This window comes from Dicentrarchus labrax, unplaced genomic scaffold (assembly GCF_905237075.1).
Source record: "Dicentrarchus labrax unplaced genomic scaffold, dlabrax2021, whole genome shotgun sequence".
Classification (NCBI taxonomy): domain Eukaryota; kingdom Metazoa; phylum Chordata; class Actinopteri; family Moronidae; genus Dicentrarchus; species Dicentrarchus labrax.
This window is the reverse complement of record NW_026136715.1, coordinates 5,219,794-5,291,882: the sequence shown is the minus strand read 5'-3', so window position 1 is coordinate 5,291,882 and position 72,089 is coordinate 5,219,794. Positions and strand designations below refer to the sequence as shown.

General features: G+C 39.0%; 4 protein-coding genes across 19 annotated transcripts; 2 read left to right on the top strand and 2 right to left on the bottom strand.

The window, feature by feature from the left end:
- Positions 1-12,944: 12,944 nt before the first annotated feature.
- LOC127377284 (probable N-acetyltransferase CML5) lies at positions 12,945-14,950 on the bottom strand. The gene is made up of 2 exons (XM_051425022.1): positions 14,465-14,950; positions 12,945-13,901 (listed from the first exon to the last, which is right to left on the bottom strand). Exons 1-2 carry the CDS (start codon positions 14,481-14,483, stop codon positions 13,150-13,152), a joined length of 771 nt encoding a protein of 256 aa, XP_051280982.1. The 5' UTR covers positions 14,484-14,950; the 3' UTR covers positions 12,945-13,149.
- A 22,529-nt stretch (positions 14,951-37,479) lies between these two features.
- Positions 37,480-41,137, bottom strand: pfdn4 (prefoldin subunit 4). The gene is made up of 4 exons (XM_051425231.1): positions 41,030-41,137; positions 40,452-40,559; positions 39,775-39,915; positions 37,480-38,145 (listed from the first exon to the last, which is right to left on the bottom strand). Exons 1-4 carry the CDS (start codon positions 41,054-41,056, stop codon positions 38,014-38,016), a joined length of 408 nt encoding a protein of 135 aa, XP_051281191.1. The 5' UTR covers positions 41,057-41,137; the 3' UTR covers positions 37,480-38,013.
- Positions 41,138-42,629: 1,492 nt separating this feature from the next.
- On the top strand, positions 42,630-56,522 carry bcas1 (brain enriched myelin associated protein 1). 11 transcript variants are annotated; one of them, XM_051425220.1, is made up of 16 exons: positions 42,664-42,996; positions 43,147-43,201; positions 43,443-43,527; positions 44,469-44,782; positions 48,884-49,063; positions 50,058-50,117; positions 50,533-50,568; positions 50,886-51,101; positions 52,221-52,277; positions 52,519-52,545; positions 52,693-52,758; positions 53,061-53,099; positions 53,951-54,073; positions 54,182-54,262; positions 54,647-54,865; positions 55,432-56,522. In XM_051425220.1, exons 2-16 carry the CDS (start codon positions 43,163-43,165, stop codon positions 55,510-55,512), a joined length of 1,623 nt encoding a protein of 540 aa, XP_051281180.1. In that variant the 5' UTR covers positions 42,664-42,996; positions 43,147-43,162; the 3' UTR covers positions 55,513-56,522. The 11 variants fall into 11 exon arrangements, with proteins under 11 accessions (XP_051281189.1, XP_051281181.1, XP_051281186.1 ...); XM_051425221.1 differs by lacking the exon at positions 50,533-50,568 and having other exon boundaries at positions 42,660-42,996; XM_051425223.1 differs by lacking the exon at positions 52,693-52,758.
- Positions 56,523-61,689: 5,167 nt separating this feature from the next.
- znf217 (zinc finger protein 217) lies at positions 61,690-69,535 on the top strand. Of its 6 annotated transcripts, none has more exons than XM_051425492.1 (6): positions 61,690-61,730; positions 64,521-65,876; positions 66,053-66,160; positions 66,288-67,679; positions 67,817-67,941; positions 68,105-69,535. In XM_051425492.1, the coding sequence occupies exons 2-5, from the start codon at positions 64,559-64,561 to the stop codon at positions 67,927-67,929; spliced, it is 2,931 nt and encodes a 976-aa protein (XP_051281452.1). In that variant the 5' UTR covers positions 61,690-61,730; positions 64,521-64,558; the 3' UTR covers positions 67,930-67,941; positions 68,105-69,535. The 6 variants fall into 6 exon arrangements, with proteins under 6 accessions (XP_051281452.1, XP_051281449.1, XP_051281448.1 ...); XM_051425489.1 differs by lacking the exon at positions 61,690-61,730 and adding an exon at positions 61,753-62,014; XM_051425488.1 differs by lacking the exon at positions 61,690-61,730 and adding an exon at positions 62,270-62,376.
- Positions 69,536-72,089: the final 2,554 nt, after the last annotated feature.

Here is a 72,089-nt window from a genome sequence, read left to right as displayed (position 1 = left end):
AAAACAAGTTAAACACAGGACTTTCACCCTTGAGACCGCTGTTTCTGTCCCGTATGTAACGTAACTTAATTTACGTAAACCAACGTTTTTATTTTAACCCAAACAATGATCTTTTCCTGAACGTAACCAAGTAGTTTTGGTGCCTAAACCTAACCAAACTGCTACTGTTTCTCAACATTAACCACACATTTACTATTGTTACCATGACAACAAAGATCCAAAACCTGTTGCTGGTACTCTCCAACCCTCATATGATGTTTGGGAGTCATTGGCAAGCAACCGATTCTATCATTTAGGTATGAGGACTGTAACATCTCTTGTAACAATCTCCATCATACATAAGGAACTTTTTCAACCTGGCTCTACATGGACAATTGAGGTGTAATTTACAAGAAAAATGTAATTTAAAAGATTGGTGTAACAGATTAAATGGGTCCCTTTAAAAAAAATGCATTTTTAAATGAATAAAGCCTAATTATAATTATCAGACTTGGTTGCTGTAAATTGGTCTCCAGTGAAGTTGAATGAATTTAAGTTAATGGCTTTGATCACCTTTCTGCTGGGCACCATCAATCTTGATGGTAAAGTAAAGAAACACCTCACCTCCACAATCAGTCACTAACATCGGCTTTCCAAGGTTTTTATAGCGTCCTGTGGTTTCTCATGTTTTGTAATGAGGCTAAAAACTCGAACACAGTAACATTCAGCCCAGTTATGCAGTAACTTCTGCTGACTTAAAACTTCACTTTCACCATACCTCATTATACTACAGCCGTCCGTTCTTATTATCAGTTTGTAAAATACTGATGTTCTGTCAAACCTGCAGAATCTGTATAATGACCAGCACCCTAATGCAAACATAAGAGGCGGCCCCTTACAGACCTGCTGAATTTGACCATCTTTCACAGAGGATACTTATTTGTTGGGGGCAAGCCGGGCTGCCCCTCACCTCATGCCGAGGCTGTGGGCTGCACTCTGTGCCCGGACTTTCCATCACTTGATGTTGAAGCTATGGGGGCAGCAGTGTGCATATGTTTTATTTTTACACCAGTATTGGTTATGTGTGCATCTTATGTAATAGATAATAATAATAAAAACCGTTTGATTTAAAAGAAAATTCTTATCACATTGATTGTTGACAGGCAAAGGCGTTGGCTAAGGCACAGATAGTGACGCACCAGGTCAACTGACTCCAAAATGAATCCACCCATGGCACTGTTAGATGCCCAGAAAAACTCATCCGGCCGTTTATAGACTCTAATGTGAGAATATTTGATGCTTTGAGCTTTGTGATTCCCTTTGGAGGGCCATAATCACGATGCACAGATTCTGACAAAATAAGGGATTTAGTTGGAGGACCCGCTGTCTAAAAGTTTCAACAGTCTCTTTTACAGTTGAACAAAATGATTTGTTCACATTGAGGCCATAAGTTTTCCAAAAGGTAAATGTTAATGAGAATGTGAATAATTATCTGGACCAACTTACTTTGGCTTTTTTCAGCAAACCTTTACTGAGATTTTGAGCGGGCATGTCACTGCAATTAAATTTCTTGAATGGGAGGGTTTATTCATCACGCCTACAGCATTGACACATGAATGCCTTCTTCCATTCAAGACGGCATTTTGATCTAAAACACCCCTGGGATGACTATCTAAGGCATCGCCCGGATGACTCTCAAAATAGGTTAATATCCATTTGTAATTCATTGTAGTTTGCTGTGTCTTTCCCTCACTTGCTTAGGGTGAGAGCAACCTTGCTGTTGGCGCGCCTTGCACTGAATTAAAAGTGTGAGTAAACACATTCTGTGTTTAATTAAGAAACAAACTTAATGGGCCACCGCACCTTATCTCTCACAGTGCAAAAAACAGCACAAAAACACGTCATTCATTCTCCTCTATCTATATACCACATCAGAGCAGCAGGTTAGCTTGGTGAGTAGGGAGCTCTATCATCTTGAGGATCTGGGTACAGTTTCCATTATAAGCAATCATCCGCCCTGCTGAAGTGCCCTTCAGCAACACACTGCATCCTAAACTAGTACCTCTCTGTAGAATAGGAAAATGGAAAGAGAACCTCCCCACTGGGACCAATAACACATTGTCAGATCATTACAGTATTATTATAATCGGCAACCCAAGTGGGATTTGACTCGTTCAATGCAAAACATAATGTCAGTAACACTTGGATTGCTTCATTGTGAAGGTTAGTGGCTCGACTTTCACTGACAGAGCTGCTATATTACATTGTGACATTAGTGCTGAATGGATAACAAGGGAAGCTTTTAGGTCGGTATGCGTGGGACTATAACCTTAATTTGCATTTAACATATTCCGTGCAACTAATAGTCAGTAATCATGTTAATCGTGTTCTTGGTGAGATATCGTAAATTGCACAATAAAATAACCATATAAGCGAACAAATACAGTGTAATGTAACAATATAAACAGGATGAAAATTGACAGTAGAGAATCAAGGTCTGGCTGGCTGTTGAGAGCAGTGTGCAAGCACGCCTGGTATGACACTGAACACTGTTATTTACTATACTGTTGAGAGTTCATTTCCCCATGTCTTTCCAAAGAGATATTTATGAGGCTAGATAAAAGTGTGTGTCGGTTTCACTGTGCCACAGTGATTCTTCATGTATTTCCATTCTCGTTTCATAACTGAAACACTGATCAAGATCAATTCAAACAACTCAAATGCTGTCAGAAGCTTTGCCTCAGTTCTTTTATCCCACTGTATGAGTTTGTAATGTTGTGTCTCTTAAATTTCTATTTACGCCAACATGGATATTTAAGGCTTTTTCACAGCAATGTTTCAGTAACAGGATAAACTTTTTATTAGCCGTGTTAGTGGCATGGCTCTGTGAATGTCATTCTGTTGGTCTATCTGTTGGACGTCCCACTTCTTTTGTCCAGACTTAAATATCCCATTGATTGGCATAATTTTCTTTTTATATTCCCCAGAGGATAAATCCTATTGACTTCGGTGATCCCAATATAAAATCCCTTCATATAAAAGCTTTATTTTTTATTAGTAATGCTAGCAGCATTGCTCTATGAATTGGAAATGTAATTCTGTCGACCGGTTCGTCTATCAGTCTGTACTGTTAGATGTATTGATGTGAAGGTTGGTACAGATGTCCATGGTGCCTAGATGATGTATGCTAATGATTTTTCTCATGTAGCGCTACAAGCAGGTCAATGTTTTCACTTTTCAGAGAAAAATCTGTACTTATGTGCATTAGAAACTCTGTACACACATTCATACTCTACAGATGGGGCCTAATAACTTTGGTGATCTTCTCTAGTGAACATATGTGGTTTTAAGTGAAATGTCTCAGTAAACTATCAGATGGATTGCTATGAAATTTGGAAAAGACAATCATGTTCCCCGCAGGATAAACTGTAATAGCGTGATCCCTGAGTTTTCATCTAATGCCATCCTCAGGTCAAAGATTAATTAGTCCAATGCTTTCGTTCATGACCAAATACCTACAAAACTAATGACACTCCTGTCATCCAACAAATGTTGGCGTGTTAACACACTACACTGAGATGACATTAACCATGAAACATGGTTACAATTGCATGATAACATTGTCATTGCATGATAGCATTCTGAAGTTAGCATTTAGCTCAAAGCACTGCTGTCACCCTTACAGACTCTTAAATCTGTTTGCCCCAGCAGAGATATTTGAGGCTTTTTTGCAGGACGCTTTAGTGACATGATGTACCTTTGAGATTATATTTGAAATATCTTAGTATTATGTTGTTCTTACTAAATTGTTATAGGCTTTAATTCGTTAAAATCTAAAATTAATATTGAGGATAAGTTTTCATCTTAGCAAAACAACCTGATTAATTTCTAATCCCCTAAAACCCTAAAGAACGGCAAGATATGAAATATAATACATTTCATTACATAGTTCAACAAAGTTTTGCCAGTATACAAACTAAGACATCAGTCAGACATGCAGAAAATCACAGCAAATTGAAGATACAAGCACGGCCAGGCCATTGTGGTTTGTGTGTTTGACCCTGAGGAGGTAATGTGACTGATGACGCCCCTCAGATGGTGGTTATTTTGGTCTCATCAGCTTTTTCCATAGTCATGAATTTGATGATTGGATGAGAATAACAGCACAGGGACTCTGGAGTGTGTGTCTGTGTGTCTGTGTGTGTGTGTGTGTGTGGGGTGGGGGGGGTTACAAAAAGCTGCAAGAGAGGGAAACTTTCTGGCAACTTGGCAGGAATCACAAACAATGTCCGGCAACAATTAAGTCTCCTGAGGAGGGAGCAGGAGGATGTGCTTATTCAGAGGGTCTCGACTAAGACTCTGCTGCCAAACCCGGAGATGGTATACACCACAACATCCAAAGCAGACTGCTCAGTCTCAATGCAGCACACAGAATTAGCAAATATCCATCTGTCTATCCTCCCCTGTAGCCGGTGTCCAAGCTGCTGAGATACAGTATGTTGCCTGTGGGTAATAATCATGTGTTTTCACCTCGAAGCACAAGCAGAGGCAGCCTCGAGGTGTAGGTCGGTCAAATTTAGTGATATTGGTGTGGTGGCTCAGCTGTACAGGGGGACACAGACAGCGATGGTGCCAGTAAATGAAGGATGAAGGTTTGTCTGGAAGTGTGTGTGTGTGTGTGTGTGTGTGTGTGTGTGTGTGTGTGTGTGTGTGTGTGTGTGTGTGTGTGAGAAGATGGTGACAGTGAGTCTGTGTGTGGGTGGACGGATGGGTGGGCTTTCACCCAGTTGGAGAGGAAGACTTATTGCTGTGATTTGATGACTGTCTCCAGCATCCAGGACTGCCTCACCTGCAAACTCTAGTATTACATTTCCAAAAATCATCATATTTATTTTTCTGTATTATGTCAGCATATTGGCATGTTGTGTGAGTAAACAGCCTTGTTACTACTCAAATTTTCATTCAGCAATTGGAGTGTAGCAGGAAACAAGCTGAGTGCTTCACAGTTCAGAAATACTTTAACTATTGAGCAGAGAGGGTATCAATGAAATGTGAATGAATGTTATTCCTATGCTTATGCTATCAAGAATAATGATTAAGAACTTGGTGTGAGTGTGTCATTTAATTGTCTTACAAGTGTTTTTATTTGCTTATAGCCCTCTAAGTGGGGGTGGTAATCTCTGATGACTTGGATAGAGAACAATCTGTCTCTTCATAAGCATATTCCAGTCTCCCAAGATCCATCACTGTCTATTGTTATTATTAGTTTTGGCATAAAAAAAACTAATTTAGAAATCAGAGTCGGATAATTAAAAATCCAACTAAATCCATTCCCACAGGAGAGAGTGCATCGGATGGCTGAGACTGCTGCCAGCCCAGCCAGAGAGATGTGAGTCTGCAGGCGGGATGCATTTCATTTTCTGTGACGCTAACCTTGTAAAAGCCTGGTTGATCTCTGTCTATCATTGGGAAGGTCTCAGGACACCCTCTCTCTCTCTCTCTCTCTTTCTCTCTCTATCTTATCATTTTGATGTTGTACTGTTGAATCAAAGTGCATTTAATATGGCTTTTCTGGCACTGATCAACAGAAAAAGACACTTTAACATAAGAAAACCTAGATCTAAACACAAAAATAGAAATCAAAGTATTTAAGGACACATCCAAGGGTGAAGCTATGACGTCACAGCTTTAGTTACTTTACAAATTAGGATTTTTGCTCACAAAACATATACAGATAAGTACGTCTGAAACGATTCAGTCACTCTGGTTATTTTGCTACAGCATTTATCTATCTACTTTGCTAATTAATCAATGAGTAATTTACACAACATGTATACTTCCGTGATTCATTCAGATGATTCTTTAATGTAGGCCTTACCAGTGGCCAACATTAGCGAGCTAGATGAAAAGACACAACTCCAAGAAAACTTTGGAGTTATTGGGACTCTAACTGCCTTACACCCAACCCTGTCTCCTACAAAAAAGGTTTATATACTACTTATTTAATTTAGTTTTACCATAGTGGGCATACAAAGCACAGGAGACTGAGGTTTGCACTGATGTGCCATGTGTGGTTATATTCAGGCAACAGAAGCACCTGGTTTCAAATCTTACAGATTTCTGTATAATATCAAATATTGCTGGAACCTGATTTGTGCTCAGAAGAATGTGACATTACCTTTTTTCCAACTGAGCCGTCCAAACACAGAGAAAAACACAAATACAGAAAACAAACAAAACCGGATGACAACATCACTGATTGAGCTAATAGGTTTTCAGGGCAATAGAGTTTGGGAAAGCTTGTGGTTTTGGTTACGTGTTAATACAGAAACACATGTCTTGTCCTTCAAGTCACTCAAGTGCTATGAGTGCCGAAATATAAACACTACAAAGCATAATGATGCTTTTTTCCGATATGTTCATCATTATACAAATAGAAAAAGTAATAAACTCCTAGTAAGACAGCAAATAATAACATACCCCCCAAACTGGAAATAAAAAAATCTATCTATACTTTGATAGTGCCCCAGAAAGCACAGCAGAAAGTGCTTAAAACTACCCAACACTCCCATTGAGGCTATCCAGCATAAGCAGTGTCTGCAGAGGGCCCATATACACTTATACCTTATACTTATACCTGCACTGCCTACTGTAACTGCTACATACTGTATATATCTCAGCCTATCAATATCTACCCTTTACTGTTGACATTACTCTGCACTTAACTGCTTTTTGCACCCGTGGTTATAGATGCTGAATTGCATTTCGTTGTCTCTGTACTTGTACTCTGTGCAATGACAATAAAGTGGAATCAAATCTAATCTAACCCATTCTCCACAGAGTCTGGCTTTGTGTATTAGTATCTTGAATGAATTACACTGACCCTGCGATCTGCCTTTATGGTTTCTTTATTATAAACTCTTCAAGAGGTATTTATCCATAGAGTTGTACTGTGAAGGAACTGTACTGTAGAGCCTATTTTGTTCAAGTATGTCTGTGTTTCAGAGAAATCCATTTCGGCCCTCTGCTTGAGAAGTAAGAACCCAACCCAAAATGACCCTCAGAGACACTTGAATTGTAGCGACCACCACACATTGTTATAAATATCATGTAGGTTTGTCAACTTGTCCAAACATTAATACCCCTGAGAAAGAGCCTCATGAAAAATGTAAGTTGTTTCTCTGTCTGGGCCCATTAAATCTCCTATTAAGCTTCCAAAGGCAGTCAATACCTGGCATCTCAGCCATTTGATTCACTTTAGAAATCGCGTCTCACCTTGCACAATCTCCAGTCACACTGTGTTTTGTCTTGTTGCTCGGTGTAGACAGTGACACCCGGCTGAGGAAAACACAAAGCTTTCCAACAGACAGCTTTTAAGATTTATAAACATCCTACCGTGCTCTCGTCTAGCCCACAATTTACAAAATGTCAACATCCCAGACAATAATAGGTTTAATTTGACACTTTAATAGTCTTTTTGAAATATGCACCAGGTGCAAGAATTGTTCATACATGTAAATTGATTAAATTGAGAACAAGAGGTTCGGTTGCAGCCTCGAAGACACAGAAAGGTTGTATATGATATCTGGTGTTATAGTGCCTAATACAAACAGCAGCACAGCTAACGAATACATAATCTGTCTTGATATGACAGCTGGCATGTATGGAGTTACATAACAGATGGCAACAAGCGGTCTATAACTGGAAGACGGCCGTGTATCCTCGCAGTCGTTTCCTCGAGGAGAAATCGAAGTCCATAACTGGTCTATTTCTCTCGCTCCAAGCACAAATCTCATCACCCCAGACTGAGACATTATCCTTTCCTCACTTCAGTACTGTGACACGTGCCAGATATCCTCGCTGCAGCACAACTTAATCCATGACTCATTGAATGTGCATGATAAAGCACTGTCTTCCAACTTCCCCGTCAAATAACTTCGGTGGGTCTTTAGTTAATAAAGAGATCAATCAAAGCTGGATTTTAATGGTTTCTGCTGGCCATTTGTGATGGGGATTATTTTCTTCACTTCCTTCAATACCCCTGGAAACTCAGAGATATGATGAAATTGTGCTGTATATCATTAGAAATTAATGATTTCCAAAATATATTGGATCATGACTTATGCTTGTCAAATCTTGCTAGTTAGGGAGTGTATGAAAATTAGTAGGAGTTGGAGGTGGTGGACGGGATTTATATTTTATTTCAGCCTTTCCTTGTGAGGTTTACTGCCAAAAAAATGTCTTAATGGATTTTATAATTTTTCACTAGCAAACAGCAGGTGACACCCAAGGGCGGAGTCTGGGGGATGGGGCGTCTGGGGCTCCTGAATCTTTTACACTTTTAAAATAACTTCAACTAGGGGTAACTTCCCCTCAGTCTCTCTGACTGGACCGAGCAATGAATGAAGCAAAACCTTTGTTACTGGGGAAATATTGTCAGCTATTACAGTATTATCTGGATTCACATAGCAGCTAAACATTCATTCTGTGAACTGTAGTCCAACATAGTTGTACAAAAAAGGTCTTAAGCTTAATAATGCTGTTTACACAAAACCCTATGCTACCTTTGTTATGTATCTTAAAAATAATATCAGACCTTGTTTTATGTGGTAGGAGTAAAAATGTAATCATCCTCAACATTTGCTGTGTTATGGTTTCAGAATGATGAAGACAGTTGGGGAACAATTAGATACAAAATATGATGTAGGCTCAACTCTCATTGTTTTTCCCAAACGATGTATAGATTTGAGACATTCTGTTACCTCAACTGGCTTGAAAAATAGTGCATATAGCCGCCATAAATGTAAAAAAAAAATAATAATCTCAGACACCCCTAGGTTTGTGCCAAGCCCCGGATGTTTACAATGTCTGGCTCCTCTCCTGCTCCCACCTTTAGTTTAACAACGTCAGTTCAACGCGTCGGAATGAAAGCAACCAATCAGAAGAGCCGAGAAAGATAGTTGATTGTTGAGTCTCATTCCCAGGGACCCAAAGCATCTGTAATTGACGACCTGGGAATGACACTCAATGCGGTGGATTCTTGCAAATGCCATTAGGAGCACTAGGAGGAGCCAGAAAACCTTTTCTTAATCTGTTTCATGTACTACTGTCTGGATATAGCAAATATTTTAATATTCATTCATTAATTAATCATTAACAAAAATGGGCAGGGTCTCAGTTTAATTTAAAGTGAAATATAAGATTCAAACCCCCCTCCCATCTACAATAACTTTCATACAGTCCCTTAAATATACTCTATTTAAAAGGAGCTTTCCCGTTGTACAGTCATCTGCGATACACAAAACTCTTACTGTGATTGAGATCTGAGTCTCTTGGTTCATTATCCTGAAATATTGCCCGAATTATTTTAAGCACAGTATAGGAGGATCCCACTGTAATTATCACACTTCGCTATCTCGTATATTGGAATGCAGTTATTGTGGGTAACTCAGCATCGAGCCTGAAACATGAAAAAATTGATTGTCCCATATTTATCCTAATTGCAACAGCTGTGATAAATTTTTTCGGTTGTTGTTGTGTCCAATTACTTCCTTGACCAAATCCCCACAGTCCTCTTGCACTGGAGCTGGAGCTCAGCAAACGAGCGGCTGCCTAATATTGTCTGGAACATTTATCTACGACGAAGAGGTTCACTGTGGTGTAAACATATTTAATACCAACTCATTAGCAATATCTAATCCCACATTTATCCCAATAATTTGACTTCCAATCTTGAATGATAATGAGACACTAATTGTGCTTTCATACATGTTCCAGTGTTGGACTATACGCTATAATTTAAGGGATCCAGTTAGCACATCTCCCCAGTTTCTCATATTTTACCTGTTAGTCTCTCACTGTGGTCTAATATTCTGCTCTTATAGAAAAACATATTTATCATTCTTGAACCATGCAGCGAATAATTGACCAATTATTCAGTAAAAGGAAGTGCAGATTCTGCATAATGTCAGGATCCTAAAATGCAGCGAATTGATGGCGCAGGATAAGCTATCTTCTGTAAGTGCGTGACATGCCTTTGTTACTTGTGATTTAATATCTAAAGTAATTGCCCAGGTGTTGTTTTCTGTAGTTAAGTTCAGCGGCACGGCCAAAAAAGTTACTTCCTGTGGTGCAACAAAGAAGATGAAAAGTGATTATGCAAGGCAGTGGTGAATAGCGTATGATGATGTATGATCCAAACAAATCTACCTCTGGCTCTTTGACAGCAACACATAGGCGACTGGTATCCTGATGCAATTAATCTCCATAATCTTCACCAATTCAATAAGAGTGCTAATACAGAAAAAAGAGGCTTGTACACACACAGGTGCTGTTTGTAATGTTGATTACTTGCTTTCTTGTTATTTTGAAAGTGTCATCAAAGTTTGCCTTGAGATATATTCACTCTTTTCCAACAGTGAGCCAGATGGCTTCGATCTTGATCCGAGTCAGATTAATAAGACACCACAAGAAATACCTTATGGTGGGAAAGCACGCAGGAATGCTCAAGATAATCCCTAACCACAGACAAGCACACAAACACACATACAAACCATCCCACCCTAAAAGTAGTGGACAAAGAGATGTTTTTCAATTGCATTTCTTGAGCTCCTTTTTTGAAGAGGGTCTTGCCTATTTCATTGATCTCATATGTTATCTCAAATTGGGAAGACCTCTAATCCAATAATGACAGATGGACCAAAGTCCCTTCAAGTTTTGTTATGTATACCTTGCCTGTAGAAAAGAAAAGAATGACACAAACAAAACAAAACAAAAAGTCTTTTTTGTTAAGTTGGACAACAAACATGAGAAGTTTTTCTCTAAAGTTAGACTCATTAAGTCTGTCATTATGCTAATAAATCCAATTATCTTTCAGCTGTTGCATGCATGCACCAATGCAAAATGGAATTTCACACTATAGTTCTCTCAGCCTGAAAGTTTTTGTGTTTTATTGTTTGAATGGAAATATATTTAAAATAGATTTGTTTGACAATGTTCAACAGGAAAAGACCCTTCTCAAAGATCTGAATATATTACACAGAATGCATGTTAATCAGCATTTACAAGTTTTCATCCCCTTTAATAAGACACACCTGAATCATCACTGATGCAGTCTTTTGGTTTTAGTCACATGATTAAATAAATGGAGATCACCTCTGTGTAGTCAAGGGGTTTCAAATGATTTATAAATGTGTCACCTGTATCTGGAAAGTGAAAGATTTTAAAGCCAAACCTACACAGGAATGGCTTAAAAACAACACTGTTTATGTTCTGGAACAACCGACTCGGATCTCAATCCAGTCGAGATTTTGTGGCTGGGTTTGCAAAATGTTGTTCACTCACTATACCAATGTAACCTGTCAGAGCTTGAGCGGTTTTGTAGAGAATAATAGGTAAAAATTGCAGTGCCCAGATGTGCTGTATTTGCTGCCAACGGTGCAGAAAGTCGCCTAAAACTGACTCGGAAGGTTTGAATATATAGCCACCACATGCATTTTGTATTTTAAATTTGTATCACTTTGTAGAGATTTGCTTACACTTTGACAGTAAGGATCTTATTTTCTTGATCAGAGTAAAAAAAAAAAAAAAAAGCCACATTAAAGCTATGATTCAATGTTGTGAGAGAGTAAAACATGACTACTTTTACTACTTACACACAACAATTCTGAGACCCCCAAAAAGGCAACAGACTCATCTGTGGAGTGTGTGTATGAGAGGAATTACAATCAAGCTGCCATTACCTTGAGGCCAGTTGTACTGGTAATTGTGAGAGGATGACAACAGGTTGGCCAGCATTAAGGCTCATCTTCCTCTGGCTAGTTCAGCACCTGCCTGCTGGCCACCGGCCTAATTTTTTTCTGACAGCCTCAGCAGGAATGATTGATGCCCGAAGGCCTCTGACGGTGTGTGTGTCTCAGTGCCAGGCTGCTCTATCCATACAGTGCTCCCTCTTGAAACTCATTTAGGCCACACCTGTCACTGCACACATTGGTTGCTTGAAGTCCCTTATAGGCTTACCGTGGACACACTCTTCAGAGATAAGCAGGTACTGTGTGGTGCTGATAATATTTTGGAAATCGTAATCACCTTCTGGGGATTTTGGAGGCATTGTAGGTTAAAGAAATGTTTGAACCTACATTGTTTAGGTGATGCTGCACAATGCTTGTGGCTGATAACAGGTTTATTAAGAAAATATCCTGCTGGCATCATCATCAGGCAGTGTTATTGACAGGAAGCTCCTTGTTTACACTGTTTCAGAAATAGTGGCCGACTATCTTTTACTTTCAGACTATTTCTCGTGGCTCTTTCACCTCTACTGTGTCCAGTTCCTCTTTACACATGTCATAAGACCACCGATATGGTAACACGTAAGCTTCTCCTCTATTGTTTGGTGGCGATAATCTCGGTATTTGACCTGAATGCATTGCAGTATACTGAACTCTTTATCCTCTTTTTATGCCACACACATACACACACACACGGCTCCTTTAGCTCCAAAGAATTTTAAACCTCCCAATGTCCTGATACTATTGCATTTTTCATTGGTATTTTAAGCAAAGAGTTGTGAGGTCTTAGAAGTCAGCTGGCATTAATTCCTCTGAGGCAGAGGGATTCAACTTCTCCCTGGAAAGAGGCTTAAAAGAAAGTTCTCCTGCTTCCAAATGACTAAATTTCTCCTTTCTCACATATATTTTCATATTCCTTAGTGGACAGGAGAACAATAGATAATTGAATGTAAGTATATTTTGTTCTGTTTAACATCCAATAATTAATTTAGCACAATTGTCTTATTGAGATTTATTGTTCTTCCAATATGCAAATGATAAATTAATTTGATTAACCAGAGAAGCTGACCAGTTGTCTCATTGTTTTTCATGGTTGTGGGCAATAGACTGTCAGGGGTGCAGGTGTATACATAATACATCAAGGCAAGAAGAAATACAAGGAAACCGAGATCATTAATGCTGCTTTGTGGAAAAAACATGAAATTTAATGCTTTTTTTTTCAGACTACCATGATAGCGCGCTGGAGACATGAGCGACTAAATATCACACAACAAGAAAGATTTCTGCATTAAATGGGACAGGAAGCATAAATTAACTGAAATACTCTTAATGTGCTGTACAGTTGAGGTTGTATCAGGTGCTGAAGTCTAAAGTCCATTTTGCATTAAATGAACTTCTCCATTCGCATCACATTTATTCTGGCCAGTCTGGAGAACCAGAGGTTAGCGTGTGTGTTACTGTTGGACCCAGTTTGGACAAAACCAAATTTTTCATACAGGGAGATGGCTGCTGCCTGCGGCGAGCTGACGTCCACGACGAGATGGGCGTGTCCTCGCTCTTTGCAGAAATCAAGGGCCTTCCTCATCAGCTGTGAACCCAGGTTTTTGCGGCGAAATGGAAACGCCACAACCATGTGGGACATCTCGCCATAACACCCATCTCCGGCATCTTGGGAAAACCCTGAGGCCCCTCCCATCACACCTCCGTTACAGTCGTCAAACCTCTCGCCTTCCTCCCCTCCACTTTTCCCCATCACTGCCACCATCCCCACCACCTTGGAGTGGCCGTTGACATCTGCCTCTGCCACCCAGAAACCGTTATCTGGGTTTTCCAGGTAGTTGGCTTGAATGTTGGCCATGTCTGCGCTCAGCCTCCTCGTCATGTAGCCTTCGTAGATCTCGTGGCAGCAGTAATAAATGAGGCCAGCCCATACGCTGCCAAAGAGTAAAGCTTGGAAGTAGGAGCTGCCTCCCAGCACATAACCAGCCATTGAAATGCTCAGAGCAACGCCAACATGGTCTGGATGGCTCATCGCTTTGAAGAAAGCCGGGTATACATGTTCAAATATCCCATCTCGAAGGAGAGACATGACCACATGTTCATCAGAGGGTCTATATTCTCTGATGGAGAACTGAACTGTATGTTGGAGAGGGAGAGAAAGAACAAGAGGGAGAGAGGGAGAGAATGAGAGCTCAGTGAGACTAATCTGCCTGTTGTTGCAATAAGAAATTCCTGCTGGATTTCACAATGGGCTCAATACGCTCACGTAACTTGTTGAAAAAAAGAAAAGAAAAGAATGAATAAACCTCTTACAGAATCTTACCCTTTTCATTTGTAATTTAACTGTATTGCACAAGAATATAAAATCTGGCATTTGTGTATGACAACCTGGGGTGAAAATCACACATAAAATGATTATAGCATTGTTTCGCTTTAAGACATCAAGAGTGAGAGTCATTCTGAGATGCAATACAATTCGGTCTTAAAAATGCCAATGATATATATCAAAGCACGGTGAGATTCCTGAGGCAACAAACAAAAGGTCTTTAGTTTCATTGAAATGTGTTATGTGTCATCTCAGCATGTTAATAGTGCCATTCATTTACACCCTTAGCTGTCTTATTAGTGCTGTTGTTCGCAATCACCTCCACTACTTGAAAAAGGTATAATAGATTAACATAATCAGAACATCAACTTACAGTTAGTTTTCTGGGCCATGCCGACTCTTTCCCCTCGTCTTTCGCTCACTCTGAAGGACTTAGCACTGCTGCGTTCCCTGAACTTAAGCTACAGATTGTGATAATCAGCCATTTACAAAAGGGATTGAAATTAGTCTGAGCATGCTCACCTATTCACAGTCCACACACACACACACACACACACACACACACACACACACACACACACACACACACACACACACACACACACTGAAAACAACTTGTAGACCTTAAATGACTTTGAAGCAAAACTGCTGCTGATTGTATAAAATATTGATTATATGAGAAATTTTGCAGTTAGATTGAGATGACGGTGATTTGAGGAAGCATGCTTTAAGTTTAATTGAAATTTATCACAGTGTTGCTTTGATTATGAAACGTAGAGTATTTTTTTTTTAAACTTAATTAGCTTAGTCAACAGAGTAAAGAAGTCTTATCATTGGATTTCTCAAGGAGGATGAGCACAGATCCTAAATATATTAAGTCAGAATAATGAGCAGAATGTGAATTCAGCGCTCGTTCGAGCACTTCTTAGATATTTTCCAAGAATAAAATGTTCTTATTAACCTCGTTTTGGGTGCTTCAGTTTTTGTGGTGTTCTCTCCGGAAACTGCTGTGGATCTCCACACCGCTTCTTCCACGGAATATAAGGTGAAAGTAAAATTAATATTGTCTAGCCCCTTGACATGAAAGTGTCCTATGGCGTCAGTGACAGTGTCTTGTGCAATAACCCAGTAGCCCTCTGACATGATTAAATTTCCTCGGCAGGAGAAGGGCCTCTACACCTGTTTAAATCAATAGCGCTGCCTCATGAATCTGTGAGTGCTAGAAGGTCAAGCAACTCTGGAACTTTCTCAAACCACTTCACAACCACCATGTGAATTCTGAATTGTGCACCCCTGCGAGTGAAACCCATTTCAAAACTGCTGGTTGACTCTATGATTTCTTCTGTTTGGGCTTTATTTTTGAAAAAAAAATCATAGGCCCCTTTCAGACGTTCACCATAGTTACAGAAATGTAAAGATTGTGATGGCAATTTAACATGCTGGTCTCTGATTTCTGAATGAATCACTTTTACTTTAAGATTAAAATAATTTTGATTATGAGGTCGGACCAAGTCCATAACAGGACACGTCAAGTCTGAGTTGAATGCGGGCAGATTAACATAAAAGCTTTTGCAGCACAAGGTTAAATGCTCAGATATAAAATACACGCCTTTATGGCCTGATTAAAATCACTGTAATACATTTCTCACATAAGTCATCACCTTTGCTCACAGAAAATAATAAAGCAGTTGAATACAAACTATGAAACACTGTGAAAGAGCTGATTTATGGCTTTTGTTCAATATTTTGCTTCTAACAATAACAATTATTAATCATTACAACAAACCATGGATGATCATTTTGTCATATAACTTTGGAAATAAAGAACGCATTCCAAAAACCTGAACTAAAAGTCTTGACTGTTAACTTGTAAATTAACAAGCACAAACTCAAGCACTAATGGAGTCATATTTGATCATGAATGTCTCATTTTATGAATTGATTTGATACATAATACATCACAGGCAATATTAATTTCACTTGATAAAATTAGCCAAGAGTTTTTCAGAATTGATTGCACATTGTCTTGAAACAAAAAGTCACAAGGAAACAAAACACTGTAGGTGAACTACACGCTCCACTTCTAAAGGGAATATAAGTGCCCAATGAACTGAATTTTCATTCATGGACATGTACTTGTACAAGGACTGGAGGAGAATGAGCCTGTTCGGTATGCTTGTCATAGAGCTACGACATTAAGGGATTAAACCATTACATTATTGAGTTTTTCCCCTCAAATCCAGTGGCCAGGCATCATTTTAACACACCACATACAGCTTTCCAACCCACTGCCTCATCAGAAACTCTGAATTGAATCTGGCTTTCCTTGTGGCTTCCTTTGCCCCAAAAGTGCATATATATACAGAACCAAAACACTCCCTAGAAATTTTCATTTAGTTCCAGCCATCTTTTATTATTACTACAGTAATGCATTTGCTCTTGTATAGAATATATGTTTGGAAATGCTTCGGCCTTTATGATGTGGTAAGGTCTGAAAGTGCCCCTGTCAAAGTAAAACATGGATATTGAGTTGTAACTGTGACACCTATACGTGGAGGCTTTTTCAGTCTTATGCTTACCAGTAATGGCAGCTTCTTCCCATGTAGGACATACAGTATTCTCTGGCAAACACAAAAGAAACACAGTTCTGATAAGGTAAATGCTACAATAATGAATCTTGATGGTTTTACGCTTTGGATCTCTGTTCGGAGTCAATGAGAGAGCACTACATTTACTTTTACTTATGTCTCACTCTGACTGTAGAGAAACCAACAGATTAGAGTAATTGTTTCTCCAGATGAATGTTCAAAACTATTGAAAACTATTGAATTGAGGTACAAAACATCTTCATCTTTTGTGATCCATGGGAGGAGGAAAGGCCATTGGTTTAATTATTGAGTTGATCTCAACCTTGTCTCCTCTAAATTACATTTATATACAACTAATCTGCAACATCAAATATGTTCTTGAAAGAACGTAATGCTGCCTGTAATTAGGAACATGTTTTTCAAAATGTTGCTAATTAATGTGGCACAAAATCACCAGATCACACAAGAATCCATCTAGCAAGGCTTCACGCTATGCACTTGTGTACGAACCACAGTGGTTTAGACCAATCAGCATCCTTTCAGGAACAACAGGCGTGATTTAACACTACATTTTGTAACAGCCGGAATTATGAATATTATTTCAGATGCTGTGCTGCTTAGATACAAGAGACACCTCATCAGACAACGCCTAACCTGTCTTGAGTTAGTTGAGCGGTATAACTGCTGGGATTGGATCTTTCTGTTCATGTATGATAAAATAATAGCCGTCCAACCGGGCTTGATAGGGTTGTGTCAGTAATAAACGACAGGTGTTGTGGAAACCCCAGTAGCGTGGCTGTGAGTTTCTGAGTGACGTCTTTTTCCACCCTCTTCAACCTAGCTCAACCAAGAAACACAAACCCAAACTTTTACAGTGTGTGTGACGACGTGTGTGAGAAGTGACTGTTTGCTCAGAAACATCAATAGCTGCCCAGATGGTTCTGTGTAACAAACAAGTCAGGTTAAAATACATATCTAGTAGAAAAATGTTGAAATTGAACGCATTAGCAAAATCTATCTTTTTATACAACAGCCACTCCTTAAAATAAATAAAAATGGATATTTTGATTAATATACATTTTAAATGTATCTATTCATTCATGGGCAGCAACCTTTAAGTTTCTGCACAGAAAATGTGAACAGAGCACTGGTTCGGAAAGTTTACACCTTATTTCTATGTTGCCTGAATGCAAATTCTCACAGTTTGTGTTTCTTTCTTTTAATCATGGTTTGCAAAGTAATTGTACTGAGAACATTAAGCTTTGGTTATCTTGAAACCAGAGTTTTAGATTACGAGAGATAAGAAATTATAATGAAAGTCTGAAATCACAACAAACCCAAGAGCAGTGGAAGGTTGTCTTCTTTCATATCTTATTTTATGATAATCTTACTTTATCACAATCCAAGTCATGTCTCCTTCTTTGTAACTGCTCAGACACTTCACCCACTGTAAGCAGACAAAAGTGATAGTCTCACCTCAGAGTGAGATACTCAGGTAATTTTCATATCAGAAATAACAGGATTTCAGAGACATAAAACTCCCTTAAGATGCTGCTGTCTATAGTGTTTTGAATTATACTGAATAATAACAGAAATTTGTCTAGACACATATTGTATGAGAGAGAGATGATGGGGTCAGCTGTAAACAATGCGCGAGTGAGGGATGATCAGTACTGGACATTACCAAGCTTCCTTCTAAAGCTCACAGACGTTCCATGGCTTTACATGCAACATAGAGGATTTTATACCAGAACCAAACAATTTAAATAAAAGTTTGAAATAACCAGAATGGCCCCATGAGGCCCCGACAGTTGGATGGATAAACAAGCAGTATTTGTTATTCGTAGCCATCCATGAGGCAAAAAATGTAAAGTTTGGTCTGAGGATGGTGCCAGAGAAAAGGCCTTGTTACTTAAATCAAAAGTATTTATCCTCTGGTGGATGTGAAAGTCTTTATAGATTCCCATGGCATCTCTATTGTTTTTATTTTTATTTATTTATTTATTGTCCTGAGGGTTCTACAAGAAAGGTTACCATGCCAAATCATGTTTTTATCTGAGGGGTTGCAGTCATATTACTATCACAATATGTTGCCAAGAATGAAGACAGGATCACAATAAAGATGAGACAGATATCCCAGTGTACCAGGTTTACCAAAATGACCGTTCGTACCTTCAGGGAGCATGATTTTATGATTACTATCAACCTTTAGATATCAAAACTATTACATGTTAGACACTGACAGTCTCTCCTTAAGTTGGCCGTACAGAATTGAAAAGATGCATCCTCTAGGGAACGTGACTGTATTCAGTAAATGTCAATCGTAGGAATGGGATCATTAGATTTAGAGATATCTTGCTGTAAAGTAAGTAAAAAGTTAGTAAGTGAAAGAAATATGACCTGTTAATAGGGCATCACTAAATCCATTATAGGATCATAAGGAGGAGCATGAATGTCTCTACCAAATATCAGAGTAAATCATAATTCTTTTTTGGTGAATGTGTCTCAGATGGTAAAGCATGTTGTCCATTATTAACATTGTTAGCAGTTTGATCCCCAGTTCCTTATGTTAAGTTTCCTGAAACCCAAATTGTTTCCAGTGAGTTGGCTTTTATAGCAGCTACAGCTGACACTGCGGGCATGTAAATGTACCACTTTTAGGTGAAGTGCCACATAAATGCGAATATTTCACTCTTAAAAGATGTTGGAGTGATAGACCCACAGACTGGACTGACCAACATTGGCATTCCTAGAGACATACTACACTGTAAAACCAGATAAGTTAATTTAACTAAAAACAATTGCTGAAACTGATTACATCTAACTTTTTAAGTAACAACAAACTCAATTTGTTAGGTTAAAAAACTTCTCGATTAAGCCACTTTTACTAGTAATTTTAAGTGACACTAACTTAGTTTTGTAAGTTATAGAAACAGTCCTGATTAATAACTTTTTACTATGTATTTTGTTTTCACTGTACAAATAAAAATGACAAAATTGAGTAATTCTTACTTAAAATGACTAAAGCTACTTCATCAAGAATGCTTTTTTTCACATACAAAATTGAGTTAGTTTAACTCAAAACATTTTTATGTAGTTTCAACATTTCAACATTTCCATTTTGATTTAAATGAACTTATCTTGTTTTACAGTGTAGCTGAGTGATTTCAGCAAACAAAGGCAGAAAAACTGAACATTTAGTAGATCTACATCGACACATAGAAACGTTTTCTGATCGCCACTATTTACAGGATGATATTGTTTGTTAATGCTTCCAAAACTGTTACAAGTCGCTGTTGGATAAACACATCAGTTTTAAGATCTGACAACTTTATGGTTAAGGTTTGGTTAGGTTTTGGCACAAAAAGAACATAGGGGATGATGGTTACAGCATTAACCACTTGCTTGAGGCTAGATTACGACCAAGGTTATAGTTAAAAGAAAGCAATGTCGGTAGGAATCATGAAGGACACAGCAATCTCCCATGTTAAAGTCCAGTGTTTTGCTGACCCATCATTTATGCCAACCTTCTCCTTCTGTGGACTTTGTGGTGCTTTCAAGGGTCATAATTCCTTCGGCTGCTAGAGGGCTTTGGTACTTGTACGTAGTAAACAGAAGCCGTTCTTTTGGAATTTGCTGAAACGACTGATGTTCTTATTTTTCTTGCGAGGACAGTCTCTACATCTTAAGGGCAACACAGATCAGTGGAGTGTGACCTTCTTCATAAACACCTTCACCTATTGATTTATATGTAAACCAGCACACTGGAAGCTTCCCAATGAGTGTCAATTCTCCTGAAAGGCAGAAATGTTATTTTTCCACCCTGTTAGGCGAGTTCCTACCACTGTAGCTCTCTTATGTGGCGAGTCTGATGTCCATTGATTGAAATGATGTGATGCTGCTGATTTGTGTGGAATTTGACAGAATCAAAAACAATTCTGGTATATTTTTATAGTTTCTAGTTCTTGCTGTATTTTTGATACATACAGATATCAATTTGTTAAATCATGAAATAAAAAAATTCCAAAGTCTTATTTTCTACTTGGTCTGAAAGATTTACAAAACAAGCCAAATACTGATTTATTGGTCTGATCTAGGAGGTTTCAGTGGGAGCCAGCAGCAAAATAAACCTATCATTGAAATTATTTATCATTATTATTTATTTATAATCACTATACAGAGCAAGAGCAACACAGAAAAGATATATATTTAGGATATACATAAGACAAACTACTGATATTGGATTTCTGCTCCTTTGTAAAATGATTAACTCAATCTAAATAAACTCCACAAAGCCAACAAATAAGAATAAAAAAAATTCCATAAAGGTGGTCTGTTTGCTCTTCTCCTGAATACAGATTGAAAGACAACAAAAGGCTTTTCAGCAGAACTATACTGTGGCTCAGGCTCATCCCAGGCTCTCTGGGGACGGCTGGGTCAGAGAAGGAAGCTGCAGCAGCAGCAGCCTGAAACTAAACTCCATCTATCACACTTAAAAAGCTGCCCACCTCCACCTAGCCACCAATATGCCAGGAGATGTTGGGGGATTATAGAGGGATTTTGCAGCAAGATAAAGCTGTGAATAACCATTGGCTTGTTTTTCATTAGGAGACACTGGTATTGTTTAAGGTTAATTACTGACTTGGGGACATGGCTCAAAAGAATTTAAGTCCCTATGTGGCCATGGGCTATATTAAACCACTAATTTGTCTCGGACAAGGTGCATTTTGAAGTGCAGCATCTGAAGAAATCCTTGACAAGACAAAAGGTGTCGTACTCAGAACAAAATATATGACAATAAGTAGGAAAGTAAAGGAAGACACAGTATTTCATTCACTCAATCTCAGTTACTGTGAACACAGAAATGTGCACTACTACACTATTACAATACAATAGAAACCTTATTTGAATACCCTTGAAATGAATGACTGGTGAGGTAAAAGCAGATTCCTTTTAACTCCAAATTTAATCATTTCTTCTTGTCTTTTTTTGTTACTGTTTCTGAGAAATCAACAAAGATACACTTCTGCATGCAAGAATTAACAATGTAGATGAGTTATCACAGAAGTTATAATTGGGCAACAAGACCACAGCTGTGATTACCATGCACATTTTGTGTGTGTGTGTATTACAGCTAATTTTAACATATTTTGACTGTAGTGCTTTGCTTTGTGCAAATTAGCTGCATTCCAACTTCCACCTGAATACAACCAGTTAACCTTTATGACTTTAGTTTTACTCTCTTGACTGAGTTTCTCCACAGACATCCTGTTTGTGAAGGTTTTTGACTATTCAGCCATTTTAATGTCATTATTATTCATGTGTTCTTCCTTCCCATAAAGTTAAATATTGTCATTTTCATTTCTCCTCCATTTCTGATGTTAATGCACGACAATCTGATGGAATACCCTGTTTAATGTAGGTCTTAATTTTACACAGTCGTGCCGGCAGAGAAGTAGAGTCTGTTATTGGCACTTTCAGCTATTTATTTTTCCATGACCTGGTAGTGCTCGGAGTTCATTTAAAAGTAAACAGCCTCCTGTATGACTGAGAGGATTTTTAATGGACTCAAACTGTAGCCCAAAATTGGATTAGATGTAGAGAGGATTAAAGCGTAAAATGTTTCTATGCATCAAATCATTTTCTCTGATATAACATATTACAAATGCAGATCCCATAATGCACTATGCATAAAAGTGCGACTCTTTTGTCTTTTGACAAAGTGAAAGCACTGTTTGAGAATACAAATTAAACCCTGGGATAGGGAGAATGAATATATTATTAATTATTTTAAAAAGTAAACAAAACTAAATAAGACATCATCACCTTGGCATCGTACTACTCATCACCCCTGTACAGTAAAAACGCTCCAAGTGACCTTTGCTCAAGCCAATTTCAACACTGTACCTTTACCTTTATGGGGAATTATAAATAGCGACTCAGATGGTGAGATGGTTTGGATCATTGGGGTCATGTGGTCGTAGTTACTTTCATATTGAGAAATTCAATAAGGGCTACACAACTACATTTGACGGTATTCTACACCAACACTAGCAAACTCACCAGCTCCAAATCGTAGCTTTCATAATAGCATTTGGTGAGTGGAAGTACACAAGGGCAAGTGCTGTTAGTGTGCAGTAATCATTGGCTATATTTGGCCAGTGGTGGAAAAAAGATCCTTTACAATGTGAAAAGATACTCCATAAGGAGTGAACGTCCCCTAAGTGCAGTGTAGTGTACTCAATAAAATGTAACAAAATAACAAAAATAAAAGTAATCTCTATGCAGAATGCCCCCTTTCACAGTGTTATTATATTTATAGTTTATTTCTGTACTCTTTACTTTTAATGATGTATCTCTTGAGAAAGAAAATAATGTAAATGCTGGTTGGTTAAATCTAAAAGAAGGGAACATATTTTTTAAGATAATCATATGTTTTGTATGCCAAATCTTGACCTGCAAAAGAACTAGAGGATAAATGTAATGAAGAAAAACTACAATATTTCCCTCTAAAATTGAGTGGTATTATGTAGCATACATGGAAATACTCCAATATCAACCAAGTGAGAACAATATGAACAAAAATAAATATTAGCATTAGATTTCAACACAGGGCCCCTCTATAAAACAGACTCACATGATTGAAAGAATAATTTGACACTTTATTCACTTCAAATACGCTCTAGTTAGACGAGAAGGTCGACACAACTCTGCAGTCTGTGCAGTTACTGTGAGGGAACAGCCAAGAGTTGTCTTAGCATAAATATTGAAACCAGGGTGAAATGGCTACCCTGGCTCTTACCAAAAATCAAAATGATACCAACCAGCACTTCTAAAGATCCATACCTCACCAAAAGTCAAGTGGCAAGCAGTGAACCTGGGGTTTTCGGTGGCCCCTGGGAGCCTGGATGGTAATGCAGCCTTGTTATGAGTGAGTCTTCTCAAGCATTTCACACATTTTAAAGGACAAAATTAAAAGTTCACTCACTCATAAAAGGCTGCATATCTTTGGAAAAATGTCAATATCTTCAATTGGGGTAGTTTTCTCTACATTGTTGGCAATGTATGGCAGCACGCCTTCAAACTCAACCAGAAATTGCAGCGGGGAAAAAACAAATCTAGGTTGTCTTTCTTCAAAGACTGCGCAAACATTACACTTAAAAATACTCAGACAGAAACAGGCATAGTAAAAGCCAATGATATAAACAGCTACTCCGCACCTCAGCAGTGAGAACTGATTAGAAAAAATATTGTTTTGATACACAGATATTTTATCAGCTACACGTTAATGTGTCTTTTAGCATAGTGTCACACCTGTCTTGTGATAGAACATGATTATACAGCTCAAATGTGTTTTGACATCCACGTGCAGTGTGTAAAAACACTTATTTTACACAAAACAGCTTCATAGTGATGAAAGACTGATGTTTGAACATTCATCACATTTTCACACATTTCCTCCAAACCCTGATTGTACATTAAAAAAAAAAGGAATTTCCATTTCCAGGAAAAATCTTTTCATTTTTCTCCAAACATGTAAACACTTATTAATTAAATATTAATGATTTAAATCGCACAACAATTCTTTTCATGCAACGTCCAATCTGCACCACAGAGGGTTAGCCTGACAGTTCAAAGAGATGCAAAGATAGATCACACAGTGTGGTTTACAAATGCATGATTGAGAGATAAAGATATATGTCACGATTAAGGATGTTGAAAAGGAGGAGGAGGTTTCTCATCCCTTTGTAGACAGGACACACCCTAACCCATATGCACAATGAGGTCGGTCTGTTACAGTATTTCACAGTTGGTGACAGATATTTCTCAAGACTGAGTTCACTTTTTCAAAAGTCTTCACAGTCAGAACAGCAGATGTCAATGTGGACTAAACTGTTGATCGCTTTTCATTGCTTTTTTGACACAAAATGCATTCATTGACCATATTTCAAAATTAATGAACTGTTTTCTCACTCAACCATCACCTTAAACTCAATTTCAAATCACATAAAAAAATTTAAAAATCACACATTTTAAACTTAATTTAGCTGTTAGGAACTTCCTTTCTGTAAAAGTCAGAGTGGACAACATGCAAGTACGACGTACAACAGTTCCAAATGTCCATTAATAAATAGCAAATAGAGTCAAGCACCCAAGCTAGTTTGGGCGTTAATGAATTTGACATGGCCCGTTGGTCTCGAACATTACATGCTCACTGTAACACAACATTACTGGAAATTAAATTGCAATTTGCAACAAAAAAAAAAGATAGATAGTGATAATGCTTTTCAAATTCACGCCATTTATATTCTGTAAAAGGGCAAATCTTTGGACTTTGGAGTTTTTCTCAGTAAACAAGGACTCAGCCAGACACAGAGGGACTCAATAGAGGATCCTGAACCCCACAGAGGAAGTCTTTTCCTCATGGAGAAAGTTTCTGACCACCGACCTCGATCAGATGTCCCTCTTGGACGCAGTTGAGTGCTGGATGTCTGGATGTATCTGCATAAGATTGCCAGGGATGGATCAGACATGTAAAAAGATTCTTTCCCATGTGTTATGCCAGAGAGGACATAAGGTGTAACATGGATGAGAACTTGTGGCCAAATGCAGAAGACAGGCTTGCTGTGAGGTCCAAAGGCTGAGTACTGCAGCAGCCCGGGTTTGATTCCACCCCGGCCCTTCGCTGCATGTCATCCCTTATCTCTCTCTTTCTCTCTCTCTCTCACTCTCTCTCTCTCTCTCCACTTTTCTGTCCATCTTCAGCTGCTTCTATCGAATAAAAGGTAATAAAAAGCCCCCAAAAATACTCAAGACAGGCTGTCTGTATATCTACCGTAGCTGTCCCATATTGTCTGTATATATGCAAATTAGTTTTGTATCACATTAGTGGAATTACCTACCCTGCCTCTGAATTCCTTTTAGATTTCCAAGGGGCGTTATAAACTAGTGCCTCTGGTCGCAATTAGCTAGAGCTTTAACCAGTCAGAACAATGAAGTAGGTGACGTAGCGTATAGTTAAATTAAATCCAACAAATCCTGTCGGAAGTATCACAAACACATTTTTCTTATCAACAAAAGCTTTAAGTGAAGTTGTTGGTTTTCCTTTTAGAAAAGATACCGTTGAGTTTGTTTCATTCTGACGTGATAGCGGATTCAACAGAAACAGTTCCACATCAGCGGCAGCCATCTTCGTGCCATCATACCTTCGCAGCCAATAAAGTTGCACTCCTCTGTACAGTCAGTGTAACCCTGCCCCATATTAGATAAACAGTTGGTCAGGTGGAAATCTGTCTGGATGGGAGGGTGGCCAGAGCAAATAAAGCATGAGCTCACAGATTTGTCTGTTTGCCAGCCAATAGAGCCCCATTGTGAACATTCACATGGCATTGAGCTCTCTTCATTCTAAAATGCAAATCCAATTTATTAAGAATACAAATAACCTAAAAATCCAATCAAATTTAATCAAAATTGTCCCACCGGGAGTTGAAATGTGGCCACTTCCAGTTTAATTGGCCATTTTGGTTTTTGAAAATTCCCAAAATGGATTCAGCGTCCTCAATAACCTCCAAAACCACACCAATATTGTCCAAATCGGCCAATCAGTTCCTAAAATATTGTCCGTATATGTGGTTATGCTAATTGATGCTAATTGTGCTAATTGCCCAACATTATGCAAGTTAGCATCTGGCAGTTTCTAGATACTGTAGTCCCATACTTCACATTTCTAAAATAAAACTTTGGGGTACTCAACATTTCCAGCTTCATGTTTCTGGCAAGTAGATTACCGATTTTTTAAAAACTTTTTATAGAATTTTCTTCAAAGACAGCAGTGGTTAATGGGGTTGTTTTTAGGTCATAGTGTATCTGAAGTGTTTTGGTGAATATTGGATATGTTGTGCTGAACTTCATATTGGTAAAAATAACTATATGAAGGGGGAACTTAGAATAGTAGAATATCTTCAGGTCTGTAGATTCATCACAAGGTTTAAACAGCTGAGTTGCAACAAATGAAAATATATTAATATGACACAAGTTCAACTAATTACACCGATTTCCCAATCAGTTGAAATAAGGAGATTTTCTCAGTGTTGCATATATCAACTCATACTTGTCTTTTTTTTTTTTCTTGCCAATTCAATTCAGTTCAGTTTAGTTCAAATTCCTGTATGAATGTTTAAAGACAAAACACACACCACTGATACACAATGGATTAAAACTTCATATCATCTATTTTTAAAGTGCACAAGCAGTCATCAGAGTTGTGATGTCTCTTTACTGTAACGTGCAACTTTTGGTATGATTAACCAGTGCATCAATTATGCTGTTCTCTATCCAGTCTACACATTTATACATAAGGTTCCTTATCGCTGTCTTACCTGTGGGCGCATTTATTTTGATAAATGACTTGCATTATAAATCTTGTCATACACAATAACATCCTCATAGCGTCACTGTAAACAACCGTAGGTCTCTGCACGCTGTTCCCTTTAAGATGAGCAGTACGGAGCTACGGTAAGTTCAGTTGAGCACATGTGAATTTGACTGTAAGTGTGTTGTTAATTATATGATTTTTGACATTGTTGAGCATTTCTCCATCATCCATGAATCAACCGTAAATGATGAGCAATTTATTTGACCCCACTGCTTACTTTGAGAGCATTTCAAGCTAAATATTTTAGGGATGCGTGATATGGATTGTATTTCAGCCGATATGATAACCGATAATTACCTGCTAAAAATACTAGACCTATGTTATATATTTTGTTGAGTTGTGTACTTACAGTATCCCAAATGTTTCCAACAATATTCAAACGGAGAAATCTGTAACTATACTCAAGGTTAGGATGCATTTCCTACCTGCCTCTAGTTGCTATAATTTCCGGGGAAACACGGGATACGTCAGAGAGTGAGGAAGGAAGTATGTAACGTGAATAAAGCTTGAATAGATTACCTCGTCCACAAATAATTTCACGTCAGATAGATTTTCATCAGCAATGGTGGTTATTTAACAATGAAGGCAACAACTCCTATTATCTTGTGGTACTGCACGGCGTCATTAAGCTACGCCTTTTTTTGATTGTGGCAGATATCACATACTGTAGGTTTAAATCAAGTTGGCTGGAAACATTAAAAAGTCAATTGGAGACTAAGTTTATTAGTCTAGCTAATTAAATGAACTATCTGCTACTTGTTCTGTGTCTAATAAAAGATACTTGGATAATGAAAAGCTTGGAGATCAGTAGCGGTGCACAACAAAGAGTCAATAATCATCCCTTTATACATCTGTGTATTAAATCTGGATCAAAAAAGTAAAAACCTCAAAATGTGATGTGATCAGTTACACATTCCTTAGTTGTTATGAAGCTTCAAGCTGCACAACAGTTGTAGCTTTAGATACTTCATTAATGTCACTATCCTGCCCTCAGTAGCAACACCACCATTCATAATTCTGACCTTTTTCCAACATTCTTTCAAAGTTTTTACTTTGCTATGTTTTTCTGGCAGGCAAATCAGCCCTCACAGTACTCGCATTTCATTTAATGAAGTTGAGATCATATTTAAATCTTGCTCTGGCTCATTTTAAGCCCACAAAAGAGCTTTTGCTCAACTTTTTCAGCCTCAACCCACAGCATAAAGGCCTCTCGTGTTGTCCATGCCAGCCAGAATTAATATTACATACCTTGTTTTTACTTTTTCAAATGGGCTTACCTGCCAAATAGTTCACAGTAGTGTCATAATCATAGCCCATATTGCCTGTGGTATGCATTTTTATATCTCTACAGAGGGTAGCCTCTCCAAGAAAGATTACTATTCAAAAGTAGCTCAGTTAGCTTCTAGGCATGCCTAGAGTATAGATAGTATGTGATCGTTATCCTCTAATAGATCTTCAACCGGAAGTACGTGCATCAGATTTACAGCCACACTGATACACAGCCAGTTCCAGCCACAAACAGTGGCACTGTCTGAATTACTGTGCAAAATGTCTTCATGACATAAACACATTTTCTTTCTTTTTTGGTTACGTTGCTCAAGATTACACTCTTTGTGGATTTTGCATGCACTCTGCCATCAGATTATAATAACAAAAAAGCAAAAAAAACAAGAAAAAGAAAGGAATTCAGTATTCAACCAATCCCCCTTCCTAGTCCTGTCCGAGATAAACACTTCATGTTGCACTGATAGTATTAGTTTGACAGATGGCAAATAACGTCTTCAACACGTAGTCAACAAAGTCATGTTTAACATAAAATCCAGACTGCCACGGCCATTCTGGAGAAACAACCATAGATGTTCTCCTGATTTCTGGTATTTTTTTCTGTTTTTCTGTTGATTTTCGAGCTATAATTTAATAAGACAACCCACTATGTATATGCACAGGGCACAAAATCAGCACCCTTTACCTGCAAAATGCTGGTTAAATATGCAAGTGGCAGGTAGATTTGCTTTACTCACCAGCCAAAAAAACAATGGCAATCTATTGAGTGGCTGTTAATTCATATGTCTGGGTGGTGAGGCAGGATTTGTAAATCATACACTGTCATTCACAATTATACACTATACAACTCTAATGTATCTTTTTAGTAGGATGCTTTTCTAAGTATTGTGTGAAAGCCTGCCAGATAGAGTCGTAATCAATTCATGAAAGGCACTAAACACACACACATTTTCTAAATCAGCTTCTAAATATGAGCAAAGGGGTCCAACATGAACATATACGATTTTCTGCTATGGTTTTAGGTTTTTCATGAGTTATTTCTATCTTCGCACCAGTTCCAAGAGGGCGGGGCTCAGTGGTAAAAAGGTGATGTAATGTACCGCCTGCAATGCAACAATCAGTATTAAGCAATGGTGGGAGAAGTACTCTCATCTTTAAGTTAACTTAAAAATAGCTATACCAACATTTTCCAGAATTAAAAGTACAAAAGTATTGCTGCATTGATGTGTTCATCACTTTAATATTGCAGATGGCAAATGGGGTGCCAATTTTAATTTATTTATATATTTTATATATATTACATTATGTACTGCTGGGTTGTGGATTTCCCCCCTCAATAAGTCTTATTGATATAATAATATGATTTATATTCTGTATTATTAGTATCGTTTTTAACAAAAACACAACAATTCTTATTTTCAGATAATTATACACTAATAAAAACATACCTATGACTATTATATTCCATTTCTGCCAATAGATCCTTCGATTACACACAGGAACTTTTCTCATTTTTTTTAATCTTCAGTCTTCAATCTTCAGATTTGAAACCAATTATTTAAGGGCTTTAACACATTGATCCTCATTTTGATAGGATTCCATAAAGATACTAATAATAACATAGCAATCAACTTCCTGTTGGTAATCTCAGGGCTAAAACCCCGACCAACAATCTTACACCATTAATAAGTGGACCTTTTTATTGTTCCAAAATATTGAAACTCTTCCAAATATCTGACAAAAGTCAACTCCTAGAATCTATTTAAGTAAAGAGTCCATTTAGTGTGCATGATTTTGCTTTGCTAACGATGTTGAATACACAAGATGTCACAATCCTCAAACTTCATAAATGCAGGACGTGTGTGTGCGTGTGTGTGTGTGTGTGTGTGTGTGTGTGTGTGTGTGTGTGTACGGTTAAATTACACAATCTGGATTGCTTTTGTTTTCAGCCATTGAGATCTATCCAATTAAACCACTTACAATCAGGCTAGTCTTAATTGTGCTGCAATATTATGTATTCCTTTGCATCCCCTTTTGATGGTATATTCTCCTCTGAGCTTGTCGAGTGGCCTAATTGAAAGCGTTCAATAGACGATTTATTGGCAGAATGACATTTGCTTACTGGCACGCATCAAAGTTACATTTGCCAGTTGGAACCGACTGATGTGTTGAAACCAAAACTGAAGTGAAAACATAGCGCAGCACCTACTGAGGTGTTAATAGAAGAGATGCTGTAGCAGGATCAAGGTGAACAACACCCACAGACATCACTGTGTCAGCTTTTATAATGGAATCTACAATACACATGAATGAGGATTTATAATAGAATCCACTAATACAGATGAATGCAATGCTAGGATTTGATAAACCTTTTACTGCTCATCCACAATGCAGACGCTGACTTTGTTTGTGCTTCATTTTGGACCTCTCTTGACCAATTAAGAGTTAATAGGATGAAAAACAGACAAGTCGTAACTCATCCTTGTTTTCCCCTTTCAATTTTCCCCCAATTAATTAAGCTATGTGTATATGTATGAACATAAAGAGCGATTACAGAAATCACAGAAAAATGTCACCCTGAAGTACGACTATATGAAACTATCTTTTGAGCTGGTATTTGCTGTTGTTGGACCATAAATTGAAGCTAATTGGGTGACAGTACAGCTGAGTCGGTGCAACACTAATATGACTGAAGGATCATTGGTTTAAATCTCTACTTGGGGAAAATCCTGCCGGAGTGAATGTGAAGCATTCATCCTTCTTCAGTAAATGCCATTAGAGTAACACTGCCATACACAGAACAGTGGATTGGTCTGCTGAAGCTGCCCAGTGGTCATCAGCTCAGCGTATAGTGGGACTGGACCACCAAGGCTGTGGTGCCCTGTGGTATGTGGGATAAAAAATAACACGTCCTACTGGTGGAATTGAAATATGACTCGAACACCTTATTAGCAACACTAAGAGTCAACAAGCAGCTCTGTGAAGCTGTACTTGCTAGTGTCAGCAGGCTGATTTCTATCAGGTAGCATATAATGTTTCCCACTCTCTACACCTCAGTTTAGCATGCTGACTTCTGTTAATTAGCACTAAAAACAAAGAACAGCTGATGGCAAAAAATCATCTTGAGGGGGAAATGAATGTCTGTACTAAATTTGTTGGCAACCCATCCAATATTTGTTGAGACATTTCATTAAAAACTAAAAATGCCAACCTCATGGTGGCGTTAGAGGAAAGGTCAGGAGATCACGAATGTCACTGGGTGTAATCCTCTGGGGAACATGAAAGATTACATGACAATCAGTCTAACAGTTGTAAAGACATTTGATTTCATTGTTGGGTGTAACACATTACAAAGTAAAGCATTACTGTAATCATATTACATTTGTCTGTAATATGATTACTGTTCCTAAATCAGTAATCATATTAGTTACTAATCAACCAATTATGTTGTTACTTGAGTTAAGTTTAACTGTCTGCTGCATATTGGCTGTATAGAGAAAAAAAACGTTTTCATGCTTGAGGGACTTTGTAGGGACTTTTGATGAGGAGGAGATCCTGAACCGTTTCCTTCCAATATCCATTAAATTCAACACAGCAATGCGGTAAAGCGATGCTGTAGCGCGCCCGTGGAGAGGCCCTTTAGCCTGGGCAGTCTCGCGCGGACTCTGAGGAGGAACAGGTTGTCTGACGGTTTGAGAAAGTCCTCCTCATGACGTTTAACCACAGCTTTAGTGATAAACACATCAAATAAGCTGGACTACAGCCATAGTTTAGTGAGTGAGTGACTTGACTGAGTTTGGCCCATTAAATGCAGTTCATATTACGTGATCTCAGCTGATGTTGTGGAGTAACGCAGCAGTAATGTAACGAGTAGTGTAATTAATTACTTTCTACCGGGAGTAAGGGATTACGTTTAAAAAAGCAAAACAAGTGGAGTGTAATACAGTACTTTATTTGCATAATGAATCCAACACTGATCACTAGTGTGGATAAAATGGTTAAAATAAACTTGAAATGAAATGTAAATGTTACATAAAAGCAATGTAAGATCACTAATCAGAGGCACATACAGTATTTGGTAATATTTCAGTTCTCCATCACCTCTTAAGAGCAATACAAACTGTCTCCCAACAGCTTGGATGTGTCAGTTTCTTCAAGGTCTTTGCAATGTAATGGACATAAATTTAGGCTTTGGTAATGATATTCATTGAAATATTTGGAGGCCTTCCACTATCTTTCATATGGTAAGTTATTTGGTCTATTGTTCCATGGTGGATATGGAAATGCATTTCTAAAGTAATATTCTGTGCATATTAGGGGCCACTGATTAAAGCAGATAACTGATGGAAACTTACAAGCTCAGACTTCCACATATTTTAGACATTCTCCACGAAGACTTGATGTTACATGAGTGAAAGTTTTAATTTCCAATTCAGCAAATTCATAAATGAAAGATAAACAAATCTTTAAATAAACCACTAGATGTTGGCTCTGGGACACCAATTTGTTTTCAAAGCACTTAGAAGCCCTGATTGCTGCACTGATGCCACACACACACACACACACACACACACACACACACACACACACACGGAGGGATCAGTCCACACAAAGACTTGTCTTCATCACTGAGATGATTCATACCCTGCCGCAGTGGAATTGTGCCTTTATTGTCTTGGCTGATCAACTTGACAGACAGTAATGAAATGAATGACAGACGATATCTCAGCATAGTGCTCAGCCTCCACACATGAATCCAGGGTCCCTGTCCACAGGAAGGAAGGGAATGGAATTCATTATAAACAAATTAATTAGTCTTGAAAGGCCTGTGGTCCGTCCGCGTGGGCTTTAGCTTCCTATATGTTCACACAGTTGCATCGCTACGTTGCGCCTCTAGCAGCCTCTGACACACGGACTCTTCAATGCACTCAATCTTGCTCTGTGCTTTTTAGGCTTCTCCTCTTTACCCCCATGATACAGCTTACTTGACATTCTCTCATAATGTGTTGCACTACAGCTGTCAAGGCTAAAGATCCTCATATCCTGTTCCATCACTCAGACACTCAGTTGGGTTTTCAAGTCTATTTGACAGGGGCAACCTGGTGGCCCTGCGGTCCCAGACTGGATTGTTCTAATAAATGTCAGAAAATACCAAAAAATAACGAAGGGATGCACAGATTTATCGGCCGAACATTGGTATCAGCCAATATTCGGCTTATTGACAAAAAGATGGCATTCATGGATATCAGTGGCTGAGGTTTATCTGCTGCGTTGTATCAATTTGTGCTGGCTAAATGATTTATTGGTTATTTCCAACTAGGATACTGGTGAATAATAATCACCTCTGGCACAAATTGTACGCAAATACCGATGATGGATGGATGAGAAGACCTACAGACTGAGCTGCAAGAAGGCAGAGGAGGATAACTCCAACCGGTCGATGGGCAGGCGGCCAAAACCAGGGAAGTTTTTCCTTGCCACTGTTGCCAAGTGCTTGCTCGTGGTGGGAACTGTTATAATTTGGTGCTACACAAACAAAACTGAATTTAATACAAAACAGAGAAAAGCTTCAACTGATTGTCAGAATAGTTGTTGATTCATTTCCTGCTGATCGATGAGTTGTCAAATCATTTCATCTATATTCAGGACCACATCATTTCTAATCAGACAGTCTTTGTTGCATGTCACCTTCCTCCCTTACCTCATGTCAGCCTTTACACTGAGCTGTTCAATGAAGGCAGAAAATAACAAGAACATAATTCTAGTTTCCTTAAAGCAAAGTGTGGCAAAACGGACAAAAGAACAATATGCTGTCTGCAAGGTTTTTTTTATTTTGCTAAAATACAAATCTTAATGGCCTCGGTGTGAACTGCATGGCCTTTGACAGGCAGCATGTTGCAATGTGCTTTCAGTGGAGTAGTAAGATTGCTGCTCACTTGTAATGAATAAAAGCTGGCTGAGACAGAACAGCTGTAAGTGATGAAGAATGACTGTAGCTACTATGGATTTTTCAAACCGTCTGGCCTGACTCTCCTGACATTTAAGCTAACATACAGAGACAGTGAGCAAACACAATTTTTCACTGTAGCACCAGTGCAGAAAATGATGAAGTGTGCACAAAGTCTTTGTGGAAGATGCCGGCTACAGGCAGATCTTGCACTGCTAGATTGTGCTGTATTGAGAAAGGGGGGGGAATCAAAAGATGATCCTAGCATATCACACTTTGAACCTATAGAGCCCAAAATATGAAATCTGAGTTAAAGATGACACTTATCAACAAAACATCCTCTAAGTATTCCTTTGGATATTTCTGTTATTTCCTCTACATCTCATTTATATTTCTTCTTCCAGACCCATGATGCCTAAAACATGTTTGTCATGTTAACACAATATTTACAATGTGCTGCTATATCCAATAAACTGAAAGAGGTTGTCATGATACCAGTTCATTTCTCTGTGAAATTACTGGGGAGACAGAGACACCTTCTGGTCTGTTTCTGCTATTACTGCAGACAGCCTGAGCTTAAAAGAACCAAGGATATCACATATATGTACTTTATTTTGACACATCTTCAGATCGTGTTCCTGTCATATTTTAGTCTAATTAATAAACCTTTTCTACCGCTGTAATTGACGGAAAACACTAATCAATGAATCATCCAATTCTGGCACACTGCATCCCAACATATGCGACAATTTAGTGAGACTGGCTGCTTCACTGGAACTCATACCAATTCAAAATCTATCAGAGACTTCTTAATGTTCACTACAACTGCACAGTTGATAGATATCAACATCTGTGTCATTAGAGAGGAAGCAGGGGAGTGAGAGGACAGATAGAAATGAACAGACAGAGGAAGAGAGGAAGAGAGAGAGAGAGAGAGAGAGAGAGAGAGAGAGAGAGAGAGAGAGAGAGAGAGAGAGAGAGAGAGAGAGGGGGCAGAGAGTAAACAAGGCCATCTGGGAAATAAGTCCAGTCATTTCCATGTGTGTTCCTCTGAGCTGGGGGTTTAACAAGCTGTGCATAAAGACAAGCCTGTGTGGGTGGAGTTCCTCTTAATCATAGCTATGAATGTTCAGCAGGAAACCTATCGGGAGGAGAAACTTGTTAATTGAGATCTTGATCCTCCAGAGGTGTCTGCTATAACTTCAAGCTCTCCATCTCCTTTTTTTTTCAGATATTTTATTAGCTCATGCGGGCCACACTTGAGGGCACAATTTAATGAGGTTTGTGCATTGTTGATATTTGTGGGAGCCAAAAACCATCCAGCGGATAGAGAGAGTTATCTGGGAAAATGAAGCAAAGATATTCAGACGACAAAATGGACTAGGATTTCACCTAAATTCATTCTTTTGAGTCGTAAAATATTTAACTTATTTTGATTCATGGATTCATTTGCTGAATTTCTGCAACAGTCATTTTTGTAATAAATTATACATATTTTATCCATCTGGTGTATAATTTTTACAGACACATTCAATAGTCCTCACAGATGTGGATGTGATTTGCATCTTGCAATATTTAGACTGTCATTTCTGTATCACATATAAGGGATCTATGTGAATATATATATATATGTATATCTATATGAATTAGGTGCCATCATATTGCAAGTCTTCCTCTATTACACACTTTGTGTTTATGCAGCCCCATACCAACAAACTGTGATGCACTGTGTGTTCTGACACCTTTCTATCAGAACCAGCATTAACTGTTTCAGCAGTTTGAGCTGCAGTAGCTCGTCTGTTCGTCCCCACGTGTATCAGTTAGCCTTGGCCTCCCATGTTCCTGTCTCCGGGTCACTGCTTTTCCTTCCATGGACCACTTTTGATAGGTACTGACCTCTGCAGACCGGGAACCCCCCCACAAGAGCTGCAGTTTTGGAGATGCTCTGACCCAGTCGTCTAGCCATCACAATGTGACCCCTGTCAAAGTCGCTCACATGCTCAGGCTGCCCATTTTTCCTGCTTCTAACACATCAACTTGAGGACAAAATGTTCACTTGCTGCCTAATATATCACACCCACTGACAGGAGCCATGATAACCAGATATTATATTATTATTCACTCCACCTGTCAGTGCTCATAATGTTATGGCTGACCGGTATAATTCATGGGCCTGACTACTTGAATTCTGTATATTGTTTCCTTCTCTTTCTGGTGTCTTTCCTAGCAGCTGTACTGCATTAAACTGTAATTCACTGGTCTAATAGCTTATTTTTAATGAATATGTGTATTATTGGTTATGACTTATTCCTATTTTTGCCTCAAGGCACTAAACTCCCTGTTTTTTCTTTGACTGAATCTAATTTTAGTAGCGTTATATTTTATTTTTGGAATAGGACTCCATAAGCCCATTTGTTTTCTGATCAATGTGTTGCTGTATGCATTTTGAGTTCACCAATATTCATATACTGTATGTATTTATGCTTTAAGAATCACAAGCCCTGATCATTTTCTATCTAAAGTAAGGAAAGGAAGTTGTTTTCCTCCCTTTGTTTCACAACTTTACCATTAAAGATTACTTTAATCTGGCAACTCCCCTAATCATCAGTATATCTAATCCATGTGAGGACTTGTTTAAGTAGATGAATGATCAGTCACAATAAGAACTGTGTGGGGAGACCTCCAGGAAGTGCACTGCTGATTTATTTAGTCAAATAAAAGTCTTTCTTTTGGGGCTAAGAAACACTTGCAGGTAAACTTTGCATTTGCTATAGCCAATTAAAGCAAATACATGTGGACAGCAATGAATTTCAGAATGCTAATACACAGCAAAGTAAAACCCGGTGGAACTACACTGACTGTCAACCCTCTAGAAAGACCACCACAACCACCCACATATGATCAAAAGACAGACATTAAAAAGTCTTCTGTCTCTGAGGTTTAGACAGTTCTGTGGACTTACTGGCTAGGCTTCAACGTCTGGCCACAGATTAAGAAGACATACCTCTAGCCTCTAAAAATCTTGGATGCACGTTAGCTCAGTGTGTCACTTTTGATTGACGATTCATTGGCTTATAATAGTTTACCTTTTCATTTCATTGCAGTTTGTAAAAGACAACAAATGTGTAGATCAGTAACAGGTGGTACTAATTTAATGGACTTAATTTGACGTGGAAACTTGAACACTTTTAAGGACTTCACTTTTCATTCATTAATGCAGAGACAGCACAGTACACTAATGTGTCAAAGAGACATTTTGTTAATTTTGTCTTACCTTTAGGGTAGTCAAACACAGAATTCACAAAAATGAAAAACTTTCTAGTAAAATACTTCACAGCTGCTTTGTTCCTCTTTTTTCACTTCAGTTTGATCAACGGAGTAAAATACACACGAGCATTAAATAAGGGACCAATTAAAAAATCATTAGAAATGATGTGCATTTATTTTATCTCCATATCTTTACCTTTGTCGTCCTTGTGAACTTGTTTTCCAAACCTAAACTGAAGACGCATACATCATGTGTGTAAACAAAACCCAGAAGCTACAAATCTAAGCTGTTCATGCCGAGTCCTACTTGATGTTTTGTTTGGCAAATGCTCTGTGGAACTGATGCGAGAGCTGCATGAGAAAGTCCACGTTGGGGCAGCTGTCAATGTCCATTTCACTGCTCAGCTTTCATCTGCCTCCAGGTTAATGTTGTTACCAAACTTGGCATAGAGCTGGACCTTTAGATCCCCCAACACTTGCTGTATCGCTGACACACGTTCCTCAAGGGCTTTGACCTCCTGCTCCAGTGCTTCCTGATTACAAAACACGAAACTCCAATTACATGCCAACCACTACAATTTCCCCCACAATCAACAATGTGTTTAAGACATTTCCATAAATCGGTTTTGATAAATTGCTCCTAGAAGTTGAGTCAGTAAAAACACATTCTGAAGGCAGGAAGAGAAAATATGATGAGAAAAAAAAACCCCCATACAATTAGTATGTATATAAAAGTGCTCTAAATTGTAATCAGCAGATATTAGGAGCTGAATAAAGGGAGCTGTTCTCATATTTGTGATTCTGTGTGTGTAGCAGACTGCTCCACATCAATCAGTGCCGGCCTGCGCCTCTCGTGTGATGAAACCGAAGCTAACACAAGGACAAACAGAAAGATCCTGAAAGTAACAGAGGGGAGGTCACGCTCTAATCTAAAGTCCCTCTGGGTCAATGACTGCTATCTCTCTGGTTTTCGCAGCCATGAGGCCCTTACACTGCCCAGCGCTTCTCCCAAAAGGTGCACCAAGGGAGATCTCAAGCGCACCTTAGTGGCAACTGCCATCTGGCTGAACAACGCCTTGAGACACAGCCGGCCTGGGAGGGGGGGGAAGGGGGACTTTAGAGCAGTAGGCTGATTTTGTTACTTTGTTACACCCCCCCCTTTCTTGCCTTTATGTTACGCTAAGCCAGCCATAGCTTGGTAATGACCTTCCCGTCTAACACTCAGCAAGAAAGTGAAGAAGCATCTTCCCATTATGTTTAAACTATGTCTTAAAGTCGAGGTGAAGTGCTATTTCCTGCCACACATATGCATTTCCTGTCAAATCAGGCAGCTAGGAAGGGGGGGCTTGTGTTACGTCCCCCAGTCAAGCAGCTGTAGCGGACCCATTAGCTGACTCTGACTCTTTATTCTTTGTGCATTTGTGATTTACATTTCAGCAGTCACTATAAATTAATGGGCACTAACCACATTTGTGAACGCATGCACTCAGTGAGAGTTTGGGTACGTTTTGAGTTCTGTGCACACGTTAACTATTTTATTTCCAACTACACATCCAAATTTCTTTTGGATCACTCTGACTTTCTCTCTACGAAAGCCCATGTATGAAAAATGTGGGTAGACGGGTGCGTGAATCATGTGAAAACCTTTCAGGACTTTGCAACGAAATCAAGTTATTTTCAATGCAATTCAGTCCTTCAGCTTAAAAACAAAGCGTGACAGGGAAAAATCTCATACGATAGTCAGACATATATCTCAGTTTCACTGATTAATGAGGGCCAGAAACTGTGTTTTCTATCAGGTTATACTGTTACACCAGGCACAGGAATTTGTGCAAAAATAAAGTCAATATAACTTAATAGAAAGATAATTCGGCTCCCGGCAGAACAACGAACACTGAAGGAATCGTAACTGGGAGAAGCTGACTGCAGTGATGGTAAAGACAACAATTCCCATGAGCCCACACTATTTCACAACTTTGTTTGTTATTGTTTGGAGGTGAGAGTCCCCAAAGCAATACAAATGACATATTGTACTTTTGAATGAGAAGGAGCTGATCATTTAATAATACGAGTGAACTAATAATAGTGTTTACTGTCATTTTTACAGCCATTTTGGTCTGATGATTACAGAGTAGGAAAAAAAAAGGGATGAAGAAACTTACCTTTGCAGCCTCCAGCATCTCTTGTGTTTCTTCCTGGGTGTGACTGATGAAGACGTCGCCAATTTGATAAGGGATCAATAGAGCGTCGTCATCGAACATCATGAGGTCATCGCTGGCATCCTGTAAGTTCTGCAGCGATTTCTGTCCGGAGACATCAGCGGACCATTATAGAGTCTCTATCAGGGCTGTTAACAGTTTAGTGAGAATAATTGAACAGCTGCACTGCCCTTCAGAGCACACTCAACTGTGACTCATCAGGATCAGTAAATGCTGAATCAACATAATGGTCGTCTTCAAAGCGTGTGTCTGAATTGTACCCTGTTAATGTAAGAGGGCCGTAGACTGGGTAGGTGTTACTAAACTAATCCAACCAAATATTAAGAGTTGATACTTGAGTGGATTGTAGGGGGGGTCCACAGGAAAAAGAGGAATACAATACTGAACTTTTTTTTTTGGGGAAGTTGGAACAACAAAAGGAAGAAATGGGGCAGGCGGGTTTTTATTGATTGTTTGAGCATTGACTTTAATCTGCATCTATTGTGTGTGTGTGTGTGTGTGTGTGTGTGTGTGTGTGTGTGGGGGGGGGGGGGGGACACACACACACACACACACACACACACACACACTTTTCCCATATGATTATGAACAAAACACCTCAAAATGTGCACACAACTTACTTTCTTTGACTCGATCTCATTTTTCAGCTCCGTCATCCGACTCGTGTTCCTGGCGAATTTATTGATCTTCTGTTGGTCTTCAAATGTGACATTGACGTCTTCAACAGCCTGCAGACAGACAGAGAGACAGACAGAGAGACAGACAGACAGACAGACAGACAGAGAGAGAGACAGAGAGACAGAGAGACAGAGTCAACACATCTGGGTTCACCAGCAGTTACACCGCACATAGCAGCAAACACTGTTGTCTCACTAACAGCAGCTGTAGCGGACAGTGTCCTGCCACCGTTATCGATTACCACCGCCTCTGTTCGATCAGTTATCAGCCTCATTAGGCCGGTACAGTCTCGGGTGTCTCTGTCACAGGAGACATATAACGCTACATTGTGAGCTAACTGCTATCAGCTACACGAGGGTGTGACCCAGACTTTAAATATCACGGAGCTGCAGTAATGATAGCCTGGTTGTTTTTCCCCCCCTCCGCACGCAGCTCGGTTGTTTTTTTATGAAGATATCCTGATTGAACAGCAATGTAGAGCCTCGAAATCAAAACAGAGTTTCTTTTAATTTCCACTTACTACAGGTCCCTTCATGGTGGCTGCCATCTTGGCTTCCTCGACTGCACAAAGGCGGAGTTACTCAACAGAAGGATATAGCTCTACCGCCACCTAGCGGGGGTGGAAACCCTGGCGTGTGGCAGTCAAAAAAGGGCAGTAAAATGTTTCATTTGCCTTTTTTTTTTTTTGTAGATTTAGTAGCATATTCCCGTTGTACCTTCGACCACACAGTTTTTTAAAGCAAGGTAATGTAAAATGGCATCAAACGTGTCTCTGAGCGTACAGCTAAACACTCACATTTGATCTATTTCGCCATGATTTTATTAATTTATCTGAAGAAAATGTGCACACTTGGTTCCACTATGTCAAACTGCTTACTCATTATATCAAACCGGAACTGCTGCTCTGTAAATATTTCACCAGCAAACAGTAACTGCACCCAAGTTCAAATATTTACATACATCTGCAAAGCTAGAGCACTAATAATCCAATTCAAACTACAGCTGCAGAAGATGTCAGTGAATCAAAGAAAGTGTGCCGCATCAGAGATAGATAAGTACTGCTACACAGCCTTTGCAAATGGCCAGTATATTGACAAATAATCTTTAAATTTTTCCTGATGCACAGTTTCTTCCAGCTAGTCTTAAAGCCAGTTTTTGTAAGGGCCGTGCCATTAATAAAACTAGTGGGCCGCCATGCGTTGGTACACCATAAAGAGTTTGCTTGAGGTCTCTCAGCTGCAAGCCTTGCATGAAGTCAGAAGTGCACAATCCAGACAGGGGAATCCGACTCCCACCTCAATGTGCAGGCTATAGGCTACAATTGGGACATTGTGCTCATGCATTCCAAGCCTTGTCATAATAAATTCAATAAATACTGCACATTTTAAGTTTTTAAACACGGTTTTACTTTGCAGTTGTTTGTGGTAAAACACTGTCAGACACTTTGACTGATTTGCATAAAGAGGCTTGAATTCTTAGAGGTTGTAAAGAATAAAATGAATGAGTTTTAAGGAGCTTTTATCAAAATGATCGTGGCACATTTACTCTCAAAAGCACCAAACAAAACATAAAGATGAGAATAATAAAAGAAGGAAGAAATCAGTTGATGAACTAAAGTCAGTTTGTCTTTGATCCCTGAACGTCTCTTAGATTGACCAATGTGTATTGACGCATTGACGGGCCCTCAGAGACACGTAAACATGACTATGTGGAAGTCTTTAAAGAGAGATGATTTCATTACAGAGCTCTTTGTATGTCTTGATTAACTGTGATAGTGAAGCAGATACTTGCTCTTTACAACTTTATAAATAATATCAAAGCAATACAGTTAATATTTTAAGGCACATGTCATTTTTCTAAAATTGTCTTATTACAAACAAACCTGAAATCTAAATCTTTAAAAAAATCCTAATCAGAATGACCTAAATGATAACATGCTATGTTTTTTTCTTCTTTATTCTCTTTTTTTCTTTCCCAGAACCAAAATAAGCATGTTAATACAACAGGGTTGCAAGTGCAAACATATTTATATTTGTTTTGATAGTGTGGAAGTGCACTTGGCCAATATCCTTAATACACATCCTGTTTCTTGATACATCCATGTCTCATCCCAGCTACATTCGTCAACATTGTTGCCCTGCACTACCTTATCATAGTGTCAGCAAGTTTAACCTCTTTCTGATGTTGTCGGGCTATTTTCAGAGATTTCACAGAGAGATTACTATGAGCTAATCATGTGCCTTTACTAATAAGCACCAACACTCTGTTGGGCGGATGGCGGGCTTTTCACTGGAGGAAATCCAATTGATTACTTAAAAACAGTCACACCCATTTTAAAGCACACATAAAATACCCTGTTAACAATAGCCTATATGCACAGTCGGGCAGGAGCAGCAAATACACCTCTCTGACACAGTGACAGACACTTTCCAAATTTTTTTTTCTTAAGGAGATTATCACTTGGTTGACTTGGAGAAGTGTAACAAGGTAAGATATTTGAATGATACTGCAGTTCCTTCAAGTTTGTGATCATTTTAAATAAGTTAGTCATTATTTGGAGAGTGTCTGTGCTTGTTTATGTAACTTAACCAAACTGTATTTCTGTTGTTTTTTTTAAATATTTGATTGTGCCTGTAGATTTCAACTGGGAAAAATGGGAAACGAGAATTCCAAAAGCAAAGAGCTAACCCAGGTAAAATCAAATTATACAAATTTAAGAAACCTGTAACGCTATACCTGTCGTGTGCATAACTTTGCTGCCTCTGAATCAATGGTAAGATGCACATGGAAAAGTAGACATTTGTTGTTTCTTGCTTCTTTTCAAAATGCTGGATTGTTCTGTTTACAGTGTGTCTGTTGACGTGTAACTATCTGTAATTTCTTGGAAACTGTGGAGCCAAAGTAGACTAATATTCCCTTATTATCTTTTATAGAATGGGAAAATTCCTGAGAAGCATGAAAATGGATCAGTGAATGGCATCACTGAAAGCATCACATCTAATGGGCTGGAGATTGGTAGTGAGTGCAATTTTTTCACTTCTTCTTATTAAGATAAATAACAGGGAAAAATGACTTAATTGTAAAATAACATGGTGGTAATATGTGATGTAGAATTGCCAACGCAAATTAATAGAGACACAGTGTCACCATGAAATTCTTTTCTCCAAATCTAGAGAATCTGAGGATGATTTGACCTATTTTTACTCTTCTTTACTTTGTTTTATTGTTTCCTGCTGTATGGGAAAATATTGTACATCAGTCGCTGCCAGACAAAATCAGCTGATCTTTGTTAATCTATGTTGGATCAGTCCTTTGGACTCTTCCAAAGCTCTGTAAACACTGTGACTCCCAGCTGGACTATGTCTTGAGTCTTCCAGTGTAAACTATAGGCGTAGTCTCGGACATTGAAAAGGAGCAACTATTTGACCTGTCATGGTGTGGTTTGTCTCCTTTCATGCAGTGAAAATAATGGTGGAAGATTCCCACTGACGCTTCAGTTTGTCTTAGCGCTAGTGTTGACGCTGGTGATACAGATAATATTACTTTCTCGGATTGACTTGCCCATGTTTACTTCATGGAGCATTGCACAAGTAGAAAGACCTAAACATTCAAATCAGCATTGATATCCAGTAGTAGTGACATCTGTGAACTTCTTTGGAAAGGCATATTGATCGGTCTCACATAAGTTATTAGATAAGATCAATTATTGCAACACAGACTTCACATTACAGAAATCAGATCTTATTTAAAGTTACAACCAGATGCATTTTTACAATATAAAGAATATATACCTATATAATTTGACCTATAGATGAAAACTAGCAATTCAAAACAACAGCAATTTTATCTGTTTGTGTAATAAGAGCTGTCAGTCAGTTTGGTGATTGCAGATTCAAATTTTATGGTGCATGGGGCACTTTGTTTACATTTTAATAATGGATTCTTCTTTTTTTTTGCAGTTAATGGTGAGACGGTAGTCCAGAAAAATGGCGGGCCCCTCAATTTAAACCTTGCCACAGAATCGACTGAGCGTGAATATGTGATAGTTGAATCCGACAGTAAACATGTGGATGCTCCAGTTATTACTGAAATCCTTGAAGCCGACGTCCAGAAGGAAGAGGTCAAGAAAAGTAAAGGAGAAAAAGCTCCTCTGTTTGGCAAAATGTTCAAAAAGAAAGCAGAACCCCCAGCCGATGTTGAGAGCGTTAAAGAAAATGAGACCTCAAATGAAGATCAAACGGATGTAAGTGTCCCTGCCACTGATGCACAGCCGGTGAGTAAGCTTTTCATGTTCATTTATAAAAGATAAGTCTGGTAATATACTAAAATTTTTATTATTGTCAACAAATCCCATGAAAAGACAAAAACAAAACAATGAATTGATCCTACCAACAGGTGTTGCATGTGAGACCAACGTCTGATATTACTTGAAATATTACAAATAAATAAATATTATAAATAAAAGGTATTCAAAATAGAAGGTGAGCCACACTGTTGCACAATTTCCTTCAATATAATGAATATGGGCAATGTTTGCTAAAAACTACCACGCTCTTATCAAACCTTTTTTTTTTTATTTATCTATATATTATTGAGAAGAGGAATAATGAACTGAGGCTTTTGGTTCTTTTTATGGGATTTGTTGACAGTAACGCAGGTATAATGCCAGTCTTATCCTTTAATGTGTTGCTCTAATTCTAAAACAATCTGCCTGAAATCACTTAGATTTAGATGAGATTTCCTTATCAGTACATAAACCATTCCAAAAACATATAGCAAAAAGAGAAAGATATAATTCCTGTAATCATGAAACAATTACATCGCTGAGAGACCAAATTAAAACCCAAACATCTGTACAATGTAATGCACTGCAGCACACCAGCCCTGTAATAAATACTACCTTACTTTAGAATCTTAAGTTGTTGTTTAGGTTCCTTTCCTTTACATATATGGACTAGAAAAAACTAGAAACACCTTGTAATATAATGCAGTTAATACAACAACAAAAGTAGCTACTTCAAGAATTACCACAGTAATCAATCGTAGGACTGTTGTGCTAAATGGCATTAAAATGTAGAGGGGTTTTTATTTTTCTCAGTCACGGTGTGATAAAGCACATGGTTGTCATATGTGTCCCAGCAACAAAAAACAGCTGTATTTTATCTAAACATAAATGTTGATTTTCATAATAAAGGAGTCTGGCTCAAGTGGAGACAAAGCTGCTACCGTGATCATCGCTGAGCAACAAAAAGCTGAAATATCAACGCAGACGGAAAGAAAAACTGAAACAGATATTTCAACGCAAACCGGCTATGATGATGACGTTACAACCACTAATACTCAGTGCCCAGTGGAAGAGGTATTCGTGATGGAGGCAGCAGCAACTGAAGAAGATTTACTGAATGAATCTGCTGTTGTCATTGCTGAAGAGGTTGTGGAAGAGACTGCCAATGAAGAACCTTTAGACAACCAGACATCTGGGATCATCAGCGAAGAGGTGTTCATCATGGAGACCAGTGTGTATGAGAATTTAGTGTTCAGAGCGGAGCGGGTGGAAGTTATTGACAATTTTGAAATCAGCTACATCAAAAACTGCGTTCCCGGGGGAGAAAACGTTAAAGAAACGGAGCCAGAGATTGCTGCAGAACCAGAATGTGACCCAAACAAATCCATCATAGACGGTGGAGTAGTTGCAGAGAAAACTGTGCCATTGGAGGTCCATTTCAGCCTTCCCAAAGTAGTGGCGGATTGTATTGAGGTGGTTTTCACTACTGTTCCTGAATCTACCGACTTTGTTGCTGTAAACACGCCGGACCCAAGTGTAGATAAAGTAATTACTGAAGACCATAGTGAAGGAGCCAGAGACATGTCACCTGATGTAGTGCTGATTGAAACTGCTAAACCTGAGTCTAATGCTGTCACTCCCGAGGCCAGGGAAACACATGGCATTCCTTTCCTAGACAAAAAACCTGTGACTGTGGTGATGGAAACAATCTCAGTTCATGTTCATGAGGAGCCAAATCCAACACCTGCATACCAAGACATGCCTGTAGAAGAACCTTTCTGTCCCTCCTGTGACAGAAGTTACAGTCAAGGTGGAATCTGCCCATGAAGAGGTCACCGCTGATGATGCTGTTGCCGTCCAGGATGTAGCAGGAATAAGTGAAGAAATGATCATTGTGGAGGCTCCTTCCAGTGAGCTTATCACCATTGAGGAACTAATTGAAGATACTTTAAATTTCCCTGATGATGAAGTCAAGCCTGAAGACGTTATTACTACAGATGAGAAAGCTGAGGTTAGTGAAGATGTGAGAGCTGATGTTGGACCAGAAACCGTTAAAGAAGCAGAACCAAGTCCCGTCATTGTCAAGGACGATGCTGAGGTAATACCAGAGGCAGCAATTAAGGCCCTCTCTCAAGAATTGGAACTTAGTGTCATCACTCCTCAAGAGCCTGCAGTGGATAACGGCATCCTACTGGGAGAAGAGGTCATCTCTGCAACAACTTTTGTACCCCTTTCTGGAGATCGAGAAGCAAGTCTTACTATAGCAGAGGAGCCAATTAAGACACTGGCAGAGGAGATGAATGAAGAAGTCATAGAGGCTTTATTAAACGAATTTGATGTACCACCAATGGACACAACAAGGGAGCGGGTGGAAGTCACTAACATTTTTGAAATCAGCCACATCAAAAACTGCGTTCCCGAGGGAGAAAACGTTAAAGAAACGGAGCCAGAGATTGCCGCAAAACCAGAATGTGACCCAAACAAATCCATCATAGACGGTGAAATAGTCGCAGAGGAAATTGTGCCATTGGAGTTCTCTTTCAGCCTTCCGAAAGTGGTGGCAGATTGTATTGAGGTGGTTTTCGCAGCTGTTTCTGAATCCACCGACTTTGCTGATGTAAACACGTCAGCCCAAAGTGTAGATGAAGTAATTACTGAAGACCATGATGACGGAGCACGAGACATGTCAGCTGATGTAGTGCTGATTGAAATCGCTGAACCTGAGGCACTGGCTGAGGAGATGAATAAAGAAGCCATAAAGACTTTATTAAAGGAATTTGATGTACCACCAATGGGTGCTACAGAAGAGTCTGAGTCTTGCGTTTTTGTCCAAGAGGAACTTGTCGAGGAGAATGTCGTCCCATCTGAAGAGCTGTTGGAAGATTCTAATAAAGGAACAGCTGTGGTCGCTGTGAAAGAACCAACTGATTTCAATCCTGTCATTTCTGAGGAGCCTGTGGAGGAGAGTGCAAGCCTTCTTGAGCCACTGGTGCTGGTGGTAATCCTTGAGACACGTGAGGATGAAGATACAGAAGACACACATGAAACACATAATTATAGAGACGTTTTAGTTGCCATTGAGGAGAACTCTGAAGATTGTCAAATTGACACTTCATATGAGGCTGTGGCAGAGTGTGTTCAAGTTGTTCTCGAGACCATTGTAGAAGAAAACATCACGGTAGATGTTGCGACTGGATGTGACCTTGTGACTTCAGAGTTGGTAGCTCCAGAGATCATCGCAGAGGGAGAGCAGGAAGAGCACGAATCAAATGTGAACTCAACAGATTCAACGCAAAGTGCAGAAATTATTGAAGACATGGAAGCTTTACTTGTTAGGCTGCAGTCAGCTTGTACATCAGTTGTTCTAGAATCAGCATATAGGCTTGGGGGGTTAAATATCTCTTCGCTGGGATACAGTATTAATGTCACCATTCACGTGACTCCAAAGACAGAACAGCAGTAAAATGTGGAATGAACATTGTTTTTGTTTCTAAAATATATTGGTCTACCTCTTTAGGATATCATGTGTTTAATGGTATGCGTTAGTAGTTGCAATTGGATTGAAACATTATGTGTGTTTTATAATAATGCAAAGTGCCTCTGTTTGTATATATCATCACCACAAAGCTCACATTGTAAAGTATTGAAACATTTTCCAATAAAATGACAAATGAAAACACTACAAAATGTCTTCATGATTTTGCACATATTTCTGCTCAGTGTTTAGTAGAGAATAAAAAAAGAATATGACATTTTAATCCGGCCACACTGAAGAAAAAACGAAATGAACAGATTCACTAAAATGATCCAAAAACCATACTCATACTCACCATCAAGACACAGCAAGGTATTTGAGTTTCCTGACATTTCTCAGGGCATAACTCTCACACATTGTTGAATATCAATGAGTGAGGGGTGGGACACACACATTAATAAAAGGGTGATTGTTGACAATGCCCCGAGTAGGCAGAGGCATGGTTGGAATTGTGCTCCCATCTCAATGCTGCGATTAAGACACTCACTGCTTGCATATCAGCTCCGCTGCTCTAACATAATTCTCAAAGGCCAATTCTTTGTGATGGTGTATAGGAGACAGCTAACCTAAAGCAAGAATCTGAATCATTAACGGAGCCAAAAAGTGTGACTCTAGACCCGGGTCCAGAGGAAGAAAAAGCTCCTGAAACTGACAACGGAAACAGTCAGCCTGTGGAAAACCAAGAAGACAGTAACCCAGAAGAGAATCCAGTTATGAACTTCTTCAAAACACTAGTAAGTGACATAATTTGAGAAATTAAGCGTGGTTTACATTCACTTAATGTTTCTAATTGCTTCTCTTGTAAAATTAGACTGCTTGGGAAAAATTATTGAAGAGTTGCTGTAATTAAAAGTGCAAAAACAAATGCACCCTTGTTATCTCCAGCTATTACTGAAGGCAAACAGCTGCTCCAACAACAAAAAATTAAGCTAATATGTCTCTTTTAATTTTTACTTAAAGAAGCCAAGACATAACTTGCCTGATAAAGTGGAAATTGGTCATAATAAATTCAACGATAGATTCGAGATGTTTAAATTTAATTGGTGTGTGTGTGATTCCTAATTTTCTTTGTTGAGGTATGTAAAAAGGACGTTTTATGGCAGTAACAGTATCCGTAACTAAAATCTGCCATTATGACAGAACCTGATGGAAAAGCTACAACAAGCAGCTATTGTATTTCCTCTTCATCGTGCTGTCTTTTGGATTCATGCCGTTTTAAAGAGTTACCATTGCCCTAGCCCCATGCTAATCAAGTCTTTGAACATGCGGGAATGTGGTGGCCTATTGTTCAACCCATAGTGTGAGCTCACAAGGGAGGCCTGTGCAGTTGGAAGTTGAGATTTGTGAAGATAGAGCGAGGGCAGGCCTACGCCATCTCCGGAGCACAATGGCTGTCACAATGACAGCGCATGTACTGTATGTGCTCTGTCAGGGACCTCAGTGTGCACTCTGTGCCTCAGTTAGCTTATCATAAAGGCCTATGTCTGCATTCATGAAGGGCTTCTGTTTTATCGAAATAATTATTTTTCTGTTCCTGTTACATCAGCTATGTATAGGCTGATTCTGAACGCTTTGGCACTGCAGCGTCATTGTCAGCTATATGAAATAACATAATGCATGCATATTTAACATCTGAGGGATAGGCTCTTTGTTTTTGCTCTTAATTTCTGTGTGGCAGGAATAACCATTATTGAAGACAGGTCATTGTTCTTCCCTTGTTGCACACAGGTGACTCCCACTAAAGCAACCAAAAAGGAAACAGCTACTCCCGATGCCACAAAAGATCAGGTGAACAGATGCTGATGAAGTATTACATCACACATAAAATGTGTTAAAATGAGAAATGACAGCAGTTTGTAATAGTTTTCTTGTTTGATTCATTTTCAATTAATAACATATACTGTATATATATATATATATATATATATATATATATATATATATATATAACTGTATCAGAGAACACAATAATGTTAGGGGTTGATTATCTAACTACTTGACTAAATTGACCACGGGCAAAGAGAGGGTTTTCAGGGCTAGCTGGCATCCGTTGACTATATATTTTTGCTCAAATTGAGGATAAGCCTGATTTCAAAAAAGTATATATTATTTTGAGGACCTGTATACAAGCTTTTTGCAGATATTTGTTTGCTTCGGTTTAACTTTATCTCTCTAACTGCTTCCTTTTTCTGTTGCCAAACAGTCCCCGAAGGAGACCCAACCAGCAGCAACTATTACTGTGAGCACACTGCCCATAAAGTGTTTTCATTTGTATAACAGATCTTGCAGTTCACTAGAAAAGATATATTTACTGGACACAGTTGGGTTCAATTAGCTTCCATAAATGCCCCATTATTTTCTAATGTTGGATTTTACATACTAATTACATTTTTAATAGTTTATATTAGACGGAAACTCAATTTGCTTTGCATTTATCTTCACACATCACCTAAAACTGTGTCTGAAAATGTATTTGCTGTTGAAGGTGACTGTGTGGACAGTTTCCTATGGTTTTTCATTGTAAACTATTATTTTAACACACGCTCTCTCAAATAGGTTGCACAAGTATCTGAGCTGCCTGCAGCACCCAAAGGAATGTCTATCCCACCACCACCTCCTCCAGAACCACCAAAAATGGAAATCAAAGGAGAGCCAGCTGCCAAACCTGTAAAACCCACACCAAAAGAAGAACCAAAAGCTGCTGCAAAGGAACCCGGGCCCTCAAAAGGAACATCAGCCAAAGATACTCTGAGGAAATTCTTCCATTCAAAGGTAAATAAACAGCAAACTGTACGGACCGTAAGATGAGATCATTATTTTAAGGGATGGTAGACCTTCAGTGAGTTGATGTTCCACAGTGTGTCAGATTGTAACATAGTGTGAAACATACTGTATGTGAATTTGAGGTACTGCTAGGTGTCATGGCATCCAAAGGCAAAGGTGCTTCAGCAAGTGGAGCCAATGCACCGGCCAAGACTGCAGCAGTGGTACAGTAGATTATCATATTCTCAAACTGACCATGGCTCATCCTGTTACTAACTGAACAAGAGCTGATTTGTCTGGAGGTGGCAGAAACTGAACAATTTGCTGTTTCCAAAGTGGACCTTGCAGCAATTATGTAAAGACGTATTTGCCCGGTATTGAAGTTCATTAAGGAGAATCAGGTTTCTGTAGTTCTCTTTAAAAAATGTGACGTCTCAGTTAGAGCAATACTAGTGTGACTTTGGTTCCCTTAATGACTCATATGAGCACCACTGTTTCTACCACAGTCCATATTTCCATGATGCATTATATTCCCAACATTAAAACAGCATTAGTGATTCATTTAATCAAAAAGAAATTGCTCAACATTTTAGGAAAAACACTTTATTGCTTACTTGTCTAGAAGAGAAGAGAACAATACCACTCCTTTGTCTGTGCGCTTGTATGAAGCCAGAGCCAGGAGACACTCAGCTTAGCTTAGCATAAAGACTAGAAACTAGGTCAAACAGCAAGCCTGGCTCTGGCCAAAATACATAAATATGCATGCAGTACCAGCACCCCTACAGCTCACTGCAGGTTTAATCTGTTCAGTTAATGCTAGCTGTTTCCCCCTGCTTCAAGTCTTTATGCTAAGCTAAGCTAATCACCTCTTGGCTTGAGCTTTACACTACACACTCACAGACATAAGAGTGGTATTGATCTTTTCATCTAACTCTTGACAAGAAATTGCATAAATGTTTCCCAAAATGTGAAACTATTAATTTTAACCTGTTCACATTAGTCCGCATTCATTGCCATACTAACATATTAAGCATTTTATCATTAAAGCCTTCCCTCTCTTTATAAGGACATTTCCTTTCTGTCTTGCTGGCTTAAACTAACAATAATAATTCCTTCACTGTCCTGCAGACAATCAAGGAGGCACCTCAGCCAGCGGTAGAAGTACAACCAGTTGTACAAGTGCAGGTAAACAAGAGAGTAATGCTCAATCTTCTCAGTTGCATTCAGGGAATGTTATATTAATGTATTCTACTCTGAGCTCTCAGGACTTCAGCAAATCTCTCACTAGCACAGTGGATCATACTTTGAATCATCTTTTAAGAATATTCATAACAGATACAGTGCTATACACAGCAAATTACAGCAATTTCATGCGCACATCTTCATTTGCATCTCTTCAGAATAAAAAAGTAGTTTTTCTCTGCAGGAGACACCAGTGCCCGTAGAAGTCCAGGTAAATCAAAGGAGAGCTTTCAGTCTTGGGGTCTTTCTTAGGGAGTGGAATAATCTTCTGTTTCTCTGATTATATCACATCTCCATGTTCTAAATTGCATAGGTTAATTTATTTATTTTACATTCTGATTCATTTGCATCCACTCAGAGTGAAAATAATGTTGAACCTCATGAGACGCCAGAGGAGGTGGCACAGGCAGTTGTAGAAGAGCAGGTAAATCCGCAGGAAGTGCTCAGGAATATTAATTCTTAATTCTCTTCACTCTACAGGTGCCTCTGACATGATGTTATACCAGATGTACCAATTACCATGTTGAACCAAATATAATCTTTCATTCATTTCAGTTAACACACATGAAATTTGGCATTTGCTGTTTAAAAAAAAAAAACTGCTGTTTTTTTCATGTTTTCATTGATTAATTCACATTGTGACACAGATGAGTCAGCCCGTGATTGAATGCATTTCATACAGCATTTGAACTGATTGGAAAACAAATAATTGTTCCTTCCCCGCAGATGGTGGAAGAGGTACCACAGCCAGTGGTAGAAGCTGAGGTAAATTAAAGGAGTTCGACATGTTGAGAAATACTCTTTATTGCAGAGAGTCATGTAGATCAGATCAATACCACTCTAATATCTGTCCGTTAAGTATGAAGTAAGCTTAGTTCAGCTTAGCATAAAGACTATACTATATACGTCTTTAAGAATCAGGGGGAAACAGCTATAGCAGAAATAGCTTGGCTGTGTCCAAGGGTAACAAAATCCACCTACTAGCACCTCTAAAGCTCACTAATTAACATGTTAATTAAAATAAAACAAGGTACATCCCATAAAACCACTACTTTTTGTTTTTGCTTTCCACTTTATATAGGTATGGATTAAACAAACATGATATAAAATGTTGAACACAAAGGTTACATGACTTTCAGACGGAGCCACGGTAGCTGTTTCCCTCTGTTTCCATTCTTTCTGCTAAGCTAAGCTAACCATTTCACCATATTTCATGGGTATGAAATTGGTATCAGTTGTTTCATCTCTTGGCAAGAAAAAAAATATTTCATTATTTTAGATTTAATATTTAGCATATTTCTCAAAGTGCTGAACTATTCCTCTATAGGAGGACACTCTTCACTGGAGAAACATTCCCTGTCTCACTCTCTTTTAGAGACAAGAACATTCTTTACTTTTGTGCATGACGGTGTGGGCTTCTTTATTCTTACAGGGACAGGTTCTTATTAGATTCCTCTGCCTCTTTTTCTGCTCTGATCCTGGATTGTTCTTCCCCCTTTGACCTCTTTCACTTCACAGGTGGCAGTTCCTCCCTTCACTCTGTCAGCTTCAATGATGGTCAGGCTTTTAATTCTTAAATAGCTCATGTGATGTATTTTCTTCTTTTTTGATAAAAGAAGGTGGATCCCTCAAAAACCAGCACCTTGGAGGCTGCTCCAAAGCCAGAACCACCACCGCCTGTTCAGGAAGAGAAGAAAACAGCCTCAAAATCCCCCTTCCTGTCTTTCTTCAAGCCTAAAGTAAGTATTCATTTGAGCCTCAATGAGTCTTTAAAATATCAGAAAATTGTATGTATGTATTGTGATGGAATCCCTAAATAGAAAGTAACAGATTAATGTGAATTTGAGGAACTGTTAGACCACATGACAACAAAAGTCCAAGCAGCCTCCACAAGTGGAGTTCGGCTCCTCAGGAGAACAACTGGAGTGGTAAATACAGTAAATGTCCCTCTCGAAAACAGACACATTATTAACCAGAGTAATTCCATCAGTTACATCTGGTATTAAAACCTGCGCTAAAACAAGTTTTTTGGCAGATGTATTTTTCGCCATTTATTATATTTGAAGATCTTAACAACACAGATCAGCGCTTTTATGATCATCTCTCATAATGTTGCAGTCACAAGACACACTGGATCCTAACAGCTGGTACATCTCACTTCAAATTTTACATCTGATGTCATCTCAAAGTCCATCTGCGCCTAATGAGTAGAGCACATATGATATTGTTGTGTAATGATACAGATGCTGCATCCACAGCTTCTCTGGGACTGGAATAATTAAGTTTTTCATTATGCACCACAACAATTTCAGGCTGCTGATCCCAAGAAGGCTGCCCCTGCCCCAGCTGCAGCAGCAGAGGCAGCTCAGACAGTTAAAGCCAAGGAGGAACCTAAAGCAGCAGCCAAGTCATCAGAGGCGGTTGTAGATAGCAAACCAGCTACAGTGGCCTCCCAAGCTGGTGATGATGCAGCCAATGTGCCCAAGAAACTGGAGAAGAGGAACTCCATCCAGCTGTTCTTTAAAATTCTGGTAAGGAGTGCATCACTTTTGCCACTGTTTATTCAGGGTTAGTTTGAGTGGCTCTGCATAGTACAATATATTGCACCTATATGTCCACCAGATGGCAGCAGAAACTCATTAAGTAACTAAAGGCGTGTGCACTATTTCTCTGTGGGTGCAGTGCACGTCATGTTAAACATCCTGTGAATTGTTGAGCATGGTTTGGCTTTAATAACTTACAGTTAATAAATTTGACTTGAACCAAAACACATATATGGGGTGTTGCAAGCAATGCAGTTTCATGAAACAATACAAAGAGGAAAATGGTAGGTAAATGGAGGTACTTTTGGAAAAAATAAAAACACCAAGTTAGAAATTGTACCCCAACATCAAGCATTCTTGGAGCTTAAAGGAAACTTGAATCAAATGCAAATAAATATCTAATGGTTTAGATATGAGTTCAGATTTGGCATGGATGACATAGCTATTTAAAGAAAAGATAAGTACAGTAGATATTGTAATAATAATAATATTAATAATAATAAAACAAAATAATAATAAACAAACATTTATGTTTTTCTCCCTTTAAATTTTAGGGTCAGAAACGTAACTCTACAGATGCCGGGGTCCAGACAGAGCCAGTTGCTGTTGCTCCAGCAGCTGAGAAGGCCAAATGAAACCAAAACCTACAGTTTTCTGTTTCCTTGTACAGACTCCCTCTCTCTTTCTTGCTCTTACTCAATCTTTATATCTCTCTCTCTCTCTCTTTCATCTCCCCTTCCAACCTCTAAGGAATTACTTTAACGACGTTTTTTGTTTTTGTTACTGTTTAGAAGTTACAATATGAAAGGAAAAGTGACTGAGAGGATAAAAGCAAGTGAACAGTTGTGAAAAAAAGAACAGTGGGCAGGTAGTGGAACTGGTGGTGATTTGAAATGGTCAGAAGTGAGGTTGTTGAGATATATATATTTTTTTGGTCATATAAATATCTTGACAAGTATAGCAATGTGAGTGTGAAACATTTTCTACAGACATTTAATGTGACTTCTCTCTGTTCTTCCAACCTGACATACTGGGCTTATGCAATAGACAGTATCATGCTTTGCTTTTAGCAATTAATCTGTCAAAAACAAATAAATAGGCTCTATTTTTACAGTTCATACCAGAAGAATCATGCAGGTGTGGCAATGCAGAGGTTAATAAGAAATGATATTGAAAAAAAGTATCAGTTTATATGACACTAAAAATCCTAATAGAGCTGGTAATAGGAGCATGTTCATATAACAAACAGCACTTACAGATTTTTTAACTTTATGTAAGCTATATGTAGAATAACATATATCCTAACAGTTATGTACTGGGCCATATGGGAAAATCACAATCTTTACTCTTCTGTGGGGACCTGATTGTAAGTGTTCATGTTAACAAATGCATCTGAGGTGGCAAATTGGTGTTGCTGTGCAAATGTGTCCTCGTGGTACGTTTTGCAGTAGTCATAAATCACAGTGGATTAGTTTTTAATTTGATTGCAGCACTTTGTGTCGTGTAATTTAATGAAAGTCTTATGGTGTTAGTCATTTGTGTTTGGCATATGTGCAATTAATAACACGCTTTTGTTTGCCTATATGTATGTATGCATGTATATGTAACTTCAGCTATCTTGAAGACAATAAATATGTTCACCGTTTCTTCATTCTTCATCAATGTAAACAACAATGGTGTTAGGAAACATTACAACAACTGGGTGTTGCAGCAACTGCACAAATATGTGACTGAGCGAGTTTGACAAAAAGTAAATATGATTAATTAGATTAGACTCAACTGCCATTGCAGAGTACATAAAGCAGTGAAGTCCAGAGTAGTGTACATATAAACAGTAAGGGGTAGATATGAATAAGCTAAGCTATATGTAATATGAACCAATAGATACAAAAGAACAAGTAATGGAAAAAGTAAGTCATATACAGAATAAACAGCTAGGGGTATGATATGTATATATCAGTGAGGCAGAGACATTGTCATAGTTCACACATCCATTACATTCTTCCACCAATGACAACAAAACCCTTTATATGTAAATAATGTTAAAACACCAAACTAGTGAGGTGATTCATGTAAGTAGGTGTGACATGTGAGTCACTCTTTGCTATGTTGGGTGTAGAGGCAAATACTGTATGTCTCACTCATCCATGTGTTCACTTAAACCCCTGACAGAGAAGTGACAGACAGAAAACTGACCGCGGCACAGCGCAGGCCATCATTTGTAACTGTGACAGAGAGATGACTGCTTGACATCACTATTGAATACTAATTCAGACATTTTTTTACACTCCATGTGACACCTTAGAGATAAAAGATGTAAAACAAGATCTAAGGAATTGTATATTTCAGGTAGAGGAAGCCCTCAAATCTTCTTTTACCTTTTATGATGTAATTTCTATGATGGATAGCAGAGTGTGAAGTCTCTGGAAGGATGTGTTTTAGATAGTAATGTCTGAGACCCACCATTCACCCACCATTAAGTGATGAGTCGCGGCCCCTCAAGGCATAACTCACACTGCTCCTTTGTTATCAATGAGACACACTCCTCTTGCATTACTCTCTATAATAGGTGTGATCATTTAAAATTGTGCATCAAAGTAATTGCCCTGGCACTGAAGGAGAAAAAGTGAAGTATTTCTTGCACTGTATAAGACATCCGGTCCATTGTCTGTCTTTTCGCTGACGATTGTTTCAAATTAAGATGCAGTGTTATGTTTTTGCCAACAAAATCGCTGGTGGTGGAAGAGCTCATGTTCATTACCAAACATAAAATCATGTGAAACACTTGACGTTGTCTTAAAATGAAAAACTTTATGGTTCCCACACTGAACCTCACCACCAGTTCCTGTCTTCACTTTTTTATGCTGGTATTAAGACATTTCCTCAGTCTTTTATGCATATGGGTGTACTAGCAAAATAAATGCTGTGGGCGAAGAGAACAGCTGCATGTCCTTACACGCAGTATGCCAAAAGCGTTAAAGCTTGTAAAGGGAAGGCTTTTTTGTAGAATAATGAAAGCAATAAAATTTAGTGAGGGCTGGTCAACCCCTTCTGCTCAATCACAGACCAAACTGAACTGGGTGGCTTATTAAAATAGAAGTGATTATAGACTATGAATTTAACAGCGCAAAAAGACTGAACACACTGCACAAGATCTGCTTGCCCACCATGTTGCTGCAGTTCATCCCAGGACAATGCATGTGACTGTGTGAATGCACTGAGCTCAGAGGGGGTGGAACAAGGGAGGCCTGACAGGAGGCCTGCTGTCAGCACTAATGTGCATCACGGCACTGCTCGCTAGTAACAGGTCTGTTCTGTGGGGAAACATCAGGGTGAAACAGTTCCAGGGACCACTGAGAAAATGTAGTAATCACCAATTCTGATCTGATAACAAATCATTAGTAGTGATGCAGCCTCTACAGCACAGTCTCACTTTAACCAAGGGTGAATCAGCAGGTCTTGCAGACACGTGTGTGTTAGGGAGGCACTCTGATGCAGATGCTTTTTAGGGTTATAAGTGAGTCTTCTCAGGGGAATGTTACATCCTGCTGGAGGGACAAAAGGTGTCTGTAGTTTGATGCTACAATTCCTGATGTCATTCCAAATACTGGAATGTTACCGTTGGGTGATATTCAAACTTTTGCTTGATATTCAAATCAGTGATGTGATCATGTTTTAACCTCAACTGAAAGATAATGTCAGCTGTTTGTTTAGAAAAACCATTGATTTTAAAAGACTGAAAATTACAAGATGTTTAAGACTTTTTGTACATCTTTTGGTTCTTGAAAAGTCTGTTGCAAGTAAAAAACACAGCAAACAGCACTGTTGAGATAAATGCAATCAAAGAGGGGTGCCCACAACAAAATACAATGCAGTATGCTGCGACAGAAACAGTGTGACAATGGTAAATATTAGTCAAAATGGATTTCTAAGGTTAAAAACCAGGGTTATTTGTGGCTCGGTCATGAATCCTGAATACATAACATTTTAGATGAACCTCTGACTCATACGTGTCTTTAGGATTGGCAGGATGAGGTCTATGATAATCCTGATTTTGTAGTGAAAACAATATATTTTTAACCCTGTATACAGAGCAAATCTGTCTAAACCGAGGTGTGGTGCTCCTAATCTGCCAATAAGATATTTACATGTTTTGAGACTTTTATGTCTGACAGAAGATTAAGGTCAGGAGAGTCATTATACCGATATTAGCTTGTCCTGGTTTTGATGATAAGAGAAACAGATGAGATAATTCAAGCACTATTCAACTTAAAAGTTCAAAAAATTCAATGGAAATATCATGAAAGAGTAAAATAATAATGGCTTCTGACATTATATTCTTTGATTCTTTTGTTGTCCGTACAGACACGTAAAAGTCAAGAAAGGTTCTACAGACTAGCAGCAGAACAAAGGCACTCCCACCATTCTCCATTTCTCCGCAGGAAGAAAGCAAAAGCATTTCAAACATGTGCAGATCTCAGAAAAGGAATGCTTTTGCTGACTGATAAAATGTATCTGACGATGATCAACAACACAACAGCTGGTTGCATTGAATAAACATTACCGGCTTGGGGTGAGAAAGGAGATTATATATTATCAGTGTCTTTCAGAAGCGACACCAGGATTATGAAAGAAGCCAGGCTGTGAATCTGGAGGAGAACAATGCAGTCAGCTGCTCCTGACACGTCAAGACAAAAAGAAGCCACCACAGCCTTTCCCCATTCGCTGATCCAGTTCCTATCATGGTGTCTGTCTAACTGAATACATAATTATTCATTCAGGCACTCAAAGATGCTACTTTATCTTTAATTAGAATTTACTGAATGCTTACATGTATTCTTCTTTTGGAAAGAAACAAAGTGAGACAATGAGTTTGCAGGATTTTGGAAGAGAAATTACATTAGCATAAAGTCAAATAGGACAAAGTTAATTAAATCAGTTAAAAGTAAACAATGTTTGCCCACTTGCTGCTGTCATTACCACTACAGAGAATGCATGCTAATTAAATAACTTCAATATAATATATGAGAAAAATAAATATTTGTCTGGTTAAACACAAACCACCTCCAGGTACTGCACTTTTTGCTATTTATCTGACAGCCGGAGAAACTTGACAGATGAAGACTTAACAAAGAAAACATATGATTCATTTATAAAGTATGATACTGTGCTATAGATTGAACTACCCAACAGTATATAGAGGAGTTCAAATGTGCTCCACCCCCACCAGCTGTAACCAAATGTGGTGTTAAAGCATCAGTAATAATATTCCAATAATATGCTATATGTAATAATATAGGGTCCACTTCATGTACTTCTCACTATTAATACTTTTACATGTAACAGAGTAAATACAGATACAGAGCAGTATTTCTACTTTTACTTCAGTAAATGATGTGAGTACTTCTGCCACCGCTGCACACACACACACAGTGCTTTCTTATGATAGGCACCAACATCTCTTGGCAATTTCATCATCCAGAGGCATCATACTGCTTCTCCAGATTGATAGCCTTTCACAGAGCCTTTGTGGCCACAGAACAATAGGAAATGAGCGGGAGGCCTCAATGTGTCACATGTGGTGCCTTTGATTAACATACTAGACTTGTTTGTGTAACAGGATCTCGGGGTGAGGCAAGAATACCAAAAACTGAATCAGAGTATGGCAGGGGGTTCAAAAATGTTTTAATTTAGGGCAGCACATACAAGTGATTGAGTCTTTGCTAATGCAAAACACACACACACACACACACACACACAGAGGATGTTTTCATATGCACTGTAGGTACTGTGGCCCACACAGTTTGATAAGATTAAATAAGCCACTACAAGTTGTTTTTAGCATTATGTACAATATTAGTTCCTGTGTATAATATGTAATTGGCAAATTATCTCTTTATTGGCATCTGGCACTATAATCACATTCATCTGCTTGCCAAACCTGCAGAACTGCTTGTGCTTTCATTATATAAAGGACGTGGCATTGGTCTGACCTGTTTGGGGTAAACAAGGATTTCTAAATAAACTTTTAACATATGAACAAAAAAAAAAAAACCAGTCTAATAACCTTTATGAGGGGGAGAATAAGGCAGCGACACAGTGAGAGATGGTTTTGGCTAATGGTGTTTTCCAGTCTTTGTCAACTGTTCCTTTAGCTGGGAGTGGCTACTGATAAAGTTTTTCTTTTTTTTTTCCACTTTCAGACATTGCTGCCATTACAGAAGGGTGTGTTTGAATAAAGTGTACACTGAAATCCACTGAGTATCTCTATTGATTGAATGATGTATGGCTTTAAGCTACCATCAATGCCTGGTGTCTCTTTTAAAGGGTGGAGGAGGGGCTGCTATTTAACTCCACATTGGCCAGTGGGTTGCTACTGTAGGTGATGGTCTTTTATCTCACACACAAAACAGCTTTATTCACATAAGGTATTTCATATATGTACAACTATGTCTCTATCATAATTTAATATTATCATTATTATAATATAGTAGCCTTCTAAGTTTTTATAGGTTATAGAAACCCCCTCCTCCTCCTCCTCCTCCTCCCTTTAAGATCAAACACACATATGCATGTGACAGTACATGACTTTATCAAATGTGTGTTTAAACAGGCGACAGCAGATCGGATGGGATATAAAGACTGGCCACGCTTTATGACGCTAAATAGGAAGAAGCTGAATTTTTTTTTTGTGTCATGACTCAACCAACCTGCTTCTGCAAAAAAAAAAAAAAAAAAAAAAAAAAAAAAAAAAAGCCCTCACGTTAACTGTGAAAAGTTTGAGACACCCATCCCCCATCTCCACATGGTAGCTGATGCATAACGCGAGAGCGTGGAGCAAGGGCTGTACTAGGTAGGTTAAATAGGTTCAGTGCTGCACTTACATATCAAACGGTGTCGTTATGAAACCCCGCGGCTCTTAATCAGCACACAAACGGTGACAGCTTTACATACATTACAGTAGCTTTATTATTTTAGGTTTTTTTTTTTTTATATAGACGTGTTTCCAAACTAGGCGAGTCAAACTATTAGACTTCACTGTATGGCACCGTGGAGTTGTAACCTGGGTGATTTACAATACAAATCAAACCCACATGACAGTGATTAAGACTGCCATATACCTGTTCAAGCAAAGTGGTAAGTAGTTGCATTAACAGTATTTTACACAGATTAACGAGTGCACGGTTTTTATTTATTTATTTTTTATTAATTAATTAATTTATAATCGTGTGTTAGTTAAAAATTATCCTTCTATGTCTCCTTCTTCTGATATCCGTGACCACGTGACTGCCCTCTGGGTTTTTTTTTTTTTTTTTTAGGTTGTCGTGCACGCGCCCCATCCTCCCCTTTTTTTTCTTCTTCTTCTTTTTTCTTTTTTTTTTTGTTTTTTTTTTAAAGAGTCGTTGGGAGCGCGCGTGCGCCTCAGAGCTCAACAGCTGCACAGTGACGACTCTCCAAGTTTAGGAACAAATATGATTCACATCCAAACAATTGAATAGGTGAGCTGCTCCCCGACCGGCGACGTTTTTTTGTTGTAGGGGAGAGAGAGAGAGAGAGAGAGAGAGAGGAGGAGGGGGGGCGAGAAAAAAGCAAAATGAAGACGCGACTCGCACAAAGCAGCCTCCGTACACACCGAATTTCTCTCAGCTCGTAGTATCTGTGTCATTATTAATCCGGAAACTCTTGAGTTGGTAGGTATTGTTTGGGTGAGTTTCTACAGTTGGGAGGTCGAGGCAACAGAAGGTGTGTTGTTGTTGTTGTTGTTGTTGTTGCTAACGTTTGAGTTGTCGTTGGAAAAATGCTTTTAAACGTGACTTTGGGGAAGAAAAAAAAAAAGCGTTAAAAAGTTTTTTTTGTTTGTTTTTTTTTTTAATGGGGGGGTTAAGTTTCGAAAAACAGACCCCCCCCAAAAAAATAAATCAATAAGCGACAACGTTAGTACTCAGTATGTGGTTCGTGTTTTCCACCCATCTGTTGGCAGGAAAGTTACGTTCTCCCTCCTCGGAACGTGTTTTGTTTAAGTTTAAGTTAAATATTCAGCTTCCTGTGATTAGAGGCGTCGGTCCAATCAAGAGTGATCAATAACGTTAACGTGATTGATTGATTTTGTATTTTAAACCCTGAATTCCTCGTGCTCTGCTTTTTTTTTTTTAATTTATTATTATGCATTTATAGAAATGTTATAGCCTCTCTTATTAAATAGACTTTCTTTTGGTGTGGGTGGGAGTTGGTTTTAGTCGTTGTTAACTGTCTTGACTTGACTTTGGAGCATCTCTGAGAGTAAAGTTTACTGTGCGGTTTTTTAACCCTTGAATAACAAGGTGGCTAACGTTAACGTTGCCTCACACACAGAGCATGTGGGTGCTTTAAAGAGACAAAAAAAAAGAAATCACACTGGGTCATTATGGACAGTTTCCTGGGCTCACCTGGACACACAGGCTGAGTAATTACAGCGAGCTAAAGCGTAAATAATAATGTTAAAAATACAAAGCTGTTATTATTTAAGAGAGTAGGGAGTGATGAAAATGACTGGCAATTTACAGTTGGGATTTCCCCCCCATATCAGTTTCATTGCCTGGTTGTAACACTAAACTTTTTATGATTCATGTATTAGGACAACCTGAAAAAATAAAAGATTAAATAGATACCGAGATGCTTCTTCGGGCTGCCGTATGTTTTCGCTTGCATTTGCATTCAGAGACTTTAAAAGCCTTTTAAACTTGCAGATCCAGTCACTCCACTCTTGTACTAATCAAACTAAGAGTGTGATTTGAATTTCATAAACTTTTTCTCTCTATATATACATACACACACGTACGTATATATATATATATATATATATGTATGTATGTATATATATATACACCGTTCATTATATGTGCTGAAAGAGCTACTACAAAACCAAAAGGAGGTAGTCCCAGTGGTCACAAAACAAATGGAAAATAAAACTGGATCATACCATTTTCATGTGCAACGTGTGAGTCAACAACGCAGGAGGAGTGTAGGCTTTAAAAAACCAGAAGTTTGGATGTCTTAAGCATCTGGCTGTTTTCATTGTTTTTTTTTTTCTTGTCATTCGAACTATGTCCATATAGCACTTCACTTTGGGTGTGATCAAGAACCAGATAGGGAAATGAGAAGTGAAAGGTTGTTAGTGTTTAGATGAAGGTTGAATATGACTTTAATGGTATGACTCATTTTGGTTTATTTAGCTGCTGTATACTATACTGTGGCTAATATTTAACTGTCATTATGAACTCTCATTTTGAAACAGTAGTGTGCAAATTAATCTTTGCTAGCTTTTTTTTTTTTAACATAAAACGTGTAAATGTGAGCTGGAATAACAGTATGAACTCATACATTAATATGAATCACATTAGGATAGTATTAAATTCAGTAGTTCTCACAAACTAAGGTTTATTTACACACTACGGTACACGTTTTACTTTATCGGTGGCCAGAGGAAATGAGTTGTCTGTGCAGTTGATTGCTAAAAAGATACATTTCCTGTTTCAGTATGAGGGAAGGCAATTCTCACTGTGGTGTATTTTAAACTGATTCTATCTTTCGTTAAATAGCAGTTACCTGATCCTGTTTTAATTATAAAATGGTGCCTGATGTCACTTTTTCCCATTGTTCACAGGTTCCCAATAATCTGGACAGCGTGTACAGCAGAGGAAAATGCCGACTCACTCGGTGCTGCCCTGTGTAGAGAGCCCGGATGGACTTGCCCAAGATATTCTTATTAGTAACAATGCAAGCATCCCGGGGTCTGGCTCTAGCATGACACCACACACCACCTACTCAGAAAAGGCTGTGTTGCAATCTGGAGGAAGTGTACCATTATCTTGTATGTTCTGTGACCAGACTTTTACTGATCAGGATGAGCTAGGACCCCATGTGTTAACACAGCACCCCACCACTTTCTATGAACCAGCTGTGCTCAGAGTAGAAGCAGAATTCAGGATTCCAGGGGAGAGACCCCGGCCCAAACCAAGCAGCCTCGCTGTAGAAAAAGAGGAGGTTTACAGCTGTATTGTGTGTGGTCAGGTTTCACAAGATGCCAGTGAGCTGGAGACCCACATGAGGAAGCACAAGGACTACTTCACTTACTGCTGCAATGTCTGTGGACGACGGTTTAGAGAGTCGTGGTTCCTCAAGAACCACATGAAGATGCATGTAAAACCAGGAGCGAAGAGCAAGGCCCAGCAAGACCTGGAGACGCTGGTCACCGTCAATGGCGTCGTCCAAGACCCTGCTCCAGAGCCTGTAGCCACCATTTACAAAATGTGCATGGTTTGTGGGTTTTTCTTCCCTGACCATGACAGTTTAGTTGAACATAGTAAAGTACATAATCGAGAAGTGGAGCCTGGCAGAGAGAAAGATGAGGAGAACCTGGATGGCACTACTGAATCCCTTGCTAAACAGGAAACATTTCTTCACAGTCTAAGACTTCTGCCTCGCTCTACAGGAAATAGTTTGCAACATGAGAGATCATCGAAGTGGATTCCCCAGCTAGATCCCTTCAACACATATCAGGCCTGGCAACTTGCTACAAAGGGCAAGATAGCAGTTGGTCCTAATACAACTAAAGATATTGGCCAGGAAGCCAGCACAGACAATGAGGAATGCGGCTCTGATAAGGAGGAGTTGAGTAATATTTGGTCTGAGGGAGACAAAGCTACAAAAGAAGTGCTAGGAAGAGAGCTCCGGTCTCAGCCGCAGACTGTAGTAGAAAACCCAGAACCACAGCGGAGGTCTCTGATGCAAAAAGATAAAGACAAAGAAAGGCCAACCACCTGTGACGAATGTCCGAGAACCTTCAGGACCTACCACCAGTTGGTTCTCCACTCCAGGGTCCACAAGCGGGAGAGAGGTGGTGAAGGAAGTCCAACTTCTGTTGATGAGAAGTTGTCAAGAGCAGGTTCACTTGAGCATGCAGAGGAAGGCTCTGAGGAGGGCTTTGAGGAAGCAGCTTTGTCAGAAAACCTGGGTCCAGGTAAATTTAGGAGCTCCTTACACACTCATGCTTCACTCACACTGTCTTGATGGTGATTTAGGAATTGTTTTATACAAAGAACTCTGTTAACAAGTGCTCCCTCTGCTGATGGGAGGGATAATTACAAATGTTGCTTTCTATGTATTTATTAATGCATTTGTGTCTTCTTTTCAAAGGTGAAGATGGTTTTGATCGATCAAAAGTCAGATCAAAAGAATGCAGTTACTGTGGCAAGTCCTTCCGATCAAGCTATTACCTCACAGTTCATCTGAGGACCCACACAGGTATATTCAACAGGCCTTGATGAATATATTAAATATGAAACTGCATCCATTAACTCAGTTGTATACAGCGGCTATAATTCTGTAGCTTATATTTTAAACTATGCTTATGCTTAACTGTTTATTTCAGGTGAAAAACCATTCAAGTGTGCTTACTGCGACTATGCTGCAGCCCAGAAGACTTCACTGAAATATCACCTGGATCGGCGTCACAAGGACAAACCTTACGTGGACATTCCCAGCAGACCGGTGCCTTTAGTGTCCTCTCCTAATGAGGGAAAACATGGAAATGACAATGATAATCCTGCTCCAAATAGATCCAAACTGTGGGTTCCTGGAGCTAGATCGAATACCAATGGAACACCAGAGGACAGATTTGATAGCATAGGTAGCAAGCTCGGCAAACCACTCGTCCAGATGAATGCGGAGTATGAGAAATTAATTGCCAAGTCTGCTTACTCTCCGATTGATGATGTGGTCGTAAAGTGCCCCGTACCTGTTAACCTTAAGATTGAAAGGGAGGAGATAAAAGACGAGAACTCTGAGGCCCCATTAAATCTGTCCTTAAAAGTGTCTGTCTCCATCCCTGCCAGTGCTGAACCCAGAAATGCATTAATACCAATTGCCTGTTCATTTTGTGCCTATAAAACCATGTACCCAGAGGTTCTGATAATGCACAAAAAGCTGACCCATAAAGACAAGTCAGACAGTACCAAAAAGAATGGATTCAGAGGTAGTTCAAAACAAAAACGTTTCACAGGTTGCCCCCCTGCGCTTGACGGGAAAGACGTCGTCCCACTTCCGATGATTGACCAGCGCCACCCTCGTCGAACCAAGTCCCCGCCTCCCCAGCCAGCAAAACCACAAGAAAAGACACCTGTTAACCCACCTCCTGGTCCTAAGCGGTCCCCTATCCACGCACCCGTACACGATGCTGTCCAGGAGACCCAGCGTCCGAGACATAACATTGATACACATGCCAGTCAGGAATCCTCCAGGTACACAGAGCTTTTGAGGAAATCCAACACGGCAAACAAGTATGTCTTGGACCGACCAGGCCCCCCCGACAGAATGGGAATTGGTGAGAGGAGTTACCCAGTGAGAAGCGGTGTCATTTGGCACTCAGATGCTGCCAGGCTGTGCCTGTCGAGCCGATTTGGGAGCCTCCCCCAGATGGATTTTGGTGAACCTTCCAACAAGAGATTAAAGTATGCCGTACCTGCAGGCAGGGAAGCCGACAACGGTGAGAAGCTGGGCTTTAAAGGACCAGCCGGGGATGGATCAAACAGGCTGCTTGTCTCTGGGAGAAGTATGAAAACCACATCACAAGGGTCGGGCCCAACCACAGTTTCTGATAACATGGCTCCTTTGAAGACTACATCTACAGCTATGGGAGGAGGTTTGGACACTGAGTGGGGCATGATGAACCTTCTGCGCTCCTACACTCCCAATGATCTGGCATCTCTCTATCACAGCACACCACCCAACCCCAGTCACGGAGGACTGGCAAACCCAAGAGCAGGTACGTATTAGGATAGCTGGATCAGGAGCGGTACGATTTAAAAAAAAAATAAAAAAAACAATAAAAAAAATTAAAACTAGGCTACTTTATATCTTCATATTCAGTCTGTAGAGTTAACATTTAAGGTTTTTTCTCAGGGGGCAGAACTGTGCTGTACCAACACTTACCCACTCTGCCCAACCTGCAGAGGAGAGACCCCTCAGGCCTTTTCCCTAATCAACGCTATGGGACCACTGACAAAAGTACCTAAAGTGGCACCAAGGTAAAAGGCTGAAAAATATTGTACATAAAATTAGAGCTTCCTTTTTTTTTTTTTTTTTTTTTAAAGCTTGACCAGAATTTTTGAAAAGTTTAACCTGCTACAGTATACAAAGGAATCGAGTCATATTTGCAAGCATAAAGTGTTTTCTTCCCCTTTTCTCTAGATCTGAACTGTGCTGCTACCTTATTTTGGAGAACTTTGGAGAGAAAATTAGTTTAATGTATGGATTTAAGAGAGATGGTTTGTGCTCAAAAAGTGTCTAGGCTCCCCTAATTTAATATTTTTTCAATAGTGGAAAATTGTGTTGCATAGACATTTCAGAAGCCTTTAGTATACATTTATTTTCTTTTTTTGAATGGAAGAGTACAGACCACCTCTGCACTGTGATATTTTTTTCCCCCACTCAAAACTGTTGCTTAATCCATATTCGATCTACACTAATGTTATCTGTAAGTGTCTGTGGCACACAACGGTAAAATGTGTATATGGGATAACAAGTATAATTGTAAGCTTTCAGTACATAATTGTATGAAAGTAAAACCTTAAAAATTATAATTTGTGTGAAAAATTGCCGCCCTGGTCACTTAACTGTCGATGCCCAGGTGGTAATTAAGCACTATTCTATTATTATTTTCCTTTTCCAAGGCACTGAAGGGTGTGGGGGTTTCTGTGGAATAACTTGATGGCTATTGGCCAGTTGCGTACAAACGGCCACAGTAACGAGTCCTGTGTATGCTGAAGTGGTCTACCTCATTTTGTGCTCCAGACAATGTTATTTTTGTAAAGCTGCTGTAGCTATCACGTCAGCTGAGTCTCTATACCCACCCCCTCGTCTGTCAACTAGGGACAGATGTTTTGAGTTGGAGTATAACTAGATGGACATGTGTTTGTCGGGCACCACATAAAACACAAACTCATCTGGTGACAGCAACTACTGCTGAGGCCATATCGACCTATGGCACATGGTTAACTGTAACACAATATGGGTTGTGGATTTCTTTGTTACACTTGGTATTTACAAGCCCGGGTTTAAACACAGGACAGATTTCATGGTTATTATTTGTCCTTTTGAAATGGCAAACGGCTATCTTCTGGTTTAGTGGTGCCTCAGATCCATAAGCTGTAGAATCACCAAATTCCATCGTTCAGCTTGTGTATGAAATGGTCCTGCTGTATTATTTGGACTTTGTGTTTAGTCACTTTTCAGGAGTTTGTTTCTAATATGCAGAGTCTTGAAAGTGTTCTGGTGTTTCAAGTGGCAGCAGTCAGTCCCCACAGGTCATTAATTGGCCATGTAGATGTGGTATGACTGTGTAGTTTTGAAAAAAAAAAAAACACAAAAGCAGCTATGTTGATTAATGGCTCGATTAATTACACACTGTGAACGAGAAGTCTCAGGTTAACTCATATTTACACGCTGTTAAGGCTATTGTGTAATTTAGTATTTTGGCCACTTTGAAAGGCTTGGGTTAAGTTATTTCTTTTTCTGTTGTTTGGTATTCACATTACATGTGTACTTATGTAAAAATGAAAATATTGTTTGAGATTTGTATGACACATTTCAATAATAAAGTGAGAGGCGAAAAGCTCTAAAGCGTTATTTGTTACTTCACTGGTGGGCACCTGTCCACTGAGTTTGAGGGCCTCATATTGGTAGTTTGGTAAGACAAACCAGCTATAAGTCACACATACCTGCAGCTGAAACACTTTTTAAAGAGCAATTTTATGAGTTGTATTATACTGCCTGCAAATCCAACACATCTAACACACACATTGAGACTCCATTGTAAAAGTGTTTGCCTCTTTAGGCTGTTGAGAGGATCCCCATTAGCTTCTGTTGCTGCTGTTCATCACCTTGGGGTCCATGAGCAAACACAAGTATACAAGGGGCAAGATCTACATTAAGTTATTAAAAAAACACACAAGTAAAAGAATTAACGTTGAGCTTAAAACAAGACTGAAGCATGTGTAACCCAAAGAGGGAATGATATTTGGATTAGAAATGTATTTGATGTAGGTTTGTTAAAAGTTTGAAGACCACAGACCAGTATTCACGGTGGGTAAGAACCAGTGTTCATAACATCTGGAGGGACACAAGGAGATCACTTCTGCTGATGCTTGCCCCTCTCCCCCATTTTTCAAACAATATGTGCATGTATTATGTGCTGAGGGTGACGGAGATGTGTTCACAGTGAGACCCATTAGCCTGGTTGTCTTTAACATCCTCCAAGGGAGACACCCTGCAATGACCGCTTTAATTGCGGATTGCAGTCTGCAAGTCTGGCTCTGGATCCAAAAAGCATGTCTGGATTTGGATAAATTTACTACTAGACTATCCAGTCATCTAATTTTCCCAGATCCTTATCTAAAACTCCAGTTAAATCATCAGTGGACTGTAATATGCATGCAGCTGCAGTAACCTGTGATCACCACTTCAGAGTAAGTATATTTACTCCCTAACAAGAAAAGAATTAGGCTACATGTATGGACCTCATACTCCATTACAACAATGTTTAACCATGTTCAGCAATGTCCAACAATGTTCTTTGGCATGAAAATGTATCATTGGTAAATGAATAAAAAATGTATGGATTCACATGAGACTGAATAATATACACTCTGTTTCCCTATTCTGCATCAATGACTCAGATTGGCCACTAGATGGCAGTATTGACAAAGTCTAGATTATACCCTTGTCAGATTCTGGTTTCAAAGCCTTGCATGTTCAGTCTCAACAGTAGATCTACTGTATGTGGTGCAGTTAGTTGGAATAAATCTGTATATTGTGGCCAGGCTGAGAACAGAAATACAGGAATGTCTATTAGCCTTGATACTGAGTAGACATTAATACATGTTTGTCTTCATTTTAAAAACTACACTTCTCCACACAGGACAAAATATGCTCGCACAGCTCTCTTTAGTTTGAAACTTATGGTAATAAATATGCCACAAGTGCGGCCACACCCTGATTGGTCATGTCGCGCAGGTATCGCCTATCAGCTGTCAAAGTCAATACACCTGGTATGACATCACTGATAGTGGCATGGTTGAAAGTTTCAAACAGCAGTGCAGCTTTCTTTTTTCTTTCTTTGTGATTCTGTGAGCATTTACTCCTTGAAAAGCTTCCTGAGAGAAGTGTGGTAATAGCTTCTACATCTGCAGGACATGAGCACACAATTGTTGAATTTCCCCATATCTATAAACGGAGAAGACTGACATAACCTATCATGGCCTTGCATTCTGTAAACAACAAATTGCAAGGGACAATCTTCAGCACATTGAACACTTTAAACTTTGATTCCCCCCCCCCACCACCACCACCACCACCCTCCTCCCTTTTTGAGTAGACCACATCTGTTTGCTGTCTGTTCCCCTGGGCCAGCACTGTGTAATCTATTGCATTAGCTCACATTAGTGCATATCGCCCATGGGCCTTGGTAATCACAAACGCAAAATGAGCATTTCACTTAGCATCACCCTCATATTCCCCCACACTATGGCAAACTTAGTGCAAACGCATGGCAGAGAACGCAAGTCGACAACAACCAATGACATGCATCCCGTTACTCTCAATCCCCGTGTCCAGAATGCTGCAGGGGCTTTTTGCGTGTCAAAACTCCCTTTGATAGGCAAATATACACTTTGAATTTTCCCTCTGTTTACTTTCTGTTCTGTATGTTTTTCTCTGTAATTTGGAGGCTTCAAGAAACATTCAGATTTATGCATTTCTGCCAGAAATTTGTCCTGACCTTTACCTGCGTCTTTACTCCTTGCAGATGAATGGCACTGCAGGCCTTCCTTTCATTAAGCTGCATCATTGCTGGGCTTAAAGAAGCCTGAAATTATTTTTGATTCAAAACAGAGTTACAGAAAACAGATGTTATTGATAATTAGAGGTTTATTTATTCGACCAGATCTTACTTTTTTTTATTCCCCAATACCATGCTTCATTGCCAATTATGCACAGAGATCTAGACAAGGAAAACCCAAGAAATTACCCATGTTACATGCAAATTCACTTGGGATTTTTCTTTGTCATGACACACCTGAGGTCTTCACAGCTCCTTAGTGAGTTTCTTTCATCACATTAGGTTTTGTGTGATAAGGATTCATGCAGCAGCCGTTTTAGTGCACAATTCAATACACAA

Bases quoted from the DNA above. Each gene is read 5' to 3' on its own strand.
- pfdn4 (XM_051425231.1), bottom strand. From the start codon at position 41,056: ATGGCAGCCACCATGAAGGGACCTGTA. The intron at 40,560-41,029 runs GTAAGTGGAAAT...GTCTGTCTGCAG, and splicing joins CCACCATGAAGGGACCTGTA to GCTGTTGAAGACGTCAATGT. The intron at 39,916-40,451 runs GTAAGTTGTGTG...GTCTCCGGACAG, and splicing joins ATGAGATCGAGTCAAAGAAA to AAATCGCTGCAGAACTTACA.
- bcas1 (XM_051425220.1), top strand. From the start codon at position 43,163: ATGGGAAACGAGAATTCCAAAAGCAAAGAGCTAACCCAG. The intron at 50,569-50,885 runs GTGAGCACACTG...TCTCTCAAATAG, and splicing joins AACCAGCAGCAACTATTACT to GTTGCACAAGTATCTGAGCT. The intron at 54,074-54,181 runs GTAAGTATTCAT...TGTGAATTTGAG, and splicing joins TGTCTTTCTTCAAGCCTAAA to GAACTGTTAGACCACATGAC.
- znf217 (XM_051425492.1), top strand. From the start codon at position 64,559: ATGCCGACTCACTCGGTGCTGCCCTGTGTAGAGAGCCCGGATGGACTT. The intron at 65,877-66,052 runs GTAAATTTAGGA...TTCTTTTCAAAG, and splicing joins GTCAGAAAACCTGGGTCCAG to GTGAAGATGGTTTTGATCGA. The intron at 67,680-67,816 runs GTACGTATTAGG...GTTTTTTCTCAG, and splicing joins ACTGGCAAACCCAAGAGCAG to GGGGCAGAACTGTGCTGTAC.